The 72089-nt window shown below is 35.8% G+C and overlaps 1 long non-coding RNA gene across 1 annotated transcript; it reads left to right on the top strand.

Annotated features, from left to right (window-relative positions):
* Positions 1 to 13392: 13392 nt before the first annotated feature.
* Positions 13393 to 30321, top strand: LOC149560546 (uncharacterized). The gene is made up of 3 exons (XR_016363354.1): positions 13393 to 13489; positions 13817 to 13900; positions 29998 to 30321. It is a non-coding gene; the product is annotated as an uncharacterized LOC149560546 (long non-coding RNA).
* Positions 30322 to 72089: the final 41768 nt, after the last annotated feature.

Below are 72089 nucleotides of genomic sequence, written 5' to 3'. Positions count from 1 at the left end.
AACGAATTGAAAGATGCTCCATTTAACAACTTTTCATTATATAATAATGCAAGATTTTATGTCTTCTTGCAAGTTTTGTTTGTTATTTACAATCTTTGAAAGGAAAATATTTTGATAAAATTTCTAATACCTTTCTAACTATTCCTAGAAGTTATTCTGATCATTCCTCTATTCATTTTCCTTAATTGTGATTATTGGTTCTATTTTAGAGGGTTTTATAATACACTAGTATTGAGTTATATCATAATAGCTTGACCCATTCCTTGAATGGTTGCCCAATACTCAAGGAATGGAAGTATTCTAACTTGTATGATACTTTAATAATTAAATATATATGTAAGAAACTAAATGAATGCAGGTATATTCCACAAGATTTGTGTATTCGAGCGCATTGGAATGAAGGCTAACCTATAGCAATAGAATATCAACCTTATGGAGGGCATAGTTTTATGATTGGAGATGTGTTTTTAGGTTGAAGAAAAGGTGTATGAATATTCAAATTATCAAATAAGTGATTGGAGATAAGCCAATTAAAGAACCTTCATTTTTAGGGCCTATTGATGATGATATTGGGCCTTTGTACTTAGACATCCCAAGGGACATTATTGATTGTAGATTTCATCATTTAGGATTATAATAAAATACTATCCAAAGTTTTGGGGTTTGGTGACAAGTTTTACATATACTTTTATATTTTCCCACAATCAATGCAAACTCAAGGCTTAAATAGCCCAAACCAAGTGTGCACTCTTCCCAATGAATCACCCTAGTTCCAAGAGTTTGTAATCCACAAATCCATCCTTTAAGCCTCAAGTTCCTACCTCCTAGGCCAAACATAACAACTTTTACCTTTAGGTCTACTAGCCCCAATTAGGCCTCCAATGTTGTCCCCCACATTTTTCTCCCAAATTTGCCAAAACATCATGCAAATAAATTATATATTTGTGTACCCACTTGGATTCTCTTGAACATATAAAAGTATTGGGTTGGCTTGTTTTGGACTATATCCCTGTTGTCAGACAATGGGCCTCTTTTTTAATCTTAAAAACCCCCAACTTTTACAAAGAAAGTATAAGGAATACTTATCACCCAACCATATGACTTTGTAGAGTATCCTAAAATGATCCCATACTAAGGATTCTTCAATTATTTTTGACCTAGTAACACTCTATGTATGCATTCTATAAAACCCCCACCAAACTAATTCAAATAACTTTATGCTCCTTGTCATAATAGGTCAAAATTGGGAATTTGTGACAAAATCAACACATAGCTACCTAAAACATCTTCAATTACCTTAATTTACACATGTCTAACTAAATTAAACCATTTGTGTCATTGAGTGAAAGTTACTTGGTGTTTTTCCATATTGGAGCCATAAGGAATATGTATTTATCAATGCAATGCATGTGTTTCAAAAATCTACACAATGGAATCTTGATCACGAAATCACAATAACATTCATCTCTTTATTTTAATGATATGAATGTTTATTTACAACTCAGCTCTGTTTAAGGCACCAGTAGGAAAGAGATAAGGAGAGAAAACCTCCAATCTTGCCCAAAAAAATGTGAAAAATATTATAATTGTGCATTACATGGTTTTGCAAAATTACATCTAATCCAATGAACCATCCAGATCTTCTCTACCCTTTATTCTCTCAAGTATTGCCTCATGGTCCAATTCATGAACCTTCTAGAGAGTCTTATTTTGTGTTTTTTCTTTGCATTTGATCAAGTGGATACTTGACACTATGATGAGGTTCAAATAATGAAGAATCTTCCTCTCTATTTGTTAATCCTCGAATAACCACAAGTTAGGGTTCTTCATAACATATCATCTAAGTCATCTACCGGTTACCACCACTACACTTATAGAGTATTCTAAACCTTCACCATCTGTAATTGAGTGGTCCAATATTTTTTTTGGCTGGATACAATGACAAAAATAAGAATTTGTCCCTTCTTCATTGTCTTTGGGTGTAATCAAAGGAAAAATATGGCCTACAATGATAGAGACATAATATGTTGATTAACCTACCAAATAGTTAGATAAAAGTAAAAATCTTACATATTATATATATATAACTTGGTTGGACCAAATCAGACAAGTGGTCAAAGTCAATTGATGATTCCATCTCTATCATTTCTAGTGCTCATGGGGATGATAGGTGTCAACTCAAATAATTTTTTTTGTAAATGTCATTGGTCCACCCATTTAGTTGACTCACATCCATCCCAATATTCCTCTATACATTATGGACAAAATCATACCATTTGTTGTGTGTGGGTACTCCATGAACCTGCATCGATGCTTCTAAAGAGTGTAGCTCACTCGATCATGTTAGTGTAAAGCAATCCTCACATGGTGCAATACTAGTATTATTTATCAACCAAAATAATCTATGAACCATAGACTTACCTTCCTTACTTGGACCCATTGTAGTGTTATACCAGTCAATGATACCTTTTGCATCTAAAAATGTTGCTTCATCTTTGTACTTTAATTCTTCACAAGCTAAGGCTCTTTAATTTGATACATGCTCCTACACCATTGTGCTCTCCCTTTCCATGACCAACCTCTATGAAATTATACATGTATTGAATACTAGTCAACCTATGCATATTGCTCAATAAATAAAACCTTTGTGCATTCTTGAATAGAGATGCACAATTGCTTGACCAAATGATGTGTTGATGATATGATATGCCCCCATTAACCAAATCACCATAAAATAGTTGAAAGCAACAATGTACAAACTCTGTGGAATGTGAATGATCATCACTAATGTAAAAATGGTACTCCCTCAAGGTCTTCCTATCCTCCTCTCTACTTGTAGGTGAATGCACGAATGATATATGAACAAATATAGAAACTTATTGAGATGTATAATACTTTTCTTTTACCTCATTTTGTGGTTGTAGTGTGTAGTTCTCTAGGAAGTCCACAACTAAAATAATGGTATCTAATGAAAATGTGTCCTTGTATGACTTGAAGTAAAAATCCACCCATCGCGCCCTATGTGTATTCCTTGCATACTCATAAATAGTTTTTCCATGAAATATCCTCATGAACTCGTACATTGAAATATTTTCAATCACTAAATTACATCTTTTACCCTCTTACCCATTTTTTAGAGTGTATGTTATAGTCTTATATTTTCCAAAATCTACTATGTCATTCCAATTGCATGTGTACAATCCATATGTTGAAAAATTGATAAATGTTACAAACCAACACAACTTAGGCATTTCAAGCATGACAACTTGTAAAATAGTTGATTGTCTCCTCTTTCACATAGAATGGTAGAAATGAATTATCTTGAAGATCTAGGTGGCTCATTTATGTTACACTCTTGCATAACTAAGCTAGAATGCAAAAACATAAATATATGCCTAAAAAAATCATAATGGTTAGAAAATTCAATATGAACCCTACATAAACAAGTTGTGAGTGTGTGACCTATCTTCACATAAAAAGGTTTGCCCATTTTAAGATATACATACCAATAAATTTTACAAAGAATTATGTCTGATTTGAATCCAAAATATGTTTCGAATGTGGAACATAATTTTTACTACTAATCCTCCTTCTTACGACATCTCTTTGATTAGGAAAAACACATGTTATTCTTTCAAAAATCTTCAATAAAAGATTTCAAAGCTTCATCAATATCTTTATTTTTTTGTGGTAGTCTACTGCTAAATGTCTAACTCATTTTTTGTTAGATCTTCCACTCTTTCTTGCCTTTTGATGGCTCTCATTAGAGTACCTCTGCCTATCTTCATTTTTTCTAGTGCTTCTAACGAGTCAAGATTTATCCATTTTGGTTTTTACTATTGTTGATGTAAGTACACATCTTGTGATATTACTATTATTGTGTGACTTAGGAACCACTTTGTCATATGCACTCATTAGATTCTTTAGAATGTTTTTTCGTTTGACTCATCCATTGTTCTTAGCCCAAGAATCTTCATGATGGGCCTAAATTTCAAATTCCTTATCATTTCAACAAATAATTGACATCTTCCTTTGACATTTAATTCTTCAAAGAATAATCTCTATATACAATTAACTTTTCTTTGACAAGTATACTTAGGAATCTTATCAAGATTTAATTGCAAAATATTAGTATCAATGTCAATCAAATAGTTTGGCTTTCTAAAATAAATTGTAGAATATGTTCTAATATCTTTAGTGGTCTCAATATTTTGAACATTAACATAATTGTGGGTGAATTGCATACCTTCAACCGAAGATGATATGCCTTCACAATAAGATGTGAAAGATGGAATATCACCCATGCGGTATGTTGATGTTGTGTCTTCAACATACATGATAGAGTGTGCACACCCTCCAACATAGAATATGGTGTCTCTTCAACATGAGATGATGATGTGACTCCAATATTAGAAGATGGTGTACCCTCACAATTCAATTATGTTATTGAGTGTACAAGTAGATCATTTGTTCTTTGTATCTTTCCAATTCTAAATATTTGTTTCTTTCTCTTGGTTGTTCTTGTTCCTCTTCCAAAACCATATTTTCATTAATTGATTGCAATTTTATTTGTTCATGTGATACTCTCATTTTTTGCCTTTTAATTGTTAAATCCCTCTCATTCTCTTCCTTAGCAAGATGATTTCTACAAGTCAAATCATTCAAACATACAAATTACAATGATTTGTAAACATCGAATCATGTGTATATATAAATTACAATGATATCTATGAATACAATATATTACAACTTGCCAAATTAGAATACAATTTGTCTCTATAGTCACAATATACATTCAAAAAGTACTCCTCTAACCTCAATGTTGATTAACACTTGAAATTGTGTAGAAAATGGTTTAATTTGGTACTTCCAACACCAAGAAAAGTGCTTTGTGACTTCCAACATCATAAAACTCATGTTTCTATCATAAAAACAAAATAAAACAAACTACAAGATGGAGAATATGGGTTTGTCTCAATAGTTGCATTGTTGTTTAAGCAATTTTTGTGTCTTCACATAGTGTGACCGGTATGTAAATTTACATTTTCTTCCTTCCTCTCTATCATATCCCCTATAGGTTGTCCTACCCCCCCCCCCCCCCCCCCCCCCCCCCCAACTCTCCCACTCTCTCCCCCCCCCACTCTCCATCCTATCCTCTCTCCCTCTTCATATCCCCTACTCCCTCTCTCTCCCCATCATATCCCCTCTCTCTTCCTACCCCTTCTCTCTCTATCCTATCTTTTTCTCTCTTATGCTATCTCTCTATCCTACCCCCTCTCTCTCCTCCTATCCCTTAGTCCTTTTATCTAAATCCTATCCACTCTCTCTTCCTATCTCCATCCTATTGGGCGCTCTCTCTCTCTCTCTCTCTCTCTCTATCCCCTACTCTCTCTCCATCCTATCCCCTCAAACTTCCTACCCGCTTATATGCATCTTATCCCCTATTATCTCTCTCCCTCTCTCTCTCTATCAATAAATCGCTCACTCTATATCTCTCTCTCTTTGTCTACATTTTTATCTCCTATAGATCTTCCTACCCCCTTCTCTCCCCATCCTATTCCATCCTTCTCTCTTTGTCTTTGTATATCCATCCTATGCTCTCTCTCTCTCTCTTTCTCTCTCTCTCTCTCTCTCTCTCTCTACATCCTATCCATTCCCTATCTTCTTATCTAGATATCCTATATGAAATCTCTCTCTTCCTCTATCCATTATATCCTATGTCTCCCTCTCTCTCTCTCTCTCTCTCTCTCTCTCTCTCTCTCTCTCCATCATATCCACTATCTCCCCCCATATCCCTCTCTCCCCATACTATCCACCATGTCTTCCTCTCTCTCTCTCTCTCTCTCTCTCTCTCTACCCCTCTATCCATCTTATCCATTCTCTCTTCCTCTCAAGTTATCATATCCACACTCCCTCTCTCTCTCTCTCTCTCTCCATCCTATCTAGGTCTCTCTCTCTCTTCCCATCACTTACTCTCTTTCTCTCCATCCTATCCATGGCAAAGCATCCTACCCCTTTATGCATACTCTCTCTCTCTCTCTCTCTCTCTCTCTCTCTCTCTCTCTCTCTCCCCCATCCCATCTCTATATTCCTATCTTCTACTATATCACCCTCTATCCCATCATTCTCTCTCTTTTTGTCTTCCTAAATCCATCCTATGCTCTATCTCTCTCTACATCCTATCCACTCTCTTTTTTCTTAGCTAGACATCTTATCTAAAATATCTCTCTTCCTATCTCCATTCTATCCCTCCCTCTCTCTCCATCATATCCTCTCTCTACGTCTCCTTATACTATTGATTTTCTACCTCTCTCTTCCTATCACCTTCTCTATCTTCATCCCTGCCTTCCTCTCTTTTGTCTATGTAAATGTTATTAGTGACACATACACTTTATAGTGCATTTGTACTATAGGGTGATCACACTATTGTTTACATAGAGTGCACGGATAATAGTGTGTACACACTATAACGCATATGTGCTTCATAATTTATTCAAATTCATCAAGCCTAAGGCTTGGATTTGCATTGGAGATCTAACCCAAATGTTTGGTCATTCCAAGTTGGTCTCAAACATGGTTTCTAGCAAGCATATAAAAAATGTTTGATTTTTCTTGTGTGCTCTCCGTCAAGTTTCATCGTGCTTGAATATCAATATAATTAGGTTACATGATATTGGGGATCTCTATGTTAGTTATGTAACCATATAATTTATTTTGAATTTGGACTATTTCAAGCCTTTCAACTATAATTTATTTTGAATGTATGTCCATTTTCTCTCTAAAACCAACATGTAGTATTTGGGGGTTAGATCTTATCTCCTTTGCCTGATTTTGCAATGAGTTAGTTTTTTAGAAACTAGACTCCATTCTACACACTTTGAAAAAAAGTTTTGATTTTTTATTAGTTCTCAATGATTTTTAGGGGGGTCACATAGATATTTCACATTTTTGGAATGTGTTCACTTACAAAGTTTGTTACATACATACATACATATCACCTTTAAATATGGGATAGACTACATGGTAGCTAACTTTTTTTTCTTGAAAATATCACCCTTTTTCTGAAATGTTTATGTAGGTTATTTTAAAAAAATATGCTTATGAAAGGGGTGTAATTATCTTTTTTTCCTAGGAAGGTCATAAATACCTAAATGCTTACAAATGAGATTACGATATTCATTTGGCTATTATTGTCTACATGTATCAATATTCTCTGTTGAGTGCTCTTTTTTGGTGTATTAATTTGTAAATAGGGTTCAATCCACACTACTACTTATCATCAACAAGGTAAGAGCACCAAGATGTGAAGTCAACAAACTTCTACTTTACTTTTTGCCATAATTGAGTACTTGAGCACATGTCAAGCCTATTTTTTTTGTGCGTCATATATGGAGTTAATATGATATTTTGTGTTATAACTTTCTATATCTCTCAAACAATTTTTTAATTATAATTCACATTTCAATATATTTTTCCTTTCTTTTACTTTAAATTATATTTCATGTATTTATTAGTAGGATGGTTAAGAGTGGTTTGAAATATATAAGAGTTATAATGCAGAATCTAGGTTTTAGAATATTATATTTAGTCAAATTTTTGTTAACAACATGCTCCTATCATTATTTTCTTTTCACTCTCTATTTCTCCCTAAACTATCCCCTCTTTCCCCCTCCTCTCTCTAGGTATCTCCCTCACTTTTTACTCTCCCTCTTTATCTCCTTTTGCCTCCTTATCCCAATTCTCTCTCTCTCTCTCTCTCTCTCTCTCTCTCTCTCACACACACACACACACACACACACACACACACACACACCATTGTACCGGTTGTCATCTCCCCCTCTCTGTCTAGATTTTTCCGTTCCTCCCTCTCCTTGTCTACTTCTTCACATCTCCATGCGTGTCTTATTTCCCACTCTATTTGTCTCATTCCTCTCCTCCCCATCTAGGTTTATTGCCTCTCCTCATCTAGGTGTCTTACTTATCTCCCCCTATAGATATCTAAGTCATATTGCCTTGCCCCTTTCTCTTTGTGAACCCTATCTTTTTCTTCTCTCTTCCCTCACTTGTCTAGATATCTTACTTTCCTTGGGTCCCTCACTCCTCACATGTTTGCCTCTCCTTTCATGTCTTCTTACTAATCTGTCTCTTTGTTACTTTGTCTCTCTTCTTCACTTTCAAGGTTATTGCTTCTTCCTCTACTTGAGAGAGAGAGAGAGAGAGAGAGGTACATGGAGTGGGAAATCTAGGGTAGGGGCAATAAAGAAGTGAGGGAAGAAAGATAGAAGAGGAGATATTTCATAAAGGGACATAAGTAAGGGGTGAGGAGGACATAAGTGGGGAGGTAGAAAACTAGAAAGGGGATAAATAAATATATATACGGGAAAGAAGGGTGAGAGAGTTATATGATGAAAGATAAGATGAGTTAGAAAGAGAGGGATAAAGAGAGCTTGGTAATGAGACATGGGTGCATAGGTAGAAATGCAAAGAAGAAATGAGTGAGAAACCTAAAGAAGAGGCAAATCGTGGGAGGAACATGAGATGACATTGGCAATGAAAGGTGATTGTAATAGAAGAAGAGAGAATAATAGAGAGTGGGCAAGGATAGATATAGGGTTGAGGGGGAGACTACGAGGGACAATGGAACAAATTTAGGGATAGAACTAGACAGGTGCAAGAGAGAAGACACAGACGGAGAGTGAGGGATAAAAGTATCAACATAGGAAATACACTCAACTCTATGCACCCTAAACCTTGTACCATTAATCTTATATCCTAAAACCCTATACCAATATCCTCAACCCTAAACCATATAGATAAATTGTCTTAAAGCATTAATTTCAATGCAAGATTAAGCTAACAAACTAGACACCTTATCATCATCATTCAATTGGTGAGACTTATTCTTTATTTAAAGAATATTTTATTTGCAACTGTTTGCCTTATAAATTAAATATATACTTCCTCATCATATAAAACTCCATTTATAATAATAATATAAAAAATGAAAAAAAGTCGAAGTCAAATTGTGGAGTAATTCACAGAGTTTTATGAATTTAAAACAAGGGACCTGATGTGTCACAATTCCTGCCATATGCTATAAAGCTAATTAATTCAAAGTTAAAGTTAATGAATTGGCTAATGAGGAACAATAATGAAAAATGCTTCATCAAGAAATAGATATCATGAAAAATAGTGGAAGTTAATTGCTGTTACAAGAACAATCCAACTCAGAAATTTCGTAGAAGCTTTTTGAAAAATTAAGTAATTAATTTAGAGCCCTTTTATAAAGTGGCTCCTTCATGAAACCTCGTGTTTTCTGACCTATTGTAAATAAACCCAAGACTACTTGCAAAACTGCAGAAGTATCAATCTAATCTTGTATGTCGATCAAATGTAAAAACTGCTAAACTTTAAATTTATCATGGCATGTTGTAACAAATGGAGCTGAATAATATGACAAATAATATGAATAATATGTAGTGTCCATATTTCAAAAGTCTATCTTATCTATCTATTAGGTTTTGATTTCATATTGAATCATGAAAACATATCCCATATGTTTTCTTTTCCAGGATATATATTTCGAGGCAAACTTTTTTGTGGATGTCAATCTTTGTTTTTGGTTTGGATGAAAAAGCTAGAAAGAGTGCACCGACATTTATTTTACAGAAGAATAAATCCAAAGATCCACCTAATGAAACTATATGTGAAAACTTTAGCTGAAATCAGAAGTTCCCAACTCTAAAGACGGTTAGATGTGCTTGGCGTTGAAAAATCATATGGCTACATATTCTTCGACTTGTTCTTTGGAACGAGTAGATATATAATCTAAAACAAAATGTCAGTAAAACTTGTAAACTGAAATAAACCAAGAACTTGCATAGCCATTTGAACAAAAACTGTGAAAATGCATAGATCTTACGGCCTTGGAAACTAATCTATTCATATGCAAAAATATTGAACAATGACCTAGCTAAGTTTGTTCGAGATTTTAAGCATACCAAGTACTTGCTGTCCAATTAACCGAGATTCGGCATCAGGCTCTAGCATTTGCCGTACCAATTTTTTTGCATTTTCAGAAACTTGTGGCCATGGATCTCTTTTAAAGTCTGGATTCCCACAAATTTAACTATGTGCAGACTTCAAGGATTTGATAGGAATCGAAAGTTACGGCAAACATTTGTTATGCTCTAGACGAATGAATCGCCATCCCCAGATCCATACTATATTTCTATTTATATACCGATTCTACTATTCAAGAATGCTTGTAAAAACCCTCCATTCCTATGCGTCCCTATTTCTGCGAACGGCTTAAACATCACACACTAAGGCTTGATTCCTAGTGCAAAAGTGTTAAATAGTCAAAGTTTGACTTACTTTTCCAGAATTAATTTCTTCCTGTGTGTGATGTTTAAGGAAGATTCTGCTTAGCATAGGGAATTTGAAGTTACATTAGACACCTATCAACCAATCACATAAAGCTGACGAATTTAGATGATCACCATAAATTGATTTTCAAGTAATAAGCCTCATACTAAAACTGTTTGTACTGCAACTGTTCGGGATTATAACAAATTCAGCTACTGCAACTACCTTCAATCTTTCCTCTGAACCAAAAACTGCATCAACTTTTTAAAAGTTATTGTTAATCAGCGCCTGCCATCGACACCTGTTAGTTTGTACTCGCAATCATCTAAACCAAGTATGATATGTCAGTGAGAAGAAGTATTTGTAGTTGTTAATTGATCTGTAGAAAATAGTCCGTCAAAGTCAATGAAAGTCAAAGGGTAATGTTTACACTTCATAATAAACCATGAGAGCAATCAGTCAATCAATTAACAGACACTCTAAATTTAGAACGAATTGTGAAGGAATTCAATATAGTCTTTTGCATCTACCATGACAAACAAGTATAATTGAAAATTATGACAGAGGAGCCAGTTATTATCAACTGCATAGTACAACTCCGCTGAAAAAGGCAAAGTCCAGCTTCCACACTGGTAATCAGAAGAGGCTCACTCTCAATTACATAACAGAATCTTCAATTTAGAGGGAATTTCATCAAAATACAACTTGAGGCTTCAATCAGAAAGCTCAAATGTGGACTACTTAAAGAGTTTAGAAGACAAAAATGAGCTAAGCCACATGGTAATACTGATCAATCAAGATAAGGCTTTAATTTTATAATCAAAATGCCCAATTATAATTTTTTTTAAAAACAGAAATGGAGAGGAAAGGAGCATTCTCATTTCCCAATAAGATTCAGATGATACATGTGTCACAAGCTGTTTTCAATCATTTCCAAGAACGCATACCATCATAAAATGGTGGCAACCCACACAACAAAATGTACAAAATGACACCAGCACTCCACACATCTACCTCGGGACCATAATTTCACTTTAGCACCTCTAGTGCCATGTAGCATGGACTACCAACTAGCTCAGAAAATCTATCTCCTGAAACAAAGAAAAAGCAAAACACCACACTAGCTTATGCAACTTATCAATGGTGACTGAAAAATTAAAATTTTGTAGCAAAGCAAGAAACCTTCCACTGTGTAAACTATATCTGAAGGCTTGTGAAAAGACTGGAACTTCAATAATTAAATATTATACAGTGATCATTGCAAACAAGAAAAGATGCAGCACTCCTATGGTAGCCGCTGTAAACATTATTGCATGAACACAGGTTGTGCATCCAAGTATCTAGGGCACTAAATTACCAGGCTTGAAAAAAACAGACAATCCAAAATCAATGGCCTTCAGAGGTGCATTCTCTTTTGCGTTTGCAAACAGGAAACTCTCTGGTTTAAGGTCCTTGTGGATCACACCATGTTGGTGGCAGAGCTGCAGTCAAAAACCAAACTATTATAGTAATAAGTCATAACAAATAAAATCACTCTCTGAACATGTATTCTATCACAAGATGTGAAGGCCAGCAAAATCGAAATTGAGATCATCACCCTCTGAGAAGGAAAGGGCGTATATATCTCCACAATATTCCCCTCACCTGTCCAAGTGGAATAGATTGTTCTGATTTCAAACGGATTACGTCAGTTTGCGTTAATCTTGTTTGTATCAAAATAAACAAATAAACATTGAATTTGCTAAGAACATAAACAGCACGCAAAACTCCAATCTGAAATAGAATTTGTTAAAATAAATTGAAGGAAATGCAAGAACATGTCAACCACGATACAAGAATCAAAGAACATTTATTAATATCAAAATTCAACATATGTCCCTAAGAGAATTGACTGGCCTAGTTTTTCGGCAAGGTAAAGCGAATTTACCTGCAACTACTCTCCCAGTACATCTCCATGTCAATTGGAATTGAAGTTAAAGCAGATACCCAATAAAAGACCACGACAGTAGCCCATCTCAACAGATATTATACAAAATTTGAGCAAGCGGCTTCAAATTCTCATTGAACTACAACCCACAAAATTTAGGAACTTGGTCTTACGAGAACACAAATTTGAATTGCAGACGATTTCGCAAAGACAAAAATAATCCTTGAGCAGTTTTACCGGACATCTGTGCACTCGATGAAGTAGAATTGGCTTATTCGACTGACGCACTGATTTTCAAGTTTTAGATAAAGATAACATTAATGATCATTTATTACACATAAATATGTCTGACAATCTTTTTCAAGTATGGAAGCTTTTTGGCACACTAAAATTACAATTCACAGAAAAGGGGCCGGAGGATACAGGATCACCTCGCGAATGAGTTCAAACGGCCGAAGTCAGAATAAACAACATGGCCTCAGCCAGAAATTATAAACTATTCATAAAAAAAAAAACATTTTTAAGCTGCCAAGGCAGTACCAGTAGAGGGAGGAGGATCATTTTTGTCAGGAAATTCCCAGGCATTGGTGGGATTGTGAAGCGGACTAGGAACAGTCCAGCCGTCAGCAGCATCAGCAGGGTCTGGGGTAGTCGCAGTCTCCGCATTCTTCTTATCTGGCCACGGAGGAGAAATTGCCAAGGCTAGCCGAGAAAACTTGTCAGAGTGCGCCCGTCTAGGGGGAGCCGGAGACCGGCCAGAAGCCCGCCCAGGGGGGGAGCCGGGGACCAGCCAGAACCACCACGTGGTGGGAAAGTGGAGCGATGCCTCCAACCGCCATGACCACCGCTGGGAGAGCGGTGGCGGGGACCCTAAGAGCGCGGCGTGTGTGAATGGCGGCCAGAGGACTAGCGTCGAAAACGGCGACCGCGAGACGAGGAGGCATCGGCCAAAGCAACCGGAGGCACTCTGGCAATGGTGCAAGGAGCATTGCCCCAATGATTTAACAATTATATTTTACTACCTATACAACACTATCCGTACTACGAAATAAAAGTACTATGGGTTCAAATTAGGAGGCTATTAAAACGCCCTCCATGGCAGGGGCTCAACGGGCACAATGCAAGCAAATTCGCACGTGAGCAAAAGTCACTGGCCGAGCCCGTAACGCAGACCAAAAAACCTTGAACGCAAGAGTAAGTAGCCGTTTGAGATTCAAACTTGTGAATTATAAGCCTTATTGGGTGGAGATTATTTGGAAAAGCAGTTTCGGAAAGCTAAATTTAAAGAGTTTGACGAATTTACCAGCATACGATTTTCCCGTAGTGGGCATATATTTAAGCCCCTGTGAAGATTTGAAAGATTGACAATTAAGTTCTATACAATGATATGCCCACGGGATGCAGAACCATAATAATAATGGCAGAAGAGGCAAGGAAGTTTTCGAAAAAGAATGCATAATTTACCTTTTCTGTCTATATTTCTTGGTTACGGAGAGGTTTTGAAAATGCTTGGCTGTGCAGGAAATGGCGACCGATAGAACAGGTATCAAAGACGTTGCAGAGGATACATAAAGAAGAGCTAAAGTTGAGACTCTTACTTCACGGGTATGTGTACTTGGTTTTTCTCGATGCTTTCTGTTTGAAACAGTGTTTATGCTATTGAAACTTTATTTGGTTCAATTTTGAAGTACGGTATAGTGATCGTCTAAGCACTGCCACGATTTGTTTTTAAAGTAGCTTAGGGCATAAAATCTTGGCATATGTATTTTAAATGAACACTATAGACACTGTGAAAACTAAAAGATCTGCTCATCATCATAAATCTGTAATCCATTTTGCAATGTAGTTAGAGGTCGTTATGCACTCTGTATTCAGCCTTAACTATGGAAAATTGGCATGTCAACGCAAAAAAAAATTCATTCTGAACAAATGGGCCTGATTTGCTTTTATAGGCATCCACTCTACACTTTGCCAAATATCAACGCTATCTGGATTTGCATTTAAACTTACTTTGCTGGCTTTTTCGCATTGTACCCCATTTTTTAGAGAGTACTCTTTTCCTTCCTATCAAATTGATGCTGAAATATCCCCTGTTCTTCCGTACATTAGCTCTTCTAAAGGAGTCCTTGCTACTGTGTCAATAGAGAAGCAAAGTTCTGAGGTAAAATCAAGCTGATTTTGGTTTAACTAAACTTTGATCTTGTTTCACTAGAGGCAAAAAGTTCTAATGTACAAACAAGCAGATTTTGGCTGTGCTATATGTTCAATTGCTGAAATAAGCTTTACTGCAATTCAAGAACACTTTTGAAAAACTTGCAGCTGTTATCTCTTTCAGCAAAGTTTAAACCACTTAGCGGCAACTAGTTTTTAAGAAATATAGAGTTAACCAGCTCCAAGTCATTCATTAATCATCCAACAATGTTCCCAGAAGTATAAGCACCCCACAAGGTACAATTATTATTGAGTTGACACGTATGTCTTCCTCATCAAACATAGGTCAATTGACTCTTGTCTTGATTGTTGATCCGTTGCAGATTACTTTCTTTGAATATTGCTATGCATTCTTTTGTTCATCAGAGCCAACAAAAAAAACCATTGCTGCAATCTTAGCTAACAACATGCCATAATTATACTATCATGGTAGATCTATTGTAATGACTAATTTCAACATGTTAAAATTGTTTTTGGCAATGTTATTGTCTTTGCGGGTTTGGGTTTGGCTACATGTTTAGGTTGAGGTTCAATTTGGGTTCAAGTGTCACGGGGTTGGATCTAGCTCATGCCTAGGTTGAGCCTTCTTCCTTAGAATCTCCAACCATGTGCGGCACTAGCGATCACTACTTTTGATTCTCCCTTTGGTCTAGCCATTTTCATTCACTTAGACTACGCCTTACCCCCAAACTTCATCAAGTGTCCACACACTCAATTAGCTAAACATATGCCCTTGTAGAATAGAAGCACATGCCGAACCACCATGGTTTTGCTTCCTTTGTTGCACCACACATGCATCCTTGAGCCCTAGGCTCTACCCCTATTTAATCCATGCTAAAGACCTTCAATGTGTTCTCCTTAGCGTCCCCCATAAGACAACCTTACTTTAACATTGACCATATGTGATCTGAACTCTCTGAGTCTCTTGACCATCCTTCAACTCCATAATGCCACACCTTGAATGCCTAGAGCTATCACAACTCCCCTTGCTCAATTATGCCTGCTACCTAAGCTAAGCACTGCACCATTGCCTCAAGAAACACCACAACTCCCTTGCTGAACAATACATCCATACTAAGTGAATTAGACCTCTGAGTCCTCCGTTGATCACTACGCATACTGTCAAAGCATACTTGGCACTACCAAGGCACCTCGGAACATCCTAGAGTCCTCAAGTCCAATCTTGCATGCCACCTTAGCACGCTCCTGTCTTCACAATACTTCATCTCCTGTTGGTCTCCCCTAGCTCACCACGAACCTTGAAGCACCAACCCTGTCCTCCACAAAACTGATTACCACCTTAGCCAAACACTGAATCCAAACACCAAGCCTCGACTGTTTCAACCCCACATCTATGTCTACATGCCCTCGTTAGTGAACGCCTTGTTCTCATGCATCCACTGCACTCAAACCAACCCTTCATGCATACGTGAAATCCTACTCAACCCAGATTCCTTTGCCATGCATACCTACTTGAGTTCCAAACCTTGGCTCCATGATCCACCCAATTCCTTGGACTCTATACTCCATTTCCAACTTGGCTACACCACTATAGCTTTACTTATGAATCACTTCATCCAATTCAGTCATGCACCACAATTCTTCGTTACTTTCCATCTATCATGACTCACCTCTTCGAGCCATATGACACAATTGCCTCTTTAGTTGCTTGACACGAATCTACCTCATGGCTCGGCTTACCTTAAGCACTCTCTTGGAACACTATATCCTTATTGCCATACTGGACCACCACAACCCTTGAGATATCATCCCAATGCAAATCCCATCCACCAAGTAACATGGATGTGCACCCGGTGCCATACCCCTTCAATGCCACCTACATAGAATGTTGACTCTATAATACATCCCACACATAGCTCACCATAAGCCTCCAATGCTCCTACTTGGACAAACCATTTGCCTTCTACCACAGGACTAGGTACTCTACTTCCCTAGCTTTTAGACCTTAGACAACTCCTATTGAGTCATCATTGACATTGGCTCAGCTACTCTGCTTCACTAAGTTAGGGATTGTAATGTCCCTTACTTAATGTGACCATTAGGGTCAATATATTAGCCTATGACAAGAACTTCCATAGGCTAATGAAGTGATTAGGGAGCTCATTTGGCAGTATTTTCAGGAGTTACTATTTTTAGTAAGTCAGTAGGAGTCAAGTGATATGGAAACTTCTAGTGTTCGGTTTGGTGGATTTGGTTGAGCTCTTTTTGACGAGGTATTATACATGGTATTCTGAGTTTGACTCTTATATGATTTTAATGCCGAAGTTAATTTACTTTATTATAAAGTGATAATTAAATAGAAGACTTATCAATTAAGTCACTTTATTATAAAGTTGTTTTAAAATAGTGTTTCCCATTTATCCCATATTACTTATGCAAATGAAGTCGACTTCTTGGAGGACTTTATATTCTCTTGGCTGAAATGAGTTTGGTATGCTCGGATGATATTACTATTATGCTATTGGATTTCTGGGAAATCCAATTGTTAAGCTTGGAGGACAAAATCCCTCTTGGCTAGCATTCTCTTCATTGTTGAAAGACACAGTCAAGAGGATTATTGGGTGTTTTCATTTAGGAAACACAATGGGATTTATTGGTGATTTCACACATAATTTAAGAGCTCTGAAGTTCAGGTCATGCAACCATGAATAGTGTTTGCTATAGTGCGTGTGATTAGGTTCTTGCTATAGTGCACGTGAATAGTGGTTTTGCTATAGTACTGTGAATAGTGTTTTTGCTACCATGTGTGTGAATTGTGTTTTGCTACAGTGCACGTGAATAGTGTTTTTGCTACAGTATTGTGAATAGTGATTTTGCTACAATGTCGTGAATAGTGAAATTGCTACAGTGTCGTAAATAGTGTTGCTATAGTGCACGAGCAGTGTTGCATTGAGTTTCTTGTCCACTCTCGCTAATTAAAAGTAGGGACGCTGTCATTTCATTTGCAGATCACTACAACATTTACTTCTAGGTTCCTTCCATCATACTGTTCATTTTAGGCATTGTTATTGTTAAATATCTTTTAGAGCCTATAAGGCAATTGTATGTAAACATTTCTACTGCAAAATCAATATTTTATCAAAAAATAAGGAGGTTCTAGACTTTGTGTATTTATTGTTGTATGTTTGCTAAGTGTTTGTCAAATTGCCATGTTGAAAATAGCACTCTTATTGATAATACTTAGTAGCCTGCAAGTCTCCTCAAAAAAAAAAAAAAAGGGGTGGTTATTATAGTGGTATCAGAGCCTTTAAGTCCTGCCATCTAGTGGAGGCCTTACAGGGAATTTGGAACAACCAGATAAAGGGAAAAGTGTTTGATGAAATGTCAAAACACTAAAGTCAAAAATAAAATAGGTTAACAATGTATTTTTGAGCATGTGACAGAGGCCATTAACTTCTGCCATACCAGAGCAAGGCAACAAAGGTTCGGACTCACAGAGCAAGCAATCTAGTTCATCTGTGTAGGTGGACATAGAATCCAGTCATATAGACATAGAGGAGATATTCTTTGAACAAGACAGCAGTATGGGTGATTGAGATGACAAGAATTCAGGACTAGGCGAAGGGAGGAATGCTAGTCTAGATCAGGAGGAGGTAATGTTCAGACGGTTACTGGGTATGTTAGAGGAGGGGCAACATATACAATAGGAGTAAAATAGGCTAATGGATATGATTTTGCAACTTATGGCTAAATAGATAGGCGTCAATATTAATCCAAGTGATGCAAACAATGGAAATGGGGGCAATGATAATAATGGAGGTCAAGGCAACAACAATGGTCCTAAGAATATTATTAATGGTAATAATAATGAACATGGAAACAATGGGAATGAGGCTAATAACTTTAGACATGTTGCATACGTAGCTCGGATAGCGAGCTCGAGACCTCATCTACCCACATTCCCACCCAGAGATCCTATTCAACCAATAAACGAACTACAGGTTACTGAGTTACAGGGTCAGTTTAGGAGGGACCGAGAGACTAGTGGGCTAGAGTTTCATGCAGATATTTCCCTCAGAGATTATATGGACTTGAGGATGAGACACATGCCTAGAGCAAGAGGGAGAATTCAAAACATTGAGCTTAGAAAGAAAGTTGGAAAACTTTCTTTACCTTATTATGATGCTTCAGGGAAGATGACTGCACGAGCTTGGGTACAAAAGGTAGATACATACTTCTAGCTGAATCCTATGCTTGAGGAGGAGGCTATCAAGTATGCGACTATTCATTTGGATGGTCTAGTACATGAGTTGTGGCACCATGGCATGGTAACCTTGGGGCATAATCAGATCACATCTTATGAGGAGTTCATTGAGAGACTCATAGAGAGATTTGATACCAAAGATCCCGAGTTACCATTTAAAGAGTTGGCACAACTCAAGTAGTGGGGATTAGTTTAGACGTATATTAGTGAATTTTAGAGGTTAGCTGTGTTGGTTATAGATATTTTAGAGAGGAGATTAGTAGTGCTATTTATGGATGGACTCTCAGATCCCTTGAGGGGTTGGGTCAAGGGGCATGACCTAGCTACATTACAGGAGGCTACTAAGAAGGCTCGTGACTTAGCACTTCTTTTAAGAGAAGATTTCAGCCTAGGGATTCACATACGAAGAAGGATAAGGTTAAGGACAAAAAGCCTTTTTACCAGGATGCATAGCCAAAAGGGGATGATAGGAAGTTGGATAATGGCACCCTGAATGAATTGAGGAGGAATAAGTTGTGTTTTCATTATAGAGAGCCTTGTGACTTATTGATAAGTGCCCTCTCAAGGCTAAGGCAAATCAAATGTAGTATTTTTCAGCAGAGAGGAGTCACAATCAGAGGGGGAGGATCAACACTCAGATTCGGACGAGAGTAGCACTCTGAAGGGGAGCAACATTCTTAAGGATGATAGGTCGTTGGCACGATTGATGGGGGCTCAAAAGGTGATCACATTTAGGGTCAGGGGTACTATCCAAGGGTAGAAAGTGATCTCTCTCATTGACATTGGGGCTACACATAACTTCATTGATGCATGGTTGGTAGCCATGAGATGTTTATAGACCGAGGAGCATTCTGGGTTTAGAGTCATGGTAGCTAATGGTGACAAATTATTATGCACTCGAAAGATATCTAATCTTCACATCAAGTTTGGAGATGGCTATGAGTTGGAGGATGAGTTCTATGTAGTAGACATGGGAGACTATGATGTCATCCTTGACAAGACATGGCCTCTCTAGTTGAGTTCACACTCAACCTAGCAAAATTGGAGATGAGATTCCAGCATGAGGGCAGAACTGTTGTACTTAGAGGAATTTTGGATGGGAGTTGTAGAGTAGTCTCCTTAAAGAGAATGCAGAGAGTTTTTTTGCACAATGACATAGAGTGGGCAGCAGAATGTTTCATTATGACAGCTCCATAGGAGCCACAGGTAAAGAGTCATCCACTATATATCCAGGAGATACTTGACAGGCACGCCAAAGTATTTGGCAATATTCTGCATGGGGTTCCTCCTAACAGGGGGATACAACATGTAATTGAGCTCGAGGAGGGAGCCAAACTAGTCATGATTACTCCCTATCATCATCCTAATAAACACAAGGATGAGATAGAGAAGGCACTTAAGGATCTATTGGAGATGGGGCACATTAGGCCTAGCAAAAGCCCTTTAGCTTCAACAGTAGTTCTAGTGAAGAAGAAGGATGGGACGATGCACATGTACATCGATTACAAGGCACTGAATAAGAAAACTATTAAAAATAGGTATCCATTCCTAGGATTGATGAGCTGATTGGTGAGTTGCATGGTGCACGCTTCTTCACCAAAATCGATTTACAATCTGGATATTACCAAATCAAGATGAGAGCAGAGGACATTGAGAGGAAAACATTACAATGTCACTATGGACACTTCGAGTTTATGGCTATGCCATTTGGGCTAACCAATGCACCTGCCACATTTTAGAGTTGTATGAACTAGGTGTTCAAGGGGTAGTTGAGGAGATTCTTCTTGATCTTTTTTGATGACATCTTGGTCTTCATTAAGACCTGGGAGGAGCACTTGCAGCATTTGGATGAGGTGTTATCTGTTCTGGAGAGAGTCTGTGTATGCCAAGAAATCAAAATGCAAGTTTGGCATGACCAAGCTCTTATACCTTGGGCATATCATTATGCAAATGGTGTTCGGGTTGATCCCAAAAAGATTGGAGCTATTGTGGATTGACCTACTCCCACAAACCTCACACAACTTTAGGGGTTCTTTGGTTTATGTGGTTTTTACAGAAGGTTTGTTAGAGGATTCTCATAGATTGCCACACCTATGACAAATCTCACCAAGAAAGGAGCCTTCAGATGGATAGAGGCAGCGCAGAGATGTTTTGACCACTTCAAACAGGTAATGTCATCTTGTCTAGTTCTAGCTCTACCGGATTTTACGAGACCATTTGAGCTTCAGTGTGATGCTTCAAGAGATGGGATAGGCGCAGTATTGATGCAAGAGAAACACCCCATTGCATTCGAGAGTACGAAGCTTTGAGGAGTTGAGAGGAGCTATTCTATCTACGACAAGAAAATGTTGGCCATAATGCATGCGTTGGCCAAATTTCGATCTTATTTGGTTGGTGGGCGTTTTGTGATCAAGACTGATCACAATAGTATTAAATACTTCATGGGCCAACGTGATCTTAATAACCGACAGTAGAAATGGGTTACCAAATTGCAAGCCTATGACTTTGACATAGAGTTTGTCAAAGGTAAGAAAAATGTGGTGGGCAACACTTTATCTCAGAGACCTCACTTATGTGCTTTAGCATAAATTTCAGGAGATCGGAAAGATCATATTTCAGCAGAGTATGTAGGAGATGATTGGGCTTTTGGGATAGTTGTAGGCTCCCTTCAATATGATAGGTATGCGGTGTTGATGGGTTAATCAGATTTCAGAACAGGATTTATTTCAATTCCTACATCACAATTTAGAGAGGAGATCTTGAGGGCATTTCATAATGCGCCTACAACTGGACATCCTAGGGTCTTCAAAACATATAGGTAGATCTGTGAGAGATTCACCTAGAGGCGACTCAAGGATGACATGGATAGATATGTAAGGGAGTGCATGGTGTGTCAGCAGAATAAGGGAGAGCACATTTTTCCTACAAGATTGCTTCAGCCCTTGCCCATTTCTAAGAGGAAATGGGAAATTATTTTGATGGATTTCATCACCGGGTTACCACGAGTGCAAGGGAGAGATTGCATCTATGTGATGATAGATTGCTTGACGAAATTCGCTCACTTCTTTGCTATTCTATCCACTTACACAACAACACAGGTGGCAGATCTTTTCTTCAGAGATATTCAGGTTACATGGGCTGTCTAGATTCATAGTCAATGATCGAGATAGTAAATTTATGAGTGTTTTTTGGCAGAAATTTTTTATAGGTTGTGTGGTATAGATCTTACACCTAGCACTAGTTACCATCTGTAGACAGATGTGCAGATCAAGATTGTGAATAAAATGGGTGGAGGGATATTTGAGAAACTATGTGAGTGCACAACAAAGAGTTTGGGTCAGATGGCTGCATATGGGAGAGTACTATTATAATACCACTTATTATATGTCCATCAAGATGACTCCTTTCATGGGATTGCATGGTTATGAAGCACCTAGCTTCATCGATTTAGTTTTGGGGGACAACAGAGTGCCCAAAACAAAAGACTTATTGCAGGATAGTCAGGATATCCTGAAAGTGCTCGAGGAGAACATACAACAGGCTTAGAATCAACAAAAGTTGTATGCTGATCAACACAGGGTAGAGTGTAGTTTTGAGGTAGGGGATATGGTTTACTTGAGGCTACAATCATCGCTCAAGAAGAGCGAAGCTGAGAAGCTAAAGCCTAGGTTTTATGGCCCCTATGATTCGCAAAGTGGGCAAGGTCACTTATGAGATTGAGCTTCTGGTGGGTTGTCAAGTACATAATGTGTTTCATGTGTATAGACTTAAGAAAGCCATTGGGCAACGAATTGTGCTTCTACAAATTTGCCACCGTTGGATGAGGAGGGTAATATTGTGTTGGTTCCTAAAGCTATTCTGGATACCAGAGAGGACTCTTAGGAACAGGGTAGTTAAGGAATACTTGGTTAAGTGGAGAAACCTGCTAGAGGAGGTATTGCTACTTGGGAAAAAGAGCAGGTATTGCAACATCAAGAACTGGGATTACTTGAGGACAAGCAATTTCAAGGGGGGTAGACTATAATGTCCCTTACTTAATGTGACCATCGTGGTCAATAGATTAACCTATGATAGGAGCTTTCGTAGGCTAATGAAGTGATTCGGGAGCTCATTTGGCAGCATTTTCAAGAGTTACTAGTTTTAGTAAGTCAGTGGAAGTCAAGTGATATAGAAACTTCCAGTGTTTGGCTTGGTGGATTTGGTTGAGCTCTTTCCAACGAGGTATCATACATGGTATTCTGAGTTCGCTTTTATATGATTTTAATGTCGAAGTTAATTTGCTTTATTATGAAGTGATAATTAATTAAAAGACTAATCAAATAAGTTAATTAATTATAAAGTTGTTTTAAAAAGGTGTTTCCCATTTATCCCACATTGCTAATGCAAATGAAGTCGACATCTTGGAGGACTTTATATTCTCTTGGCTGAAATGAGTTTGGTATGCTTGGATGATATTACTATTATGCTATTGGATTTCTAGGAAATCTAATTGTGGAGCTTGGAGGACAAAATCCCTCTTTGCTAGCATTCTCTTCGCTATTAAAAGACACAGTCAAGAGGATTATCGGGTGTTTTCATTTAGGAAATACAGTGGAATTTATTGGTGATTTCACACATAATTTAAGAGCTCCGAAGTTCAGGTCATGTAGCCATGAATAGTGTTTGCTATAGTGCGTGTGAATAGTGTTCTTGCTACAATGCGCGTGAATAGTTTTTTGCTAGCATTCTCTTCGCTATTAAAAGACACAGTCAAGAGGATTATCAGGTGTTTTCATTCAGGAAATACAGTGGGATTTATTGGTGATTTCACACATAATTTAAGAGCTCCGAAGTTCAGGTCATGTAGCCATGAATAGTGTTTGCTACAATGTGTGTGAATAGTGTTCTTGCTACAATGCGCGTGAATAGTCTTTTGTTACAATACCGTGAATAGTGTTTTTGCTAGAGTGCGCATGAAAAATGTTTTGCTATAGTGCGTGTGAATAGTGTTTTGCTATAGTACCATGAATAGTGATTTTACTATAGTGTCGTGAATAGTGAAATTGCTACAATGTCGTGAATAGTGCTACTACAGTGCACAAATAGTGTTGCATTGAGTTTCTTGTCCACTCTCGCCAGTTAAAGGTTGAGACACTGTCATTTCATCTGTAGATCACTACAACATTTACTTCCAAGTTCCTTCCATCATACTGTTCATTTTAGGCATTGTTATTGTTAAATACAAGTCTGAATATTTGTTGCAACCTATAAGGCAATTGTATGTAAACATTTCTATTGCAAAATCAATATTTTATGAGCAAATAAGGAGGTTCTAGACTTTTCTTGTTTATTGTTGTATGTTTGCTAAGTGTTTGTCAAAATGCCATGTTGAAAATAGCACTTGAATTGATAATACTTGGTAGTTTGCAAGTCTCCTCAAAAAAAAAGGGGTGGTTATTATAGGGACCCCTACATTGCCACGAAACCTCACCCTAGTATGATAAGATGGAGCTACTCTTCATCACTCCTAGAACTATCTGTCACCTCTATCTCATCTGGAGACTAGAGGGTAGGACTACTTTTCGTTGTCCCTCTTGAGAGAAGTTGGCTACCAAACTTGCCCTTGATGCAATTCGGCACTTACCCTCCGCGGTTACACCTCAGCTCAGCTCCATGCCTGATCTACACCACAACTATGCTAGTGGGAACATCACATAGCACAACTCCAAGTTACACCTCAAACTTGGTTCTATATCGTGCCTAAACCATAATTATGCTAGAGGGAACAACTTGTAACACAATCCCATTCCATACACCTCGGATCCATCCCAAGTCAAGATCCTATGCCACAATTATGCATGCCCAGCACATGACATAGCCCCATTACATACACCTCGGATCGACATAAGGCCTCACCTACAATACAGTTGTCTGCATCCAACTTTGCAACTCAAGCCCATCGGATACTCCTTAGCTTGGCATCACCTAGCTTTTCCACACAGGTCCATAGCCTTAGAGTTTCATCTTATGAATCAATAGCTCCTTATATCCCCCTCCACTCTAAAATAGGTGATGTCATCGACATCGACAACCACTACCACAACCTATTGCAAGGATCTACAAATGCTTCTATGTACCAAACACTGACTGTCATCCACACCTTTACACACCTCTGCACCCTTTCTATTTCCACAACATAATTGATTTTGTCAGCACCCCAAATACTGACCCACTTGTATGAATCCCCTCCATATCTCACTTCCATTGAACTGGCCCTACCAAATGACACCCTGAAAACTTCACACCAAATGCTTCATCTCTACATTGCCACCTTATGTCATCCACTGACAACCCAAATTTTGTCTTCCACCTTCAACTTCCTAAGGAACCATTCCTGACATCCACTAAAAGACATGCTTGACATATCCCAGATTTACAAGCCCCAAACTGCTTTCCCAAGTTCGTATGTTCAACCTTTTGCCTCTCTGACTTCTTGTTGTCCCCTTTGTCTGCCTACTGAAGAACCCTTTGGCGTGCCCTGCACCCAACTCACTTCTAACATTGCAACCCAAAGCAACCACCAACACTCGTCTACCAATTCACCTCTAGAACGTTGTACAACCCCTAGTACTTAACACAAGCCTTACTCAGATCATGCACTTGACATAATCCTACACCAAAGTGCACCTAACAGCTCCCAAATCCACTTTTCCAAGTCATCATGTTTAACCTCGGCACTAGGCCTTTCGCTGTGCCACTTTGCCTGACTATTTACCAACCCTCGACATGCCTTGCATCCACTTGTCCTCAACACATCAACATAGAAGGCACCCAACTTTTGTCCACCATTACACCTCCAAAACCATGTGACTTCTCACTGATTGCTTTTTGTCCTCGGATTCAACCCATACATCTGCAACCCGCAACCCTACACCTCTTTGCACTCACTCAGCAGCCCAAACTTTACACCTTAGATGATGCATTTCACATCAACCTACACCACAGGATATCACATCGCCCAAACTCATTGACTCATGACACTGCTGCCTAGACTGCTCGCGTAGCTTCCAAGACCACCTGCCACACCATCAACACCTACAAGATGTTGCAATATGATTATGTTACCAGATTTGTAGATTGGGGTTTAGACATAGGTTTATGTTTCAACTTGGGTTCATTCAATTTTTGAACCTGGGTGCCTGAGCAACAACCTAGACAAAGTTGGGTGAATTTGGATGTTACCCTTATTTTGTCCTTCTTGCCTTATTTATTCATTTCATATCATTGTTTCCATACAAAATTTACGTTCTTACTATTTTTCTCCCTTCTGAATGGCTTTGAAGGTTGTTAGTTTAGATGCTATAGTTCTAGAACTTGCCCAAGTCTCTATCAACTCTTGCACTTGACACAGATGTATCTGGTAGAAGTGGCAATCTAATGAAGTCAAACAAAATTTTAATGAAGATGATGTGAGTTTTATACATGGATTATAATGTGAACTTTTGTATTGAATATTATTGTTTTTAATGTTATGGATATGATATTATGAAGTATTTAAATTTTTATTTATTTACAATTATATATTTATGAATATTCATCTTCTTACAATTATACACTTATAATTATATTTTATAACTTTGATGTTGAAAATATATATAGTGTATGTGTAGATATATTTGTGTGGGGATGTAGGTGCACGAAGGAAAAATGTTACTCTATCTTCATATCCATATCACATGACTAACAACTGAATTTTTTTTATAAAGAAAAACATTTTATATTTAAAAAGTGTTATAACTTAAAAATTCCTTTAAAAAGTAATTAATCTTAGAAAGGAAGAACTACAAGCACCATGGTAGAATTGCACCAAACAACCAGATTGAGAGAATGTTAACAAATAACTAATAGTCCTAGTTTTTTTGATATTTAAGATGAAATAGCAGACTCACTCAGTTCTGTAGAGACTAGATAGACCATATTTCCAAAAAAGAAAAATATTCAGGAATCAGAATAGTTTAAAGGAGAAATAATAAGTTTGGTCCTACCAAAAGCATGTGCAAATCATTAGAGATGAAGGAAATGAAAATCATGTCTTTGGTCTTAACTTATATCCTGTGCAAATTTCACGGTACAGTTCTCTGCCCTGTTTGAGATTAAGGTGTTGTGTGGCCTTCTGTGTTTCACTTCCAGCTTATGGCTCCTCCTCTTTGATATCCAACTTATATGTTCCGTCATTGGCATTAAAGTTCTTAAATAACATTGGGCTTTTTGGGGTGTTGTAAGACTAAAATAGTTGTTGGGTCTTCCATTGTGCTTGATCAGCACATGGAATTATTTGTATACATTTGGACAAGGTGATATCTTAGCATTGCCTTAGGATTGAATTACAAGTCTTCTTTGTGCTTATTAAGACATCAGACGATGCTCTTTTGGCATGTCTTTGATGACATGCAGTTTTCTGAGGGCAGATTAATCATTAAAGTGATGGTGTTTGGAGCTCACTAATGTTTCAATGATTCCTAAGACCGTTATTAATGTTGGCTAAAGCAATGTCAATAATGGTTTCTTTGGAATTTGGAGATATGCAGATTTGCTAAATGATCTTCAACAGTGTTGTTGCTGGGTACATGACTGGGGGTAACAGTTTCCACGAGGTTTTTAGCTTTAATATCAAGCATATAATGGGCTTCATGTCTACGAGGAATTGGGCTGTAAATTGTTATTTATCTATCCAAAGTGAAGAGGGATGGGAATCCTGGTAGTTGTTCTGGTAGTGAAGGAAATAATGTGCTGCAAAATAATCAATTTTTTATGGTAAAGGTCATGTTTGAAATGTGTCAATGATAGATGATGCTCCTAGTGTATTTTATGTGCAGGTCAGATCCAAGGATGGAGTTTCCTATACATTTAAATTACTTTTTCCTTTAATACAATTGGCTTCTATTCAGACTATTGATAACTCTTAGCTTGCCTGAGTTTAATATCATCCAACCAATAGCATTTGCATGAAAGTTCGTTGCACCAAATTTCAAATACAAAAAGGGATTTATATCTTAGATTAAAGTCCACTACCTATAACATGACCTTTTCTTAGGGAATAGTATATTTTCTGTATATGATCTGTGTGCAAATAATCATGCAGACTTTTATAAATTATCCATGCCGGAGCATATCTGTAATTTAACAAGTTGGTAATATTAATATAACTCCACTTATATTTGCCCCTCACAAATAATGATGCGAACATGCATTTAGGAAAGCGACATACTGCTGTCCAGGACAATGCAATCAATGTAAATCAGATTTTTTTTCTTTGGCATGAGATTTCTCTGTGTTGGTGGAGAAATGCACCTAAGTTCCAATTACACCTACTTTGGAGTAGTTGTTGCCAATTTGGACCATAGCCATTCCAATTAATTGATGAAGAGGATTGCAGTCCACAATAGGATCCTTGATATGATGTTATAGAGTGGCTGTTGTGAATTTGGTGTTAAGAAAAGTACCACAACAGAAGTGTGATATATGTATAATAAGGGAAAATAAAACAGAATGACAGAGCAATGAACAGAGAAAGAGTAGTAACAAAGTATATAAAGTGCAAACAGAGTCAATCTGAGAATAGGCATAACTCAACTCGATAAATTGATTAATTTCTTATTAGTATTCCATTACCAGCATTCTTCTACAACATTTACCATTTACAAGAGATACATATGACGTAAATACATATGCCAATAAACAGGGCACCAAAAACTAATTCAATATACATAGTAGGGTGCTAATATCTATAAGCTTCATAAAATCAAATTTTATAATAAATGTTTGAACTATCAGTAGACAACTCTCACGTCAGTTAACACAACTGAAAACTAACCTAACATTTACTATTAACTTCATTATCTTCATACATGTATAACATTTGGACCATGGCATTCCAATTAATTGATGAAATGGATTGCAATCCACAATAGGATCCTCAATTGGCCCTTTTTTGAACTTGAGAGTTTCAGCAATCAAAGTAATAAGTGGGAGTACAATGTCATTGTGATTGAGTCTATTAAAGAGTACTTAAGTCAAATTGGCTATCCTTAAAAGGAAATTGAGTTAAAATCACTGTAATATATAGAACACCTATTCTGAATGACTAAATAGGATAGTCCAAACTTATATACAATAATATAATATCAGACGATTAAATTATGTTCACTTTTTACAAATTTTATGAGTATGATATTTTCGTAGATTGTGAGGATATTTAAGGCACTGGGTTGAGTGCTTGTCAAGATTTTATAGATTAAGATGTTATACAGTGGTATGCCCATAGGATGAATAATGGTAATAACTCAAGGAAAATGGAGGATGACTACATTATCTATTCATGGATGGTATGTTACAAGATAACTGAGATACATAGGATGTAGGGACTGCCATTTAACTCTCTACATTGACAGCTTGGTGCTCTCTAGTCCCAGTCTCGAGCTGTTAATTATAATATTTAGGGATATTGTACAGCAAGGCCCTGCTTAATTGTTATCCTCTCAATTTTTTTAATTTTATTTTTAGTATAGGGATAAACTCTACAATCCACAATATAATATCAAGAGATACAACAGCCACAGGTTTTTCTCTTGACAAAGACTCTGCGTATTGTTTACAGCATCATGGGATATTTCACTTCTACAAACCAGGATTTATAGTTCCCCTTACAGAGAAAATACAATAGCATTGTAAACATAGGTTTTTTATTGGAAATAGTCTCAATTATGGTTGCACGCCCTGGCATGCTGGTGGTAGATGCTGAAGCGTGAAGTTGTGGGGATGTAGATATGGATTTGGGTGCCCTATGGATGCTTTGCATTAGCATATCCTTGACACTCAGATGCACTATGGATACGTAACACCTCCACAAGCATCTGCGGGTAAAGGAATGAGAAAATCTAAATTTTTGACCCAAAAATTGAGTTAACATGTTAAAATGTGTGCTTCATAACACATTTTATCTTCTTCTTTTTTTTCTTAAACCTTAAAATTGGAGGTAGCTTCCATGAAGGACCTCTTGAGTCCTTCACTGACTTTTTTTTAGAGATTCTCATTAATTTTTTCAATCTGGAAAGAAATTTGTCATGTTTTTTTTCATTTATTTCAAGAAGAAAAAAAAAGTTTAGCTATCTATTTTAATATTTTTGTATAATTTTTTTGCACCTGTATGCTTGATGTACATAGTTTTCTTCTAATTTAACATTATTTATTTTGTTACTATAGAAATAAATTTGATTGCATTGTGCAGGAATGGCTCCCAGTAAGGGGAGGGAAGGAGCCATACATTTGCCAAGTACCATCAAGGAATCCCAGAGAAAGGAAGACATGCATTTCATCAATAGTCTTTCTAAACCCATGAACTATTGGGTATAACTTCAATGCCCTAAAGACTTCAAAACCATGCTAGAGAATGCAACAAAAGTAGAGGAGACCTTGATTAACAATGAAGATCTTAAAATATCGAAGGATGGAAAGGGTTTATGATGTAACTTTCCACATTCAAATGATTCCACCAATCATCCAATGATAAAAAAAATCTTGGTAGAGAAACAATAATAAGAACATGGTGAATGATGGGGTTGTAGAGGCAAATAATTAAACCACAGCCTTATTTTCCAAATTAGTCATCTTCCAGCATCAATAACTCTAGCAGTTCTACCAACCAAGGTGTCCAGTGATAGGAAGATCTTAAAATATCAAAGAATGGAAAGGGTTTATGATGTAACTTTTCACATTCAAATGACTCCGCCAATCATCTAATGATAAAAAAATCTTTGTGGAGAAACAATAATAAGAACATGGTGAATGATGGGGTTGTAGAGGCAAATAACATTAAACTACAACCTTACCACTTTACAAATTAGTCATCTTCCAACGTCAATAACTCTAGCTAACTCTAGCACATCTTCTAGCCAAGGTGTTTAGTGATAGAAAAACCATCGTCCATATTATAGATGAAATAACACTCCTCCATCCATGTTAAATACTACAAGTCGACAAGTCTCATACAATGAAGCCCCTCACCAAAGGGATATAGGTCTAGGAATCTGCCAAAACTATATACTCCCATAGTTGAAACATAGAAAGGGCCTAACAATTCTTGGCTAATGAGCTCAATACACTTCTAGAAGCTAGACTGTACGAGTTGCAAATCTAATCATCATGGTGGAACAAAAACAACTTCTATGCATACGATCGAAATCGAGGACACCTCACTAATAATTGTTTTTTATCTAAAAGGTGCCTAAAGATAAAAGATCTAAACTAGATCCATCAAGCAAGATATGAATATTTGTTGGATGCAATGAGTCTTCAGACGCCCACATGATCTAGATTCAAGGGCATTAACAAATTGAGATCGGCAAGGATGCATCTTTTGAATAGAAAGTAGCTTTCAAAAGATCAAAAGCATCTTCCATGGAGATAGACAACAAAGAACAACCTCAGGGCATGGATATTTATCCAAATCATTCTCCTAAAATTCAAAGGGGGTATACTAAACCAGAAGAGACTTTTGATCCAACTAATCCCATAGAACCAACTAATGGGCCAAGCAATATTTTTATAGGTAGAAAGAGGCCTCTATGGGCTAGACAAGCTATGCAAGAGGCAAAAAATTATGCAGCTCCTCATGGCACTTTTAGAGAAAGCAAGAGACCACGACGATGTCTAAAATATGTGGCATTAACATGAATCATATCATTGATTCTGAGCCTTTTAGTTTTGAGGAGTTATCCAGTCAAAGCAAGTGTGGAGAGATGCTACGTTAGATTTATATTAGTCAATCATCAAGAATGAATATCAATCTATCACCAAGGCCCAAAGAAGATTCATGTGTCTTCCAAGTCGCTTTTCAAGATCAAGCATGAAATCGATGGAAGTATTGAGAAGTACAAAGCACAATTTGTGGCAAGATGTTTCTCTCAAAATGAGGGAATAGATTATGAGGAAAAGTTCTCTCATTGCTCATTACATGTTTATCAGGACTATTATATCTATTGCATCAACTAAACTACAAGAACTAAATGAAATGGATGTAAAAACTACATCTCTTAATGGTGTAATTGAAGGAGTGGTTATTGAACAACAAAATGATTATGTGATTCATGAGGAGTCTCATGTATCAAAATTGAAAAACCCATTATAGAGCCTTAAGAAAGCACGTCGTGTATAGTATGAAAGGATTGATCAATACTTGGTGAGCTTGGAATTCTCCAAGAATGATACAAATTCAAATCTTTACTTCAAGATGAATAATAGTAAGGCCTTAATATTGGTTCTTTATGTTGATGATTTATTCTTGTTCGAGAAGACGATCTATTTGTCAAAATCAAAAAAGATTTAGCCTCGAGTTTAAGATGAAGGATCTATTACAAAGTAATTGGTAAAATACTTGCTTTCTATTAACAGAGACCAAGAGGTCATTGTATACAAATGAATGGAACCATGTTTCCTTAGGAAACAATCATAAAGAATAGAAACATTCTCTTCTAGCTAGGAAAAAACTAACAATTATCTACAACTAACTAAATATTAGAAACATTCTAATATTTACAATAGATTACAAATAGATAACCATTAACTAATAATAGACATTTATCTATTGTCATAATACCCTCTTGTAGTGATAGTGAACATCCACATGCTTGGTTTGTTCATGGAAGACTGAATTTCAGGCTAACTTGATAATGGCTTCGTTATCAACAAATAGAGTAGTTGGTCCTACTGGTGACCTCTGCATATCCTGAAGCATCCGACAAAGACAACCAACTTCACATCCAGCCTTAATAGTCCCTTTGTATTTGCCTTAATAGAGGAGAGAGAAATTGCTTGCTCCTTCTGACTGGTCCTTGTGACGAGATTGGATCCCAAACTGAACACATATCCAAAAATTGACTTTTTATTGTCAACTGAGCTTGCCCAACTTAGGATTAAAACTTTGAGAATAAAGAAGTCCATAATCTGAATTACCCTTCACATAATGAAGCACATACTTTCTGGCCATCCATTGATCAACCTTGGGAGCTGTCATAAAGCATGAGATGTAGCTGAATGCGAAGTTGATGTCAAGTCTAGTAACAGAGAAGTAGATGAGGTGGCCTACTAATTGCCTATATGTAGTATCATCAATGGAAGGATAATTAGACTTGGCTGATAACATGAGACCTTTTTCTGTGGGTGTAGATGCAAGCTTCTAATCTTGGATACAAAATTTGTCCAATAGATCCCGGATATATCCAAACTAAGAGATGAATATACCAAAAGAGTGTTGCCAAACCTCAACACCTAGGCAATAATACATGAGCCCAAGGCCAGTCATGTCAAAGTCTGACATAAATTATGTTTGATTCCATAAATCAAAGATGCCAAACTGGCAATAATGATCAAATCAACCACATAAATAACCAGAAGAATAATGTCACTGTTAGTAGTCTTGATGTACAAATTTGAGTCTGAAGAACTCCTCTTGAAGCCTTGATCATTGAGGTACTTATCAATTTTTATGTACCATGCTCGCGGGGCTTGTTTCAAGCCATAAAGAGCTCTCACCAACTTGAGAACTTGATGTTCTCTTTCGACAACCTTGAAACCAGTAGGTTGTGTCATGTAGACCTTTTCGTGGAGATCACCATTTTGGAAAGTACTCTTAACATCCATCAAATGGACCTTCCAACCAAACTAAGCTGCTATGGCTAGGACTAATCTGATGGTGCTCATTTTTGCAGTAGGAGCAAAGGTCTCATAATCAATGCCTTGATGTTTAGAAAAACCCTTTGCAACTAAATGTGCTTTGTACTTATCCAAAGTACCATCAAATTTGTATTTGATTTTATAAATCCATTTGCAACCAATGGGTTTCTTCCCTGGTGGAAGATCAGAAAGGACCTAGGTGTTATTCTTCAATAGGCTTTGGTGTTCAGATGTTATGGCCTATTCCCACTCTGGAATTTCTTTAACCTCGAAATATGTTTCAGGTTGAAACACACTATGAATGCTGGCCATGAGAGGAAAGTTAACAAACTCTTTAAGTTGGCACTTTTTTCGAGCAATTCTCCCATCAATGAGTTCATCGTCATGAAGATCAACAAGTTTCTTAGCCCACCACTAAGGCCGAAGTGGAGAACGACCAACATTAGTATTAGGAGATGCTTGGTGATCAAGTTCCTCATTAGAAGAATTTGGATCAAAATTAGGTGAGCAATCAACAAATTGGGATGGTCTTGCAAGAGAAATTGGAGCTGTCTATACATGGATCACTTGTATAATTGGAGCTGCAACAGTTGTTGGAGTCCTCCCATCAGGTGGACCTAATGGAAGCCTAACTCCCTGTAATGTCCCCCACTTAGCCAATCTGGATATATGTTGTCGTTAGCCCGTTCTTTTCAAGGTCCCAAGGGCTAACCAGGACTTCAAAAGGGATCCTGATAGTCAATTCTAATTATAGGCCAAATGGAGTTTGTTTGTTGGGTTTTGGGGAGGACTTACTATTTTTAGTAAGCCAACAGGGGATGCAGTGCCTTCATTTTTTGGTGGCAGGATGAGATGCATTTTGTCAAGCTCTTTCTGATGAGCTATTATATGTGGGGATTTCGAGTTTATTTGGTATGTTATTTTAATGTTTGAAGTTATAACGATAAAGTGACTATTAAAATTAAATATTATAATGTTTGATAAAGTCACTTTATAAAAAATCAAGTCCCCCCTTTTAAAATACATACATGGGCATTCATAAAAGGGAAAAAGTAACATTAAAACTCATGTATAGCACTAGTGAGGAAGGGTTAAAAGAAAGAGGATAGCTCTCATTTGGGCATGTTGAATATTATTTGAAATTGGAAGTAATTGTGGAGATTATTTCTTCAGGCCTGGAGGACGCAAACCCTCTATGCTTTCAATCTTGACGCCATTGAAAGATATGGTCTTGAGATTCAACATTGTAACAGCAAGTTCCTGTATTGAGATACTGTAGCAGTCCGAATCATTGTAGCGCAATACTGTAGTAGTCTAGATCACTGTAGCTGCGAGTTACTGTAGCAATTTTAAAACTATTAACATTGCTGTAGCCGCAATGGGTATGGACCGTCATTGAACTTTATAGTTGATATAATGTGTTGACTTTAATGAGAAGATATGATTGTTATGGTAGTTGTAATTTTCTGATAATCTAAAACAAGAAATAAATGAATGGTCATTGTTATTAGTTGCATATGGTTCTATGTTGCCTCCTATTTGCATCTCATATGAAACACAATCTTGAGAAACCATTAATCAACATCAAGCTGAAAACTATGAGAAATTTAGTTGCAAGCCAATTGTTTGACAAAATTACAAGAAGAAATAGACATTAAAATAATAGAACAAGGCAGACTATTACACTCCCAAATCATTAGCCTTCAAAGGCTAGTCTGCTGGATCAAGAACAAGAGAAACAAACATGAATGGTCCTTGCTGCTCATCAAAGACTACAACACAACTATACAAGAGACAAGATGTCTCAGTGTCAATCAAACAGTAGGCTTTGTGAAGACTACTGATGCAAGAGCATCTTGCATTACGAAAAAGGGGGTGTGATCAAAATTTTAAATAAATTTTTTAAAAAAAATTGAGAGAGAAAGTGACAAAAATTAGAGGAGAAAAAAAAGAAAAAAAGGAGAAAAGAGGAGTTTCTATTTTCAAGGTGCATAGGTGGCATGAATAGAAAAATAAGAAAATGGTTGTCATCCATTTATCGAAGTGTGTAGGCGGCATCTTAGAAGTTTGTGGAAAGTTCCTTAAATCATGCATTTAATATTTGTTGTGATCTACAAAGGAAATTTAATTTTCTAATTGGACCACATGGTGGCGCTTAGTTGTATTTGGGTGGGAATTTAATGTTTGTTTTAAGGTAGCTATATTTACCTTTTATCCCATATTGGTTGTGTTTCTAATATCTTGGGTGGTAAGTGCCTATATAAGCAAGGCATATGAGCATTTGTAATCAAACTTTTCAAAGATAAGCTCTTGTAGTGAAGCTCTCAAGGTGTGATCTCTTCTTGTAGAAGCTCTTGTTTGAGAGTTCTCTTATGTTGAAGCATTTGTAAACTTCTTTTGGAAGAAGTCATATCTATGATGTCATATTGTTGACGTTGTAAGAATTTTCAAGTATAATAAAAACGTGCTTTGTGAAACATTTTGTCATCTCTTTGTCTCTGTATTGTTGTGATTCTTGGTTGTGAGTTGGTAAGGGTGGTGTGGCCCTTCATCAACTACTGTATCTAGCAAGCATGAGTTTCTGACTCTTGGCATCCAACTTAGTGTGTGACGTATCAGGGATCCAAACAAAAGCAAGAAAGCCAAAAACCTTCATGTGACTGATTCTAGGCTTGCAACCTGACCAGGCCTCTTACAGAAATTTTGCCTTTGACCACCACTGTAGGTGACTGATTCAAAAGATAAATTGCAATGCTGGTTACTTCTGCCCAAAATTTCTTCGGAACATGTTCATGTTTGAGCATGGATCAAGCCATTTCCCTGATTGTTCTGTTCCGATTTTCAACTCCACTATTTTATTGTGTTGTGTGGGGTGTGGTTAATTGGCGTTTGATGCCATGAGTATCCAAGAAGCTAGAGAAATCATTCGAACCAAATCCCCCCCCCCACCCCCCATTGTCTAATCTAAGAGTAATAATAGATTTTCTATTGAAATCATCAACAATCAATAGTAAATACTTGGACCCAAGAACATAAGGAGTGGTCATAGGGCCGTAGATATTGTCATGAACAAGCTAAAGTACCTGAGAAGCTCGCCATGAATCGCCACTGTTGAAAGGTGTGTGATGTTGCTTCCCTGCTTGGCATGCATCACAAACTCCAAGCTGTTGAGTTTGAATCTCTGGCAATCCAAGTACAAGCTCATCCCAAGCAAGCTATAAGAGATAATGCACATTCAAGTGCCCATATTATTGATGCCAAAGTGTGCTAAGAGAAGATCACCGAGAAACCGTAGCTAAGTCTCGAGAATCACCAAAATCAGTAAGTCAGAAAAGACCAAGATCCTCAAGACCCACTACAATAGTAGACTGGGTCACCCGATAATTGATGGTACATTGATGTGAACTCAAGGTGACATCTATGTGTGGAGAATATCACAATAATTGACTATTTGAGAGTAGATTTAGTTCAATCCCTAGAATGTACACATCAAGGAAAATGAGATTCCTCCCAACAAACTGAATCTGAATGTTGCCTTGGCCACCAATGGTGTACTCTTCTCTGCTACCAAAAATAACGGAATCTGAATAAGGGTGGTTGTCAGTAAACCAATCTCTGTGCTGGGTGAAATGACAAGAGGCACCTGAATCAAAGTACCAATCAATGGAATTCACATGATTTGCAGGTCTTTTAGTCATGAAGGCATAAAAGATAGATTTTGTCTGCTTAGTGTGCTCTACACTGTTCACTTTGGGCTGCAAACTTGATTGCTTAGATTGGGCAGCTAAGTGTTTCTGACATTCAACCTTCATGTGACCAAACTTGTGGCAATAAGTCGGATTGAATGTTCTTCTTCCAGGAGTCATTTGAAGCTAGAGTAGAAGACTTCTGCTGAGATGACTACTACAACTTGCCTTTATGTGGAGGTGGAGCTAGAACTACTATCAAACCATTATTTTCACCAATCTTGTTGAATTAGAAGTGTGTAGAGATCAGTGAACTTCAAATCAACACCAAAAGATGTGATGGTGAGAGTCTCAATAAAATGCTCGTAGGACTTTGGTAAACTCCGGAGTGATAACCACAATGTCCTCTTCCTCCATTTTGCCACCATTGGAAAACAACTGATCACTGATTGCCTGAATTCTATTTAGGTGAGCTTGGAGTGAGGTTCGTTTATCCATGATAATAGAAAACAAAGTGTTCTTCAAGAAGAAAGCTTTGCTTTTGTCAAAAGTCTAATGAAGACCTTTGAGATGTGCCCATATCTCGGCAATTGTTTTGTCAGATGGAATCTAAGAGAGATGATCATCAGCCACAGATAATTTGAGAAGCATCACCATCTCTTGATTATTCAGATCCCATGTATCCTGATCCAATTTAGGAGCAGTCAGACTTGTTGTAATACCCTAAACAATTTGATTGGTATTTTGATATTCAAAAATTGCTATGATCCGTTGCTTCCAAGTGCCATAATTTCAACCATTAAATTTTGAAGACGTTTAGTAACACCACATCTTGACAATTGTATTGCCAGATGGAATTTGAGAGAGCTGATCATCATCCACATATAATTTGAGAAGCATCATTGCCTCTCAATTATTCAAATCAAATGCATCCTAATCTCAATGAGGAGTAGCCGGACGTGTTGTAACACCGAAAACAACTTTGATTAGTATTCTGATATTCAAAAATTGCTATGATCCGCTACTTCCAAGTGCCATAATTTTGACTATCAAATTTTGAGTTGTGCTCAAGCATAATGTTTGTCAAAGATGCCATGGCACGTTTTTCAATTGAAAATGTGAAAATCCTAGTCAGCATCCATGAAAGCTCAGATTTGTAGAAAAATGGAGTTTTGGAAGCCAAAGCCGAGCTAAGTTGTTTTTGGCTTGGGCAAGAAAAAATGACGCCAAGATGGTGTCTAGAGAACGCATATGGGAATAAGATGTTTGTGAATAATTCATGTTAAAATATTGGGAATAATAAATCATGTATCCTTTTAGCATTGATCTGTTTAATTCTCTTCGGGATAGTTTAATTCTATAAATTATTATTAATCTCTCTAAAACGCAGGATGGATTGGGAAGGAAAAGGATGATGGATTAATTATTTGAAATTGCATAAGGAAATCAAAAGAGAAAAAGCTTAAGACATCTAGTGGGGAAGTTATACCAGCTAGAAGAAATGAACATACGTGAAGACTCAACTTGTTGTAATACCCTAAACAATTTGATTGGTATTTTGATATTCAAAAATTGCTATGGTCCGTTGCTTCCAAGTGCCATAATTTCAACCATTAAATTTTGAAGACGTTTACTAACACCACATCTTGACAATTGTATTGCCGGATGGAATTTGAGAGAGCTGATCATCATCCACATATAATTTGAGAAGCATCATCGCCTCTCAATTATTCAGATCAAATGCATCCTAATCTCAACGAGGAGTAGCCGGACGTGTTGTAACACCCAAAACAACTTGATTAGTATTTTGATATTCAAAAATTGCTATGATCTGCTACTTCCAAGTGCCATAATTTTGACCATCGAATTTTGAGTTGTGCTCAAGCATAATGTTTGTCAAAGATGCCATGGCACGTTTTCTAATTGAAAATGTGAAAATCCTAGTCAGCAGCCATGAAAGCTCAGATTTGTAGAAAAATGGAGTTTTGGAAGCCAAAGCCGAGCTAAGTTGTTTTTGGCTTGGGCAAGAAAAAATGACGCCAAGATGGTGTCTAGAGAACGCATATGGGAATAAGATGTTTGTGAATAATTCATGTTAAAATATTGGGAATAATAAATCATGTATCCTTTTAGCATTGATCTATTTAATTCTCTTCGGGATAGTTTAATTCTATAAATTATTATTAATCTCTCTAAAATGCAGGATGGATTGGGAAGGAAGGGATGATGGATTAATTATTTGAAATTGCATAAGGAAATCAAAAGAGAAAAAGCTTAAGACATCTAGTGGGGAAGTTATACCAGCTAGAAGAAATGAACATACGTGAAGACTCAACTTGTTGTCATAGGGCTGAGTTGGTGGCACACAATTGGAGACATCTCTATTGAAGAAGGACCAATTCAGATTGTCTTGTGATCAGTTTCTTTTAAGAGGAGAAAATGACATTCAGAGGGAGTCAAATCCCAAGAAATCAAAGGCACAAGTTGAGAGATTTAAGGTTCTAGGATTTGTAGAGGGGTGTTTGATGAGAGCCAATTATAACCTATTTAATGCCCTCTTTTAATCCATTTTATGCACTTACCTACTCACTCTCTTATTCCATTTCCATTGTATTCCATCCCATTTTATTGTTTTACGTTGCACATGGATTAATATTTATAAGCAGTATTTCATATTGTTTTGGGATTAAATTTTGGAGAATTCATTATTGATTGTCTATACTAATCTTTATTATCATAATATATTCATGTGTGAGTAGATCTTCCTGTTGCCTCCTTGATAAGATCTTCCTGTCACATCTGAGACATCAATTATTGTGGATAATGTTGGCATAGAACTTATTCATGTTATTATTTAAAACATTATTGTGGCTTTCATGGTGGCTTCACCTCTTCCAAATAAACCATGCTGGAAACTTGTGATATAGCTAGAAAATAAACATTGTCCTCTCCATCGTAAATTTCACACATCAAGAGGATATCAAGAAGAGTAATATATGAGAGGGTAGAAATTTAAATCTAATCATAGATCATTTCCGTTAATAACGCAGCTGATGAAATGAATATGTTTCATAGCCACATTATTGTTTGGACGTATCTGATTGATATTGACAGCTGGATTCTTCCAAACCATTTTAAAAGTCATGGCTCAAAACAGTAGATAAAAATAATATAGTTTGTTAGAACGATAAAAGGAAATTGTCTATTCTTTGGAAACTGAAGATTCCTATTATGGATCTATTCTATGTAATAGCCATTCTTTAAACAGAATGCGTATCAAATTAGTTACGAAATTGTTGAGGCTGTGCATATAAAAACAACGTGAGATATAATGAGAGGCAGATTTTTGCATACACATGTCTGCAGATTACAACAAGGAACCTCTCAACAAACATATTGTATCAGCATGTGTTATGTTTGAATAAAGTGATACTTTGCATGATTAAAACAATGTAGACACAACATTTTCTCTACCCGCTGTGCAAGCCAGGAGTAAGGGCACACTCCTTGTTAAAACATGGTGATGTATTTCCATTAGTATGTTTATTTTATTTGCATAAGTTTATATTGCTTTCTTAGACTATCATTATAGTAGATCTTCATATTTATATTGATCAGTTAGTGAGTTTTTGATCAGTCATCCAGTATTTAGAATATAATATAGAAATGATTTTAGTATTGTTTTATTGATAGATTATTGTCATTGTTATTTCAGAAAGATAGTTTTGTTTTTGATCTTAGTATCGTCAGGAAGTGGCAATTCCTGTCATTGCAATCACTTTGATTTCCTGTAGATTTAGTTTTGTGTGTTGTAGATGCATTCATAAACCCTCATTTCACAACTATCATCCCTTGATAGCATATTGCTCGGATGCCTTTCACAAGCTTATGCTCTCGAATTGGCACGTATAGACCAGCCGAATTCCATCATAAATCATTAATTCTTTTATAATTATTTGCCCCAGTGTTGGCCTATCAGTGTTCACTTCCAAAGAATTTCTTTGCAATTTCTGAGCTAGGGATTAAGGAGTTATGTGAAGGAGTAAAATGTCAACTAAGTGAGTTGCAGTGTTACAATGTACTAGATGCTAAAGCTGCAAAGAACAAATTGCACTGTCAATATGAATTTTCAAACTCATCAACCTGATATATTTATTCAATTGCTAACATCTGAGAAAAGGATCTTCAAGTCCAACTATGAAATATACATGGCCTGTAATAATAGACACAACTTCAAAATATGTCTTCCAACAATATAAATTCTACACGGCAACACCAGGAGTAGAATCCATGGAATAAGCGTGATAGCATTTGTTGATTGGAGATACAAAAGTTAATCTTTAAAATTTACTTTACTCTTTAAGCTTCATAAGATTTCCAAGACTTTGTTTCAGTTCCTGTATACAGTTTATATGGACACATGCATCCATACTTGATATAAGCTAATGAGAATCATAAAGAGTTCTTGTGGCATATTGCAGACTTACCCCCATGATGAAATAGGTATCTTAGTCTTGAATAACTCCAGACATATACATGAAATCTTCAGAAATTGCTAATTTCTTTAACACTTCCCTTCTGGCATGAGATAATCACAATTGAAATCACTTAACAAACAGAAACCACCATATCATTCATAACCACACTACATCTATATTCCAATTTATAAAGAAATCTCAAACACTATAATTCCAGAATTTCCAGAAACTCTGCAAATAAAATCTACATTCACATAGCTCAAACATGCTAAGAATTTCACAATAAGGCCAAGAAAAGAGCCAGTATGACAACAATATATGAAATGACTATATTATTTCTACCACAACCCCCCTTAACTCTTCCACAAATTGTTCTTTCATGGCTTCACAGAAAACTGATGTTCTAACTTGAGTCTTGATGTCAGTTACAACCAACCTGTTAGATATTATAATCAATAAGGGCTCGATATTTCAGACAATTAAGACTGAGAACCTTGGAACTAGTTGAATTATAAGGCACTTAGGACTTCATATCTCAGAGTTACCATGATTCTTAGAGTCTTTAAAGAATGTCATCTATTTTTTATGTGAGCATTTGACCCAATAAATATTTCCCCAAATATTTAAACCACAACACTAGACTAAGTAGCTCGATAATGCAATTTCCTGTTGAGTGTCTTTACCTTATGAAATATAAGTCATTGATTTAAATATTCCTCGAAATGTGCATGTAACATCTTTATTAAAACATATTCAATAATGTATTTGCACACAATAATAAATAAACTCCTTCTCATGGCCGGCTATTAATTTACATTTTTCAAAATTGACCCTGAAAATTATTTCACAAATTTGAATAGACTTGCCTATAGACCCTTTTAAAAGATTCTTGAACTAAAACCTCCAACTGGATTTGTCCCTTGACTTTGTGTGATTATAATATTCCAGCAATTGCCCACTAAAAGGAACACACAAAATAAAGAGCCTGAAGGATGCTACTTGAATGAATCGAGTTCTTGATCTTCCTTAAAGAGCATAAAAGATACAAGAGATATCTTAAAAATATGAAGAATAGAGATTTATCCTAGGAAAATCCTCCACTGTGGGTGAGAACACCCAATCACATGAAAACAAATCCTTTATTCAATGATATCAGAGCCTACAATAGAGCTCACAACCTCATGAGTTATGTACACACTAAAAACAATTAACAAAACTCTCTTTACAATGAGATGAATCTACATCTACACTCCGCACAAAATAATTATCTCAGAGTAGAACACTTCAACTGCACACCAATAATATTTTCAACATCATGGAAGAACCACATAGGTTGCCTTTTCTTTGTTCCAAAGAATACAAGATACAGAGAGCCAAGAGTCCAACGCTACAAAGAGATGCGACATTTACAAAAGCTCATTGTAATGGGCACCCCTGGATGTCCCAAAAAACTAAACCAAATTGCTGAAAGGAATTATGTCAAACAGTTTGCATTCAACTTCTTATTTCTCCGTTTAATGTTTTAAACCCCTTATAATTCCGGAAATCAAACATTTATTGTTTGTTGTGTTTCGTGCATGGAATTGGTATCATACAACATAAACAAGAAAGCAACTACAATGATATGCAAAGTGGAAATGAACTGCTGCTAACAAAATGTTATTTTCAGAATTCATAAAATCAAATACATAGCAGATTTATCAACTCACTAATTACTTCAGCAATATTGTCATAATACTCCAGCCCATGCTTACAAACTTGCTGCTACAATACTTTGTCCTCCAATCAGTCCACTACCTTCATAATACCATTCCCTCGAAGCGGCATAAGCGTCAGACAAGTAGTGAAGAAGATATGAGCAAAATATCAAATCTGCCTGTAGCCGGAAATGCAACTAAACTGCTTGATAATGAAGCCAATAAGAAAGAATTCCAAAGGCCAAACCCCAAGGGAATGACGTCTAGAATGTTACAAGAGAGGATAGACGTCCTCAAATGCCAAAAACAAAGCTGCAACTCACACACCAATTTCTTCTCATATTCAACCTGTCTAATGAAGCCACAAATGCTTCCTTTTATTCTATTCCCACGGGTCCCCTCAACTCTTATGGGCAATGTGGGATAAAAGATGTGTAATATAAAACATATATTAAAATACCCCTTATGTCTCCCTTGGGTACACATCACCATAAAATAAATATTAAAGTAACACTTTAATATTTTACAATTAAATTAGACGTTACTTTAATAAAACTTTAGGCATTAAAATGTATTAGCAATCGGACTCCGAATAATGCGAGTGATAGCTCATCGGAAAGCTCTCACCGAGGAGTATCGAATCCAATCACCAAAATTGACTTGCACTGTGTCCTGCCGACTTACTAAAAATAGTAAGTATGCCTGAAACTAAGTAAATCAACTTCGTTTTGGCCCAAACTGGAAATGACTAGGCCAAAACACTCCAAGGTCCCATTAAACCCTTCGTTAGCCCTCGGGACCATGTAGAACAAGGCTAACGCGCACACACTTGGTCAACTACTAAAATGGGGACATTACAGTCCGCCCCCCTTGAAATTGCTTGTCCTCAAGCAATCTCAGTCCAGCCTGCTGAATAACCTGCTCACTCTCCCATGTAGAATCTTCCTCCGGCAGGTCTTTCCATTTGACCAAATACTCTTTCACTATCCTGTTTCTAAGCTTCCTCTCTCTGGTATCCACAATAGCCTCAAGTACTAACACAAGCTTCCCCTCCTCATCCAAAGGGGGTAAATCTGCAGAAGGCACTACACTCTGACCAATGGCTTTCTTAAGCCTAGACACATGAAACACATTGTGCACTCGATTGCCCTCTGGAAGCTCAAGCTCATAGGCGACTTTGCCCACTTTGCGAATCACCCTGTAGGGACCATAAAATCTAAGTTTCAACTTTTCAGCTCCGCTCTTCTTGAGCGATGACTGTCTATATGGTTGTAGCCTCAAGTAAACCATATCCCCTACCTTGAAGCTACGCTCTATTCGATGCTGATCAGCATACAATTTCTGTTGATTCTGGGCCTGTTGTATATTCTCTTTGAGCACTTTCAGGATGTCCTGACTATCCTGCAATAAGTTTTTGGCTTTGGGCACTCTACTGTCCCCCAAAACTAAATTCATGAAGCTAGGTGCTTCATAACCATAGAGTGCCATGAAAGGAGTCATCTTGATGGACATATGATAAGTGGTGTTATAACAATACTCTCCCATATGCAACCATCTGATCCAAGCTTTTTGTTGTGTAGTTACATAGTTCCTCAAATATCCTTCCGCCCATTTATTCACAATCTCTGTTTGCCCATCTGTTTGCGGATGATAACTAGTGCTAGGTGTAAGATCTGTACCACACAACCTAAACAACTCTTGCCAAAAAACACTCATAAACTTACTATCCCGGTCGCTGACAATGAATCTGGGCAGCCCATGTAACCTGAATATCTCTTTAAAGAAAAGATCTGCCACCTGTGCTGCTGTGTAAGTGGACGGAATAGCAAGGAAGTGAGAAAACTTCGTCAAGCGGTCCACCACCACATAGATGCAATCCCTTCCCTGCACTCGTGGTAAACCAGTGATGAAGTCCATCGAAATACTTTCCCATTTCCTATCAGGAATGGGCAAGGGCTGTAATAAACCTGCAGGAAATGTGTGTTCTCCCTTATTCTGTTGACAAACCATACACTCCTTGACATACCTCTGAACATCATCCTTGAGCCCTTTCCATGAAAACCGCTCTCGGATCTGCCTGTAGGTCTTGAAGATCCCCGGATGTCCTGCTGTGGGTGCATCATGAAATGCCTTCAATATCGCCTCTCTCAAATGTGATGACGGAATCAAATAAACCCTGTCCTGAACTCTGATCAATCCATCTATCACCTCATAGCGATCATCCTGTATGGTACCTGAAATCAATCCAGAAGCCCAAGCATCTCCGACATACTCTGCTATAATCCGATCACTCCAATCTCCTGAAATCTCTGCCAGAGCACATAAGTGAGGTCTCCGAGATAAGGCATCAGCCACCACATTTTTCTTACCTTTGACAAACTCTATGTCAAAGTCATAAGCCTGCAATTTAGTCACCCATTTTTTGTTGCCGGTCATTAAGATCACGCTGGCTCATGAAGTATTTAATACTGTTGTGATCAGTCTTGATCACAAAACGTCCACCTACTAAATATGATCGAAATTTGGCCAATGCATGCATTATGGCCAACATCTCCCGGTCATAGACATAATAACTTTTCTCAACTCCTCGGAGCTTCCTACTCTCGAATGCAATGGGATGCTTCTCCTGCATCAATACTGCTCCAATCCCATCACCTGATGCATCACAATGAAGCTCAAAAGGCTTTGTGAAATCCGGTAGAGCTAGAACTGGACATGAAGACATTACCTGCTTGAAATGCTCAAAACACCTCTGTGCTGCCCCTGTCCACACGAAGGCTCCTTTCCTGGTAAGATCTGTCAAGGGTGTAGCAATCTGTGAGAATCCCTTAACAAACCTTCTATAAAAACCACATAAACCAAAGAATCCCTTAAGCTGTGTAAGGTTTGTGGGAGTAGGCCACTCTACAATAGCTCTAATCTTTTCGGGATCAACCCGAACGCCATCTGCACTAATGATATGCCCCAGGTAAAGGAGCTCAGTCATGCCAAACTCACATTTAGATTCCTTGGCATACAATGACTCTCTCTCCAGAATAGATAACACCTCCTCCAGATGATGTAAGTGCTCCTCCCAGGTCTTACTGAAGACCAAGATGTCATCAAAGAAGATCAAGACAAATCTCCTCAGCTGCTTCCTGAATACCTAGTTCATACAACTTTGAAATGTAGCAAGTGCATTGGTTAGACCAAATGGCATAACCATGAACTCAAAGTGGCCATAGTGACATCGGAAGGCTGTTTTCTCAATGTCCTTTGCTCTCATCCTGATCTGATGGTATCCGGATCGCAAATCAATTTTGGTGAAGAAGCATGCCCCATGCAACTCATCAATCAGCTCATCAATCCTAGGAATGGGATACCTGTTTTTAATTGTTTTCTTATTCAGTGCCCTGTAATCGATGCACATGCGCATTGTCCCATCCTTCTTCTTTACCAATACTACTGCTGAAGCAAAAGGGCTCTTACTGGGCCTGATATGCCCCATCTCCAACAAATCCTTAATCGCCTTTTCTATCTCATCCTTGTGTTTCTTAGGATGACGATAGGGAGTAATCATAACTGGTTTGGCTCCCTCCTCGAGCTCAATAACATGTTCCATCCCTCTGTCAGGAGGAACCCCATGAGGAATATCGCTAAATACTTTAGCGTGTCTATCAAGTATCTTCTGGACATCTAGTGGATGACTCTTTTCTTGTGGCTCTGGTGAAGTTGGCATAATGTGGCACTCTGCCGCCCACTCTATGTCATCATGACGAAAAAGTTTCTGCATTCTCCTCAAGGACACTATTCTGCAACCTCCATCTGAAAGCCCTCTAAGTACCACAGTTCTCCCCTCATGCTGGAATCTCATCTCCAATTTCGCTAGATTGAGTGTGAACTCAACTAGTGAAGCCATCCATGTCATGCCGTGGATGACATCATAATCTCCCATGTCCACAACATAGAACTCATCTTCCAACTCGTAGCCATCTCCAAACCTGATGCGAAGATTAGATATCTTCCGAGTGCATAATAACTTATCACCGTTAGCCACCATGACTCTAAACCCATCATGCTCCTCTGTCTGTAACCCTCTCCTGGCTACCAATTGTGCATCTATGAAGTTATGTGTAGCCCCAGTGTCAATAAGAGATATCACTTTCTGCCCCTGGATAGTACCCCTGACCTTAAATGTGATTGCCTTTTGGGCCCCTGTCAAGCGTGCCAACGATCTATCATCCTTAGGAATGTTGCTCTCCTCTATAGTGTTACCCTCATCTGAATCGGAGTGCTGATCCTCCCCTTCTGACTCTGACTCTTTTGCTGAAAAATACTCCATTTGATTTGCTAGCTCCTTGAAATGTAACCTGACTACACCCAACCTCGTAATGGATCAGCAAGACCATCACAAAATAACACCACCAATCTCCTAGGAGAGATATCAGTAACAAGTACAGACAAGCGTTGAAACTCGGCAATGTAAGCATCCACAGAACCTGACTGTTTTAACTGTGCTAGCTCCTTGAAATGTAACTCGGGATCCTTAGTGTCAAATCTCCCAATCAATGTTTCGGTGAATTCCTCATAGGATGTAATCTGATTATGCCCCAAAGTCACCATGCCATGATGCCACCATTCATGTGCAACGCCATCCAAGTGCATAGCCGCATACTTGATAGCCTCCTCCTCAGGCATAGGATTAAGCTGCAAGTATGTATCTACCTTCTGCACCCAAGCTCGTGTAGTCATCTTCCCTGAAGCATCATAATAAGGTAAAGAAAGTTTTCCAACTTTCTTCCTCAGCTCAAAGTTTTGATTCCTCCCTCCTGCTTTAGGCATGTGTCTCATCCTCAAGTCCATATAATCTCTAAGAGAAATATCCGCCTGAAACTCTGGTCCACTAGCCTCCCAGTCCCTCCTGAACTGATCCTGTAACTCGGTAATCTGCGGTTCGTTTACTGGATGAACCGGATCTCTGGGTGGAAAAGTGGGTAGAAGAGGTCTCGAGCTCACAGTCCGTGCTGGGCGTGCAACGTGTCTAAATTTATCAGCCTCATTCCCATTGTTGCCGTGTCCATTATTACCATTAATGTTATTCTCAGGACCATTGTTGTTGCCTTGGCCTTCATGGTTATTGTTTCCCCCATTGTTATTGTTTCCCTCGTTGTTATTGTTTCTGTTGTTGGCATCACCTGGATTAATATTGACACCCATTTGTCTAGCCATGAGCTGCAACATCATGTCCATTCGCCTATTCTGCTCCTGCTACATACACTGCCCCTGCTCTAATGTATCCAGTAACTGTCGGAACAGTACCTCCCCTTGATCTGGACCAGCATTTCTGCCTCCGCCTAATCTTGTATTCCTGTTATCTCGATCACCCATATTATTGTCCTGATCACAGAATATCTCCTCTGTGTCTATATGGTTGAATTCAATGTCCCCCTGCACGGATGTACTAGACTGTTTGCTTTGCAAGTCTGAAATCCGATTTTGTCTTGCTCTGGTATCGCGGAAATTATAAGACCCCTGTCGCATGCTCAAACGTAAATGTTTAGCCTGTGTTTTTTTTTACCTACTTTTCCCTCTACCCGGCTGTTCCAAATTCCCTATAAGACCTCCACAGGATGGCAGGACTTATAGCTCTGATACCACTGTAATGGGCACCCCTGGATGTCCCAAAAAACTAAACCAAATTGCTGAAAGGAATTATGTCAAACAGTTTGCATTCAACTTCTTATTTCTCTGTTTAATGTTTTAAACCCCTTATAATTTCGGAAATCAAACATTTATTGTTTGTTGTGTTTCGTGCATGGAATTGGTATCATACAACATAAACAAGAAAGCAACTACAATGATATGCAAAGTGGAAATGAACTGCTGCTAACAAAATGTTATTTTCAGAATTCATAAAATCAAATACATAGCAGATTTATCAACTCACTAATTACTTCAGCAATATTGTCATAATACTCCAGCCCATGCTTACGAACTTGCTGCTACAATACTTTGTCCTCCAATTAGTCCACTACCTTCATAATACCATTCCCTCCAAGCGGCATAAGCGTCGGACAAGTAGTGAAGAAGATATGAGCAAAATATCAAATCTGCCTGTAGCCGGAAATGCAACTAAACTGCCTAATAATGAAGCCAATAAGAAAGAATTCTAAAGGCCAAACCCCAAGGGAATGACGTCTAGAATGTTACAAGAGAGGATAGACGTCTTCAAATGCCAAAAACAAAGCTGCAACTCACACACCAATTTCTTCTCATATTCAACCTGTCTAATGAAGCCACAAATGCTTCCTTTTATTCTATTCCCACGGGTCCCCTCAACTCTTATGGGCAATGTGGGATAAAAGATGTGTAATATAAAATATATATTAAAATACCCCTTATGTCTCCCTTGGGTACACATCACCATAAAATAAATATTAAAGTAACACTTTAATATTTTACAATTAAATTAGACGTTACTTTAATAAAACTTTAGGCATTAAAATGTATTAGCAATCGAACTCCGAATAATGCGAGTGATAGCTCATCGGAAAGCTCTCACCGAGGAGTATCGAATCCAATCACCAAAATTGACTTGCAATGTGTCCTGCCAACTTACTAAAAATAGTAAGTATGCCTGAAACTAAGTAAATCAACTTCGTTTTGGCCCAAACTGGAAATGACTAGGCCAAAACACTCCAAGGTCCCATTAAACCCTTCGTTAGCCCTCGGGACCATGTAGAACAAGGCTAACGCGCACACACTTGGTCAACTGCTAAAATCGGGACATTACACTCATGATGTTGCATGGAGGCACATTAGATACTGGGCAGTGACTCTACATAGTCTTCACTATATCAACAGCCACGTTATGTCTTTTTAGACACATAACAGTGTCTCTTTGATGTCCAACAATTACAAAAAAGAGACCCTCTAATTTTTGATTGCTACACACGAATAAGGCTCTTTCATTTATGATTGACGACAAGATGAATGGACAACAATAAGAAGATTGATTGCCCCGACACACAACTTGACAATAATTATGAATAAGGAACATCCATATGCCAATCGATGAAGACTCCTCATAGTTCTTCAGTATTATAACACAAATAGATGATGCATCAGAAAGGAAGACACTTTGTAGTCCAATAAGAAAAAGATCACAGTAGAGAATGATTATCAGAGCTCCTCAAACAGAATGCTGAAGCATTCATCTCAGGTAAGAAAAATGTCCTACAGCTAGAATCTTCAACAGAGAGAGGTTGTTGTTAGTTGTTGTTAGTTCGTTGCTTTAGTTGTGTTAGTTTTGTGTTAATTCTAAATCAAATTTCAGCCTCTTTATCAATAAAAATTTCATGCCTCGGTTTTCCTTCCTCAAGTTGAAGGGTTTTCCTAAGGCAATTTCAGTGTTTTGTGTTCACTATTCACTATTTTTGTTTTGTGCTTCTTATGCTCATTTTTGGTATAAAAGAAACATCATTGAGGCCATTTCAAATTCAATTGACGACAAGCATTACTCCTTCCAATCCTTCGTTTAGGGTTTTCCATAGGTCGAAATGAAAACTTAAAGGACAAAAAACAAATTGTTTCCATGTGGATTTTGCATTGACATTGTTTCTATCCTAGAATCAACCTTATTTCTAAGTGACTTTTGAATTTCGTAAGCTTTGTTTAGGATTTTGTAAGTTTCTGTAATGATATTTTACATTTTGTTTCCATCTTTTATGGATTTTAAAATTAATTTAATGTGCTTTAACTGTAAAAAGATCATTGAAAGTTGGATCAATCACTATTCAACAATTTTTTCATGAATTGGGACATTTTGAGGGAAAAAATTGGCTAGCTCTAAGATTTAGGATTAATTGGGTTTAATTAGGATATTTTGCAGATTATTGCTTCTCTAGTATAAAGGACTGACCTGGATCAATTTAAAATGAATATGCTAATCGCCCAAGGACATAGAGCAGAAATGAAATAAATATTGGGAAGTCTGATCTGTCTTAGAGAAAAGTCACCCAATTTAGGATAATAAATAAGTTAAATGATAAAAGGGCCAACTAATGATGAAAGGTCACCTCCTTTACAAAAAAGGTAGGATAGGGTATAAAAGAGGATTTATGAGATGGAAAGTAATGGAAGAAGAGAGGTCATGAGTAGACATAAAATATAAGCAGAAACAATGATCATAATACAAGAGGTAGTGATCACCACTGTTATCTATAGCCACAATTATGACTAATGATGGATGTAGCATGAAGCCTGCCAATAAGCATAAAACTCTTGAAAATGACCCTTGATATGATTAAAGCAATGACTAAAACAACAATAACCACTAAAAGAAGTGATTATAATTAGAAGCAAGTTTGGTCCTCAAAAATTGCAATTAAGAAACACATTTGTAAATATATATATTCAAAGATAGTTCTTAACTACAAGAGAAGGGTATATAAATTGAAGATACCAAGGATACCAAGCACCGATGCATGATAGCAGATTAGTTCATCAGACATCAACAACCATACATGTTGGTGGATTAGAACAAATATCACTATTTACTGCGGGCTATTATTCCTTCTCACCAGTGGCATGATGAGGGGTGTGCTTAGTATGCATGATGAAGAGGTTATCTAACATATTACTTCTTATGTGACTTGCTAACCTTTTTAATTCTCAAATTATTTGTTTATCCTCCTAAGGAAACAATCAAACATATTATGGTTAGGAAAGGAGTATAATAAGGGAGAAAGTGTTATGAAGCCATTTTCTAAACACACTACCTCATAGTGGTGACAAGTTGTCCCATGACCAAGGAGGTGCAAGAAGTGTCCTACCCTTGGGCTAAGAAGGGAAGGATGCTTCAAACACCCTTTTGTACAAGCCTCAAACACTTACTTGGTAGACCATTATATCAAGGGACTTTAATCATAAGGAGGATAAGGTAGGTAATAGAAGAGGGGAATGTGCATGAAATTACTCACTATGTACACCCTATCATATGTATAATGGATGGAAACGAGGCACATGATGGCCAATAGGGATGATATCTGCTCTTGGGCCTAGGGAAGAGGATTATAAATGGACATGGAATTCCTCATTGGGTACACCCACTCATATGGATGTCAAAGGCCACATGATGACCAATAGGGATGATATCCACTCTTGGGCCTAGGGTGAAGGATTGAAAACAACTATATAATTCCTCACTAGGTACAACCCCTCATTTGGATGTCCAAGAACCACACGATGGCCAATAACCATGTGATATTTGCTCTTAGACTAGGCTAGAGAATTGTAAATAACTATGAAATTCCTCACTATGTACACACCCTCATATGGATAGAAAAGAGCCACATGATGGCCAAGAGGGATGGTATCTGCTCTTGGGCCTTGGGTAGAGGGTTAATCGACTAAAATTCCTCACAAGATACAACTCTTCATATCGATGGCAAGGGCTATGAGACAAAGAGGGATGGCATCCACTCATGAGCCTAGGATAGAGGATTGATTTGGGCACCCTAATACATCCCTTATCCTAGCTCTCCGAAAATTGAACTAAATCATAAAATTAATATATCTTATGGTTAAATTAATGTTCCTAACCCTAGTGGGATCTCAACCAGATAAATGATTATACTATTCTTATTCTTATTCTACTTGGAATTTGTGATTTAGGGCAAAAACTAGGGCATTTACAAAAAGGAGATAACAATATTAAACAAGATCACCTAAGGTATAAAACAAATATAACAAAATCGTTGAACCTGAAAACAAATTATGAGAGTTTGCATGTTTTGGCATGCACTATAATTTTGGTACACAACCACTTTGATTGAAAACAAAAGTCCTTTATAACTTTCTCAACTTTTAGTTGTTTTCAGTCTACTGTGAACAACTGCAATGTGTTTTGTGTGTATTTTATTGTGAATAATCAATAAATATAACCTTTATTTCTTTTAATTCAAGAATAAAATTTGTTCGTAGAAAAGCCCATTAACAAAATTAGCCAAATTTTTTAGTGAATCTAGGAGATTGTAACAATAAAAAAAATAGAGACAAACAAAAATGACCAAAAAAGGAAATAAAAGAATTGCATATAAATCATATCCTATAGATTTTAATTCACTATGTGACGAGATGAGAAACATATTTTATTCCATTCTCTTACCAGTGTGGGATCAAGATTTTTTATTTTTTAAAGAATCAAAATGCTTCTTCCATATAACTGTTGATAAAGATTTGAGAAAAATATGCACAAAAAGATGTTCTTAAATTTAAACTACATTGTTGAGTGATTAGCTTTTCCCATTGGCTGACTTATCATCATTATGATGATAAAATTCGAAAGAGTAAGTCCATATGCAAATTCAGCTGGAGACGAGCATAATAAGAACGTCCAAAAAGCATGAACACAAAAAAAATGATGAAGAGGTTATCTAACATAATTACTTATGTGACTTGCTAACCTTTTTTTAATTCTTAAATTATATATTTATCCTCCTAAGGAAATAATCAAACATAGTAAGGTTAGGAAAGGAGAACAACAAGGGAGAAACTATTATGAGGCCATTTTCTAAGCACACAACCTTGTAGCAGTGATAGGTTATCCCAAGAGACCAAGGAGGTGTAAGAAGTGTCCCACCCTTGGGCTTAGAAGGGAAGGATGCTTTGTACACCCTATTCTACAATCCTCAAAGACTTACTTGGTATACCATTATATCAAGGGACTTTAATCATAAGGAGGATAAGGTAGGTAATAGAAGAGGGCAATGGCTAGGAAATTACTCACTAGGTACACCCTATCATATGTATTATGGATGGCAAAGAGGCACATGATGGCCAACAAGGTTGATATATGCTCTTGGGCCTAGGAAAGAGGATTATAAATGGATATGGAATTCCTCAATATGTATACCCCCTCATATGGATGTCAAAGAGTCACATGATAACCATCAGGGATGATATCCACTTTTGGCCCTAGGGTGAAGGATTGAAAACAACTATAGAATTCCTTACTAAGTACACCCCCTCATATGGATGCTCAAGTGCCACATGATGGCAAACAACCATGTGATATATGCTCTGAGGCTAGGCTAGATAGTTGTAAACAATAATGAAAATTCCTTAGTAGTATAGACCCTCATATGGATAGCAAATAGACACATGATGGACCTTGGGTAGTGGTTAATTGGCTAAAATTCCTCACAAGATACAACTCCTCATGTCGATGGCAAGGGCAATGAGACCAATAGGGGTGATACCACTCTTGGGCCTAGGGTAGGGGATTGATTTGGGCATCCTAATACATCCCTTCTCCCAGCTCCCCGAAAATTGAACCACATTACAAAATTAATATATCTCATGGTTAAATTAATGTTCCTAACCCTAGCTAGAATTATCAATGCTTTTAATATATCTAATAAGGAAAATGTATTTTTTGGATTATGTTTCCATGATATCCTAGCATGTTGCAGAATCTCAACCAGATACATGATTATACTAATCCTATTCTTATTCTACTTGGAATTTGATATTTAGGGCAAAAACTAGGGCATTTACAAAAGGGACATAGCAATATTAAACAAGCTCACTTAAGGTATAAAACAAATATAATAAAATCATTGCACCTGAAAAAATAAAAATGAGAGTTTGCATGTTTTGGTATGCACTATAATTTTGGGTACAGAACCACTTTGATTGGAACACTAGTCCTTTATAACTTTCACCATTTTTAGTTATTTTCAGTCTACTATGAACAATTGCAATGTTTTTTTGTGTTTGTTATACTGTGAATAATCAATAAATATAACCTTGATTTCTTTTAATTCAATATTAAAATTTGTCAGTAGAAAAGCCCATTAACAAAAAATTGTATAGTAAATCTAGGAGACTATAACAATAAAAAAAATTAGAGACAAACAAAAATGACCAAAAAAGGAAAAAGAAGAATTGCATATAAATCATATCCAATGGATTCCAATTCACTCTGTAATGGGATAACAAGCATATTCTTCCATTCGCTTTCCAATGTGGGATCGAGATTTTTATTTTTCAAAGAATTGAAATGCTTCTTCCATATAATTGTTGATACAAGTTTGAGAAAAAAGTGCACAAAAAGATGTTCTTAAATTTAAGCTACCTTGTTGAGTGATTCTTGAGCTTTTCCCATTGGTTGGCTTATCATCATTATGATGATAAAATTTGAAAGAGTAATTGCATATGTGGATTCAGTTGGAGACAAGCATAATAAGAACATCCAAAAGGATGAACACAAAAAAACACTGAGTCTCAAATAATAAACTTAGAGAGACTCACAATTAGAAAATTGATTCGAGCCATGGAGACAACTATATGATTGTATTCTTTGTCTCTATATGTTGGTTAACAATTTGTCCTCCTATTAGATTTTATAACTCGACTCTTTGATTCCCAATGTTTTGGAGAGACAAAAGGATGTCTACCAACAAATGGGTTAGTGTAAGTGTTCTATCATTGCTCTCTGAATTACTAGGTACAACTCCCTATGATTTAGAATGGTATTCAATAAATATGTTTTTATGAGATCAAAAGTTTTGACATTATAAACTCTTATCCTAAGAGTAGTAAAGGATAACCTAAGTGTTTTAAATGCATAGGCGAACATCAGGCAATTGGGTATTTTGATGAATCAAGAAGGAATAAATACTCCTAAATATGGTAGATTGAAAGCTAAAAGAGGAAGGAAGTCGCTCAAAGAACTCAGAGAAGTAGATGGGCAGGCAAATGAACAACAAAAGATTAGTCAGATACTTAATATAGGGAAGGGGAAGAACCTTCCCAAGGTAGCATGAAGATCACTACCTAGAATGCTAGGGGCTTAAATGTGCCTAGCAAGAAATGATTACTAAAATATAATTCAAAACAATTTGATTCTAAAATCATAATGTTACAAGAAACAAAACTGAATAAGGAAGAAGGAATTAAGCTAGAAAAGATACTAGGTAGTTGGAATATTAACTTACATGAATTGTGAGGAGCCTCAAGGGGATTAAGAATGATTTGGAATCCTGGAAAAGAAATTCTAAATGGACTAAATTCAAATAATTCATGGATGAGTCGTAGAATTAAAAACATAAAGACTAACTTACAACTAATTTTAATAAACATATATGGACCAACCCATAACATAGATAAAAAACCTCTATGGGAAGAAATAAGTTTATTTATTAAAAACCATAGTAATGAATGCATTCTTATAGGTGGAGAGTTTAATACTCTCATGAATATAAATGAGAAATTTGGAGGCGTCCAACAAAGTTCCCAAGCATCTATGGAATTTAAAAAATGGATAGATCTTAATAACCTAATTGATATTCCTATTAACAATGGTAAATACACATGGAATAATAGGAGGAAAGATTTTTTATTTATAGTAGAGAAATTGGACATATTCTTGTTCAAACGAGAACCAAGTGAATTAGATTTAGATTTACAAGCCTCGGTTGTACCTGTAGTAGGATTTGATCACTATCTTGTTAGAATTGAATTTATTCAACCTACTAAACCTGTCAGAAATCCTTTTAAATGTGAAAAGATGTGATTTTTAGACAAAAAATTTATGCAACTCATAAGAGAATGGTGGAATCAAGGCAATTTTAAAAGCTCCAAAATGTACATATTTGTATCTAAGATGAAAATGATTAAAGAAAATATAATTAAGTGGAATAAAGAACAATTCAACAACAAATTTAAAAAAATTAAACGCAAAAGTAATTAAAAAGGGTATGAATAACGAGACCTTTTTTTAAGAAAAAGAACTACTTGCCAGGCAGGAAAACATTATAGCAAAAGAAGAAGTCTTTTGAAGGCAAAAATCAAGAGAAAGATGGCTAGTAGACTGTAATACAAATTGTTTTGATAATAACACTATGTACAATAGAACTAAAAGCAAAATTATAAAAATTAAGGATGCGTCAAGCACTATCACTGAAAATCTTGAGAATATAGCAAATATTTTTGTAGATCATTTCAATAAACTATTAAATAATTTTGATAGTTTGAATATGATAGGCAAGCAAAAATGCTTGAAAACATACCAAAAGTGGGTTTTAGAGAAGAAAATAAAGCATTAAATTCACCCATATTGTTGGAAGAAGTAAGATCTATGCTATTCAACATGAATCCTGATAGTTCTCCATGTCTAGATAGATTCTAGGCTTTCTTCTTCCAAAATTGTTGGGATTTTATTGGAATTGATCTTTGGAAAGCCATTGAAGCATCAAGAAATGGTGGATCATTACTTTTAGAAATTAATAATACCTTTCCCACCTTGATACCCAAAAAAGATGATCCTAAAATCCTAGGGGATTTTAGACGTATAGCTCTCTGCAACACCACTTATAAAATCATATCCAAAATTTTAGCAAATTGAATGAAATTGATTCTCCATAAGATTATAATAGAAGAACAAACCGGTTTTGTACCAGGAATATCAATTCTAGATGGGATACTCATTATACAAGAAACATTATACACAACCAATAAGAATAAAATGGCAAGCATGTTCATGATATTGGATATTTAGAAAGCATATGACATGGTTTATTGGAGGTTTCTATGCAAAACATTAGAAGCGTTCAGATTCTCGCACCAATGGATTAACCTTATATACCAATGCATCTCAACAAATAAAATTTCAATTCTTATTAATGGAACTCCCTAAAGCTTCTTTGACACATCAAGAGGTATAAGACAAGGAGATCCCCTATCTTCATTCCTATGCATCATCATGGCAGAAACCTTTGGTAGAGCAATTTCCAAAGCATGCTCTGATGGTAAAATTAGTGGAATTATATTAATTGAGAATGTTCATAATATAACACATCAACAATATGCAAATGAAAACATTTTGCTAGGAGAAAGTTCAATAAAGGAAGCCCTAAACTTCAAGTCAATCATTCAACAATATATGGAAGCTTCAAGGCAGAGAGTGAATGCTGAAAAATCAGAATTTTTTTTTCATTAACACTAAACCTAAAATAGAAAAATAGATTTGTATTATTTTGGGATACAAAAGAGGAATATTCCCATGTAAATACTAGGGAATTGAGCTAGAAAAAGGTAGTAAGACTAACAAGGGATGACATAATATACTTGATAGAATGGATAAGAAGATAAGATAAATAAGATAATTTTATTAATGTCCAACAAAAGACCACAATGTGGGTCTATGAGATTGGAAGCTAACACCAAGAAGAAAGCAGGCAAATGGAGCACCAAGTAGTGTCCAAAAAAGAAGAAGAAAGCAGGAGACATCACAGAAAACTTAGGTATCTGTCCTCATAGGAAAAAAGTCCAACATCGACTAATTTGTGTGGCTACTAGAGGCCCTATGATGAAGTTGAGTGCTACAAGAGGAGTGTCATTGGTGAAGAGATCCCTTGCGGGGTCTCATAGATCTAGAATGACCCATGTTAGGGAAACTGTACGGTCTCTTCACACCTTGAGTTGAAGCTAAGGGCAAGAAGAAGGTTGTAATAAGATAGGAGGTTGGAAAGATAAATGGCTAACAAAATCCAGCAAAGTGATAAAAGTCAAAGCAGTCTAATCAGCCCTTCCAACCTACCATCTTTCTTGCTTACCTCTATCTAATAGTCTTAATAAGAAGATTGAGGCAAAAATTAGAAACTTCTTTTGGAATGACATTGAAGATTATAAAAAACTAGCTCTAATAAAATGGGAGAAATTATGTAAACCAAAGCAATTAGGAGGTCTTGGTATCAAAAACTTAAGCTGGCAGAATGAAGCATTAGGGGCCAAACTGACGTGGAGACTATTCATAGAAAGAAATAAAAAATGGGCAAAAATTCTATATTACGAATACCTAAATGCAATTGATCCTTACTCCTTGTTTAGAATGAGGATCCTTCCTAAAGGATTTGAGAGCTGGAATTTTATAGTTAAAAGTAGAGCCCTGATTAGTAAATATCTCACTTGGGATGTTGGTAATGGTGATGAAGCTCTATTCTAGGAGGACTTTTGGGATGGTCACTCGCCATTAGATAAAATGGGTATCCCAGCTAGTCTTAAAGACCAATTAGTCAAACTCTGGGGGTGTAAGGTCAACAATTATAAAATCAAAAAAGATATTAATGGCAGTATAAGTTGGGAATGTAAAACGTTGGATAATATTGACTTGGAATTAATAGTAAAAAAGGTGTATGAAAACATCATTCATAAGAGGAAAATAAAACAATTAGTGAGAAATGACAAACTCATATGGCCAGCATCAAAAGATGACAATATAACGTAAAAAAAGGATATAGATTAATCACTCATTCCAAAGATGGGAAGAAGTTTATACTCTAAAGCTTTGTTGGGATTCCTCTTGCCTACCAAACACAAGCTTCTTTCTGTGGACTGCCTCTCAGAATAGGATTCTAACTGCTGACAGACTGAAAAAAATGGGCATTGAAGGACCTTCAAGATGTGTGAAGATACTGATCATCTATTATATAAGTGTTCATATACACAATATTGTTGGGAATGGCTCCAACATATGCTAGATTGGACCACACCCTTGCTAGAAAATCTGGACGATCTACTTAGGGGTTGACCAACTAATAATAGATGTATTTATGGTAAATTTTGGAATATTTGTCCATCTATCCTTGTTTGGGAAGTATAGAAAGAAAGGAATAGAATAATATTTCACAATCAAGATATGACGGTATGTGAGATTACTAATAAAATTGAGATGCGTATTGTTGAAACCTTAAACTTTCACCTTAGGAAAATACTGAAAGAGGAAGGATCATTTTCAGAATGGGATGGTCTACTGCAAAAAAAGTTGAAAAAACCTAATTAACCCCCTGCTTATGTATAAAAGAAAGAATAAAGAGGCAAGGAACAAATGTAGTTGGATTCCACCCCTAGTGAATGGACCAAATTAAATTTTGATGGAGCCTCGAGAGGCAATCATGGTATTGCTGGAATAGGACGCATCATTAACAATGATTCTAGGAATTGGATCACTAAAAGGGCTAAATCTATACTGTAAACCACTAGCAACCTCACTAAATTAGAAGCCCTTCAAGAAGGTATCAAAATTTACCGAGATCTAAGTATATCAAAGCTTATTATTGAAGGAGATTCGCAGATTATCCTAAATGCCATTAGGAAAAGGGAGACACCAAGTTGGGTTTTAACTTCTAAATTGGAAGTAGTTCTAAATCTCTAGGACCTCTTTGAAGATATTCATTGCATATTTTTTGGGAAGGTAATAAAGAGGTAGATCAATTAGCAAATAAGGGTGCTGATGGTGAAGATATCTTAATCTATAATTATAAGTAAATTAATCAAAAATTGAATAGTCGTCTTAATCAAAACTGGATAATGTAACTCTCAATCTTATTAGCTAAATTAGCCTTGATGGTTAATTTAGATAACAAGGATACACACAAATATAATATCTTCATAATTTTAAATATATATGCATACATTCCTATATATGTATATAAATACATAAAAAGTAACACACACACACACACACACACACATACACACACACACACAGATATATATATAGGGGTATATCGACATATATAAATTTGAAAACATTGGCTCACCATAGCAAACAAAGGGGGTAGATGGACAAAATTTTTAGGGATGAATCAAGACTTTGATAGATTTAAAATATAATTTTAAATAATAATAATAAAGGTTTTTTAATTTAAAATTAAAAGAGTTAACACAATAGCACTTTCAAATATGAAAGGAATTTAGTAAATCTATATGGGAACATAATTTTGAATCTTATATGTTTCCTTATCCCTAGATTGAATCCTTCTCTCGGTTGCTTTTTTATAATTTTAATTTAGTATTCCCAACATCTATAACCTCTTTATTATACCCCTATATTTTCCATCATTGCGTGACACTAGGCATCATCATATATCAATATAATTTGGTCCCTGTAGGTGGCATCAACAGATGACGTCAAGTATTCTCAGCTCTTCTAGATCCTTCTTTTGAGATTGTTACTATTCTATTTATATTCGTCTTGGCACTTGATGCTTATTTTCCCCTTCTTTGTTAAGCCTGATTTAGCTATAGTCTTAGTATGGAAACCAATGTTAGTTTATTTCATGCCTTAGAGGTTTGGACCATGGCATTTAGAGATAATGTGAAACTAGAAAGATGGAATCGTCTTTTGAATCTTGTGGATGACATGATTAGGATTGTTGTTAACCATGTCTTAGGGGAAGGTGTTTTCAATTATGATTTCTCTTGGAGGACCAACAACAACATTGTAGGTTCCTTTATAGGTTGTCTGGCCAGAGCTGAAGTAGAGAAGTAGGTTGTTTGGCTTTGCTATAATGTATTCAATCCAACTTGGTGTGTAGGTGTTGAAGAAGTTGTTCAGAGTATAGATGAGAAACTTAAGATCCCTCTTCCAGAGCTTTACATGGTGCATCTAGCTTCTAACATACCAAAATTTCTCCATAGAAGTTAACCACATTGTGTTAATTAGATACACATCCACATTAGATCAAATCTAGAGAGTGGCAATGTTTAGGACATGCAACTATTATCAAATACCTTTGTATTCCCTCTTTCATCAATCCATCCACTAAGAACATTCTAGATACATTAAAAAATTAAAAGGAAGCATCTAAATTGAAGAGTCACCTCGTCTGTTTGGCTAGTAGAGTTCAAGTTGTTAAAAAAAAATTAGCATTCCATAGTATTAATTATACATCTTCTTAGTTTTCTTCAATCTATCAAATCAACAATATTGATAAGAGATTGAGCTAATTTCATTGGTGTGATGGAATGAACAACAAATAAATACATTGTATAAAATGAGATTAGTGTTATAGACCATAGATTTTGTGGGGTTTGGGTCTTACAGTTCTCTGATAATAAAACACATCTCTCATATCTAAATGGATTCATAAATCACTCATGGGTAATGAACCATGGAAGGTTATAATGAAGAACATTGAAATATTTGTTATCAGAAGGGGAAACTTTTCTAAGAATATACCTCTTTATGGCATTATCTTTCTAGATTTGAAGTCATTTAGCTCTAATGTGTTTGCTTCATCGTGGAAGACCTAGTCCCAAGTAAGGTCTTTACATTCCCCAAAAGAGTCTTTTGAACTCCTCTCTTCACTCTTATAGACAAATCTATTTAGTGGGGAGTCTCCTTAAATAAAAGACCTCTTTCTCTTACTCAGAGTTTTCATACAATGTTATTAAATAAATAATAAAGTTATATTAAAACTAATATTAATATATAAAAGTAGGAAATGATAACTATTTAATCGATGTTATCAATGAAATAATATTAAGTATGATAGTTTAAAGTAATTAGAAAATAATAAAATTATGACGAATAATTAAATAAATAAAATCAAATACAAGAGATTATCATAGAAAGTATGTTAACTTTCTAAATAAAATTTAATAATGAATAATAATTAATACAAATAAGTAAGTAAATAGATAGTATAGCATAGAAGAATATAAATTAACTAAATATAATAAAAAGTCAAGAGATATTTGATAAATAGACATGACTCCTTGAAATTAAGATATAAAAGGGAGGAGAGTTTATTTTAGAGAGAGGGAAAAAGAAGACGAGAAGATAAAGTTCAAAATGGAAAAAATAGAAGAGGAAAGTACTATGAAGAAAATAAGGAAGTGACTTTCTGAGCAAGGGTCAATGATATTGAAAACAAATGAACCTTCGAAAGAGTCATAATTATGAATAGTTGTGACTCTTCAAAAACATTGTAATTATAAAGCATTGAGACTTTTCCAAATGATTTTAGTTATGAAGTGTTGTGTCTTTTCGAAAGGATTATAACTATGAAGTGTTGTGACTTTTCAAAGGATTTGTGTTATGAAAAGTTGCAACTCTTGGAAGAGAAGAAACAAATTTTTTTTTTAATCTTTTCTTTATAAATAGAAAATGAAGAATTTTAGAAAGAGAATATAGAGTTGAGATACTCTAGTAGAAATAATTCATTGAAGGGCCAACTAAGGATAGAGCCACATGGACCTAAAAAAGAGGAAGGTAAGAAATGTATGTTAATTGATTATATTTATTTAATTATATTTATATTAATTAATTATACTTGTATATATGTAAAGATGAAATTCAGAATGGATAACATACATGAATTAATGGTTAATGGTTTAAGATCAAGAGAGACCCTTTTTTGGAAAGAGAGTGATATTAATATGTTAATAGCTAAAGATCAAGAGAGTCCTTTGGGGAAGAGAGTTATCTTATGGTTATAAGGTCCAGAATATTCGGTACATGTTAACATATGCATATGTGTCAAGGGCCCTAGATATGAATGTTACTTCTAGGAAGGACCTTAAAGGGAGTACTTCATTAAAGATATAGAAGTAATTGGGGATCTAAAGATTCTCAAGAGGGTTATTTGTCTTGACGTGGAGACATCTTTAAGGTTGGGTTAGGATAGAGTGTAGAATAGTGAAATATAATTTATTATTGTATAAATTTTAACATTGGTTTTGTAGGCATTATTGTCCTTGCTAGTGTGGACATTACAGTGGTATCAGAGCATGATCTTGCCATCCTGTAGGGTTAAAGAGGATCTATAAAAAAAATTCATATGAAAAATTAATGTATAAAGTTAATGACTATTATAAAAGATTCAAACATATCCATGATAACAACCATATAATTTAGACTAAAATAAATATGTATTTCAACTCAACAAAAGAAATTATCTAATTTTTTGAGGACAAGCAATTCAAGGATATGTGGATTGGCATTTCCTTGTTTTAAGATAGAATTTTAATAATAAGTAGATATTACAATGTTATTAAATAAATAATAAAGTTATACTAAAACTAATACTATTTTGTCAATATATCCAATATGATAATTAAAGTAATTAGAAAATATAAAATTACACTGAATAAATTAAAAATATAATTAAATACAAGTGACAATATTATAGAAAGTATTATAGAAAGTATGTTAACTTTCTAAATAGATTTTAATTGAAATAATAATAAATACAAATAAGTAAGTAAATAGATAATATAACATATAATAATATAAATTAACTAAATCTAATGAAAATTCAAGAGATATTTAATAATAGAGCCGAGCCTTTGAAATTAAGATATAAGAGGGAGGAGAGTTTATTTAGAGAGAGGGAAAATAATCAAAAAGGAAAAATAGAAGAGGAAAGTAGTATGAAGAAAATAAGAATGTGACTTTATGAAAAGGTGTCAATGATATTGAAAAAATGTGAACCTTTGAAAGGGTCATAATTATGAATAGTTGTGACTCTTCAGCACTATTGTAATTATAAAGTATTGAGACTTTTTATAAAAGATTTTAGTTATGAAGAGTTGTGACTTTTCAAAAGGATTGTAACTATGAAGTTTTGTGACTTTTCAAAGGATTTGTATTATGAAAAGTTGTGACTCTTAGAAAAGAAGAAACAAAAAAATATATTTTATCTTCCCTATAAATAGAAAAGGAAAAAATTTAGGAAGAAAATATAGAGTTGAGATACTTTAGTAGGAATAATTCATTGAATGGCTAACTAAGGATAGAACCATATGGACCGAAAAAAGAGGAAGATAAGAAAGGTATGTTTATTGATTATATTTGTTTAATTATATTTATAAATTTATTTATATTAATGAAATATATTTGTACCTTTTTAGGGAAGAGAGTCATCTTAAGATGGATTTCAAAATGCATAACACAAATGACTTAAAGGTTAATGGTTTAAGACATCCAAGAGAGTCCCTTTTTAGGGAAGATAATGATCTTAATATAGTTAATAGCTTTAGATCAAGAGAGTCCCATATGGAAGAGAATGATCTTAATATGGTTAGAAGGTTAGAGTATTTCATAGATGTTAACATATGCGCATGTGTCAAGGGCTTTGGATAGAGAATGTCTCTTCTAGGAAGGACATTAAGGGGAGCACTTCATAGAAGATGGAGAAGTAACGAGTGATCTAAGGATTCTCAAGAGGATTATTGATCCTGATGTGGAGATGTCTTTAAAGTTGGGTTGTGATAGAGGGTAGTATAGTGAAATATAATTTTTTATTGTATAAATTCTAACATTGGTTCTGTAGGTATTATTTTCCTCGCTAGTGGGGACCCTACAAAAGGCATTACACTTATTAGTAATTTTTTGGTTGATAAATTGATTAGGAACTTGGGAGGAAATTAGTAACAAGTATGGCATCCCTCCTTCAAAAAAGACTTAAATACCCTTATCAATACAACTATTGGTTATTTCTTTCCTTCTAAAAGGTACCATAGTGATTCATTCTTGAGTCAGCTAAAATAAAGTAATGGTTCAAATTTATTAATGGATGAGTCTACTAAGCATCTCTATAATATGTTAAAAAAAGATTCATTGATCTTCAGTTGGGTTAATCCATGTTGGGCCTTGACTAGCCAAACTTAATTAGCACTTTATTTTTTGTTCCCTTTCTCATTCACGTTTTGAAACAAAAAAATAAAATGGTTGGCTACTTCTTAAAAACCTTATAGTTGGTTACATTTTTTTTTATGTGGGTTTTGAGTCCATGAAATGTATATTTTTTAATCTTTCAAAGTCTTGATATTTTCTTTAATTCTGATTTTTTTGTGTGGTATGTGGTAAATATTCATGGGGTCTCCTATTTTTTTACAATAGTCATCTTGATCTTTCCTTGAGCAAAGATTTTGCTAGATTTATGGACTGTTTGATCTTAAATTTAACCATTTCTAGGTTTTCTTATCCTACAAGATTCTTTTTCTTCTTTGGAATGAGAGGAATGGAGAGGTGTTTCAAGACAAAGGATGGGGGGTAACTAGGTTTAGTCTTAAACTTGTACACTATTCTATTATGTCATACGTATCCACGGTACTAGAGATTCCAATCAACAAATTCATGATAATTGTTTATGAACATGCATTGTTGATCTTTAACGCTAATATAAAATTCTCTCCCTACTTTAACACTTATAAAGACATGTTAGTCTCTAAAGAGTCAGGTATTCTGAATTAGTTCATTAGTTAGAACACTATCAACATGGAATAGGAAAATGTTAAGGTAAAAGACTTGAAGAAGCCAGATGCTCTAAGTAGGAAAGGCGCAACAAAAATCCCTCCTATAGTTGAGTCCCATTGGATTCTTTTAAATGTGATAAGGCTGATTGTAGTAACAATAACATTGACCTCTAGGGGTCTTAATAGTTTATAGGATGAGTTTTTCTTTTCTAAAATAATATCAATAAATGTGTGTAATAAAGTAATGCAATGTATAAATTGTCTGAAGGAAGTGCCACTATAGTATTGACATGTTCATAAGATAGCCACTTCTGATGGAAACTATAGGATCTAGCTCAATTTGAATAGTTACTTCTAGTAGTATTTTTAAAAATTCTTGAGATGATTTTACATGATGTACTAGATCTTTAAACTATCTTAATATAAAAATATCATAACCTATATATATGATGCAAGGGATGAAGATTAGATTTTTCTTTATGGTATTTTGGTAAAATGGATGCTCCTCCATTCTTTCCCTTGAATATGGGGTCTTTAACATAGACAAAAAAGAAGATAGAAAAACATTCATTGAAAGAGTCACATATTTATTTTATAGATTATAATGATGAAACCAATTAATAGAGATTTGTTAATCAAGAGGGTTTATACGATACATACTATTAATATATTAGAGCGATTCATGAGTTCCAAATGTTTGTTCTAAACCATGAAGTGTATTACACATTCAAAGACAAAAGTTTAAATAATTCTCACAAGATCAAGCAATTTATGGGACCAAAAGCTGCAAAAGAAGTATGACACCAAGATAAAAAGATGTAATAAAAGTTTAATGAGTCCTTTGAAATCTTTTTAACTATCAAAATTTAATCATGTTTTTAAATTAAAAATCTTATGATTTATTTTGATACAAAAAATATACCTTTTCAAGAATTTAATTTACATAATCACAAATAGAACACCTATATGAAATTAAGAATTAAATAAAAGTTTAAATTATCAATGATTCAATATAAAGCTAATGAAGTAATGTTTTTGTCACTCGAAACTTCTACATCTATACATTGTTATTTTAATATTTTACAACGTATTTTGAATATATAGATTATAAGTCATTGAATAGTTTTCCTTTACTCCCTAACCACCATACCCCCCACTCTTCAATCAAAATTACCTCAAATAAAGAATTTGAAATTGTGTTTCTATTAGATGCCTAAGTTGAAACGGATTGTTAGACTAAAATATATTTTACTCTCTGATTGATATTGAAAATATGTAAACTAACATTAATGGCAAACCCTTTTTATATATATACAATCAAATTACCCAGATATTTACAGCATGCTGGATAAGAGCATGCTCATAACAAAAATCTCTATCAACCATGATAAAAATGCCCATAAGCACACAATTTTTTTGAACCCTAAAAATGCTTTTGTTGTAGTGGCGAACCGAGATGTCTTACACCAGAATAATTTGTGTTTTGCTTATCCATTTTAAAACATTAGATGCCACTCCAATCAAGCAATCAATAAATAAATATTCCTCTCAAGTTGGATAGCATTATACATTAAACATTTAAAAATAAGCTTGCACTCCAGTGTTCTCCAAATAATCAATGAGACATAGGCTGACGAAGTCTAAATTTGACTCAATCTAACAACACCTTCATATTAGAAAATAGTAAATAGAGAACAAAGGAAGGAGGAGAGAATCCCCATACTACTCACTCAATCCAATACCAAGGGAGAGGAAAAGAGTAGAGAAAGGTGCAGAAATAAGCTTCCACCAATTTCTATTTGTCATCCATCTCAATAATAATAATCCTATTTTCCTTATTCTTTTTCATGAGAGGTAAACCTAAGGTCTTGTTTGGTTGCTGGAAGATGAGGGCCAAAACCGGGTTATCAGGGGTAAAATCAGGTTTTGCAAAAAAAATTTGGTGTTTGGTTGGTTAAAATTATAACCTGGTTTTCAATTTCATCTTCCAATTTTGGTTAAAAATTGGAAGAAGTTTTTTCCAATAAAAAGGTGGAATTCGAAATTAAAACCAGGTTTTGAATTTTAAGACAGTTTTTTTAATAATATTGTGGGGTCCACGGTATATTCATCTTCCGTGTCAACCAAACTGACCATTGGCTTTCCAAACCACAAAACCAGGTTTTCAAAAACCTGGTTATAAGATAATCTGGTTATGGCACAAATTCATCTTCCCCAACCAAACAGGGCCAAGGAAAGAAGAACTGTAAAACAACATACCAAGGAGAACAAAAACAAATTTCCAAATTGGCCCTTCCATTTTGATTCAAGACTGGTTTCTCCTGTCCAGCATGTACTTCACAATGAGCAGACCCAGCGAAAAGCATACTGTGATGGTGTCTAACAATAGGAAGAATTGCAAGCCACCCATGTATGTTGTGTTGTAAAAACTAGCATTCACGAGAACCCTAGTCACTGTGATAATGTATAAACTCATTATAACTGCAGCCCACACGGATGAACGGTCTGTGGTTTGGCTTGCAATGGCCTCCACATCTGTTAAACCTGTGTTCTGCTCCATCTATCCTTCCTCTCCCTAAAATTTACAAATCAAAATTTCTATTCTTGGAAGACCCGGGGTTATGCAGTCTACTAAATAGCATTATACTATATAAGAAGAGTTAGACCTAAAAAGACTAAGTGATACTAAGTGATAATATGTAAGATGAGGTTGGAAAAAAAAACTAAGTTTCCTCCTAATTGTAAGATTTTTGGGCGTTTTAGTTTGCTGTTTTTGAAAGGATATGATCGTCTATAGATCCTCCATTACCAAGGAGTTGGGTGTCAAGGAGTTTTCAGTATCTTAAGTTTTTAAATAGTATATATATATATATATATAATAGTGTTATTAAAGTTAATTGTATTTCTCTCTGTTAATGACACTTCCTTTGTAGCATTTAGTGATAGAACAAAGCCCTTGGTCACTCTTGTCCTTCTTATTCATTGCTATCCTTCTTCCCTTTGAGGAAGGATCCCTAAACCCTAGTCATGTTCGGAGCGACTCTTGCTCTCTTCTTTATCTTCTATTTTAGATTTTGTGCTTGCTCTTTTATAAGCACCGTTTGGTGCTATCTTCTTGCTTGTAAGCTCCTAGTCCCATAGACCCGTGTTATGGTCTCTTGTTGGGCATTAATATTATCTTATCTTATTGTTTTCAAATCAAATTTGTTGATCCATGTTTTATAAGTAGCGGTTCATAAGAAATTATTTAATATACACATGTATGAAATATTTAGTATTGATTACATTTAGCTGATTTTCACTAAAAGCTTTTTAAATTTCATGTATCTTAAGTTTCTAAGTAACATATTAGATTTTTACAAAAAGAATTCTTTGTTTCATAGGTGATTGAAGTGCTTATAGCTATCTGAAGTCCTTAAAACTATTTATTCAGCTTCTAGGTAGTTGCAAGGAATTTATTGAGATTTTAAATGCATGAAAGGGACAAAAAGTGGTCATTTTGAGTAGACATTTCATACATATTCTCTATTACAAGATTAATAATTCTCCCTAACCACCATAAGATTCACACAATTGATTTAATACATATGCACAAATGTCCCACGAGTCTTGCACTATTAGTACCAATAGACTTGTAAGGGTGAATTAAGGTTACTTATCATATGGGTATTAAGGAGTCTTCTAAACCACAAGAGCTTATCAAAAACAAAATATCATCACATGTAAATAAACATGATCTAGAGGGGTCATTAAATCTAATATATAAGCTCAATATCTATGTGAATGAGGCATCAGTCTCTTCATGTTACATACATGTGAAGACCCCTACTAGCCGCTTACATCAATCACCCCCCCCCACTTATTCTTCTCTCATCGTCATCAATTACTACATAGGATAAGTCTACAGAAAAAGAACAATAAGATTAAATTAAAGAAGCCATCCCTTGAACCAAAACAAAAGAGAAGAAACTCTTCCATCCTCCTTTTTACAAACTATATTGTAAGTAGCTACTCTAATTCTCCCAAAAAAGAAAAGGGAAAGGTGTCGAGTTATCTAAACTATGATCATTAAAGAGAAAATCAAATTATGTATGCAATCTAAATTTGACATGATCATCCTATAGAGAGAATGCCCCTTAAAAATTATGCCTCATCAAATCATAGAGTGAGGTAAGTGGAGTAGACATCAAACTACTTCAAAAACTCATTTAATAGAAGTAAAGCTCCAACATGTTGGAATGATATCAACAGTTGCAATTATGGGTTTGGGGGGGAAAAAATTGTGTTTAGATCTGTAGAACTTTAACTGATTAGATGATTTAATCCATAAAACCATAGATCTTAATGTCAAACATGATAAAAAATAATCACCACATTGCATGAACACAAAACACCAAGATTTTGTCAGAAAACCCTATTAGGGGAAAACTCATAGTAAGGATACTACCCACACCAAAATATATAATGTTAAATGATGCATGATTATCTTGGGTTTAGATGCATCAAATAAAAACTATCCTATGTTCATTTTCTTGATTTGATAATTTTCCAATCTATTGACTATTTTTTGTGATCCTTTAATTGATCAATTCAACACATACAATGTTTGGAGTATGATCTAGACCTAGTCTAATTCATATTCTTTGGTTTGTAGCTCATTTGGTTATTTGTTGCTCAAGTTATGATTTGTCTCCTCTCATATATTGTGTCCATTCAAGTTTTCATTACTATTGTGGATTTCAATCTTTTGATGGAAATATATGATTGTGCATCTTTTATGTTGCATTTGGTGATGTTCTCGAAATCATGCGAGGACCTAAATATGGGACCACAAGTCTTCAAACATACTATGTCATGTGTCCCTTATGATTTTGGACCAAACCTATTTGTTTGAATATATATTTCTCGTTCTTGGGGAATGTTTTGTATCTTGAGGCCTACTTGCATGTTGTGATGCCTATATATTATAATATAATGTATCTCTAAAGATATTAGTTAGTAATTAGCTTCTTATTATCAAAATTATAATCATTAGAATTAGTTAGTAAGTAGCTTCTTATTATCAAAGTTATAATCATTAGAATAGGAATTTAGGTCTCTAGCCAATGATTATAAGCAAGAAGAAACATGTATGGTCATGGAATATTACAAGGTCAATCATCAAACCTATGTGTATTTGATTATGTCTCAATGAATCTTGATCTCACTTGGTTCTCTCTAAATTCTTGTTGTTTCCATTATGTTTATTATTTTTGTATGATTGGAATGATCTCCTTGAGGTCTCTTTGATCAAGGACTATGTCAAGTGGTACTAGAGAAAAGGTTGTGTTCCTTGTGGATTTGTATTGTAAATCTATAGTTGTGAAAACCTTATTGAATTTGGTTTTAGGGTGGAAGAGTTGATATTTGGACTACAATTGTCAAGGTTTGCAAGGATGGTTTGAGGAAGGAGAGATGCAGGTCTATAAATAATGAATATGTTAATGAAAATATCAACTAGAATTGAAGTAGTAGAGACTTCCCAAGGAAGAGGAAAACCTATTGTTGTGTGATCTAGGAGGTAACCAAGGAAGTTTTTGTAATAAATAATGAACCTATATTAAAACAAGTGGATGAAGTATTTCCAAGAGCCCTGACTAGAGTGAATTCTATACTACATCTCAATTTGCAATACTATGATATGATAAGCTAGATTATGATGAATCACATGATTGGATTACTAAGATGGAAAATTATTTTGAATATGAAATTACAAGTATA

The sequence above is a fragment of the Cupressus sempervirens genome, chromosome 4, assembly GCF_028749045.1.
Source record: "Cupressus sempervirens isolate cs-2001-9-10 chromosome 4, ASM2874904v1, whole genome shotgun sequence".
Lineage (NCBI taxonomy): Eukaryota > Viridiplantae > Streptophyta > Pinopsida > Cupressales > Cupressaceae > Cupressus > Cupressus sempervirens.
This window is presented reverse-complemented; position numbering and strand designations above follow the sequence as displayed.